Raw genomic sequence first — 72,089 nt, 5'->3', positions numbered from 1 at the left:
AATGCTATATAACTGTATGATTTATGTGTGATTTATATTTCATGATTATTTATAATTTTTTTCATAAGTTCAGTTCTAACAAATTACTTTCTCATCCTGTCCCATCTATTTTCCCACTTGCAAATCAAAGAGCCTACCTTCCATGATATCTCTATCCTCCCTTTTTCATGCATTCTCCTGTTTACCACACCAGTGTGTATAGGAAGAACAGACAATGGCAATAGATGTGCCGGCAGTATACTGGAACCTCTTGAACTACAGTTATCACTTAGTATTCATTTTCCTTCCAGGAAACAAAACAAAGCCAATGACATTATCAATAACAAAATAAAATAATCTAGCCCAGACCAATGAATGTTTCTTCATGTGTGTTAATGTATTCCAATCCTGGAAGTTGGCATATAGCTTGGAATTAATTTTTATGCTTGGTTTATTCTGTATGCAAAATGAATCCACAGGAAATTTATGAATTAGTTGTTTTTATAAGATTCTCAAATGTGACCGATAAAGAAAGTAATGAATATTATTTTAAAAATGTGCATTTAAAACAAAGGAAAAAAGACACTTAATGTCTATTTTTAAGAAATTGTAGCATCAAATATGTAATGAACCAATAAAGTAGGAAAGACCTTCAAATAGTATCACTATTACTAAAGAATGGTGTTAAAGACAGTAAAGCTTATAGGAAAGGTACCAGAAGTGTAGATTTGAGTGAGAAAAAATCTGAACAAATATAAGAGCATCATCTGAATTGAAGATTTTAATTAATGAAAATTGACTCAAGTAGGCAAAGGCTACATGATTTCAAAAATATCCAAGTGCAAAACTCAACATTGAGTTCATCATTTTGGACCTTCTAGTTCAATTAATATTTTCAGTTTTTAAAGTCAAACATATTTATACAGATGCTTTTGAGGTCATTTAGACACAGTGAACAAAAAAGATGATGAAAAAGGCATTGATTCCTTAACTTATTCAAATTTAATGAGTTCCTAATCTGCTATAAGAACTGAGACATTCTCAAGATAATAAAACAAATGAACAACCTAATGGAAGAGACAAATGTGAACACAGAGTACAATACAATATGCTTCAATGTCTAGTGTTAGGGAAATTTTGTGAACACATACCCTACCTCACTGTTCCTGGAAAAATAGAATTGTCTTTAATATAATTCTTGAAGGATAAATAGGAATTTTCTGAGATATAAAGATAAGCAGGGGTTCTACATATAATTGAGAACATGAGTGATGATTTGGAGACCTAAGAATTTGTTTGAGTAGAAATCATGAGAAAATTGTAAACCCCATTCCTAGATATGAATGAGATATAGTGGCAGAGAGTAAGAATGAAAATCATTAAAACACATAAAAATGTTTAATTTGGGGGGAGGGATGAATTGTGCAAGATCCTGAACACCACTTGAACACCAAATTAAGATTTTACTTTTTGTCTTGAAGGAGTAAAATTGATTTTATATAAAATGTCTTAATGCATAGGATAATCTTTTTTTTTGTAGGGAAACTGTACCAACTATATGAAAAAAAATACACTAAATGCAGAGAAAAGTATAGGGGAAAAAGAAATATTTACAAAACTTAGAAATTACCCAAATGGAGACAGTGACTATTGCCTGAGGCTGGGTCAGTAGGGACGAAGGCAGTCAGGTATTCCTAGTGCTCAAAGCTACTTGGGGTCCATCTTTCTGGGTTAAAAATTACTCACAATTTATCTGTTGAGGCTTATGTTAGACCAATGAACTTAAATGGGATGCAAAATGTTGCCTATTTTTAAAAATAGTAATACTTTGCTGACAAATTGTGATACGTGAAGATATATATGGAGACCCCTCAGAGGTTGTCCAAAACAAAAACAAAGGGGCATTGTGGAGGCTGAGATCAACAATGTCCCTCTCATGCTTCATCAATGCTTGTTTTCATGTTGCCTTTGATTTTACACAGAGAGACTCTGTTTAAGATTTGGATAAAGAAATATTTCCATGGTTAAAAAACAAAATCAAAATGTAAAGATGCACAAGTTCCATATGTTCAAGAGCAGGTTTTTTAAAAGTTTCTTTTATATATAATTCCCAAAGTCTTCTTCATCTTATGAGATTTTTATGATCTAAATTAGCTATATGAAATATTTCCACATTGTCCTAAATTTGCTCATTTTGCCATGAAGATTTTTTCATGAACCAGCACAGGTATGTGGGCAACCTTTAGAAACGATAGCTTTAGGAAACAGAAAAGCACACAGTGCTCCCCTCTGTCCACTAATGTGCTGTTATGATTATGTCCCCAAAGTATAGATCAGATGTTCAGATTATGCTGCCTTTTAACATGGAGAAGGTTTCAGGAATGTCTTCTAGAAAAAGACTTTCCAGATTTAAGCCCTAACACTGCAATTAATACCAGAATTAATTCTGTGCAAATTAATTGATCTCTCAGTACTTCAGTTGTCCTACCTATAAATATGAGTAATATTTGTACATTTTACTTAGTGTATTATGAGGGTTGAATGAGCTTATATATACAAGATATTTGTAGCAGTATCTTTCCATGGCACCACTGATAGATATTATTATTAGTTTTATGGTAAACCTTGGGTCTAATGAAAAAAATTGAGCTAGATTTTTAGAATTTCTTCATGAGTATATGCTAGCTTATTCTATCTGGCATGATGCTATTTATTTATTGTTTTTCTCTCCAGACTATGAAGTATGTTTCTTAAAGAGTAGGGAGTTTCACCTGTGTTGTTTTTTGTGGTAACTTCATCATTTAAGAGGGTGCTTGAAAAATAATAGGAGCTCAATAAATATCTATTGAATAAATGAATAAATTCTTATTTCACTGGTTAATTTAAGTTCCCTTCATATGCTGATGCTTTGATATTTACTGAGCTAAAAGGCAACCCCTAAAATACCAAATAGAAGCAAGGAAAATATAAAACCTATTTATTTTCTCAATGCTAAGAGTAGGTACAGTTTTAGACTCATGTAGCATTTTGGGGGCCTAGTAAAGGTTTGTCCAATGTATTCTGACAAGACTGTTTGGAATAGATTTAGTGTTCTTTCTATGGTGTGCAGACACCAAGATAAATTTGAATCTTTGTTCTACTTTCTGTAGCTTTGTCTATTAAAAAAAATTAGACATGTCTGTTCATGTGCCAGAAAAAGGGAATATTCTATCTAAATTTCCTAATTGTTGCTTAAAGAGTTTAAGGGTGTGTGTGTGTGTGTGTGTGTGTGTGTGTGTGTGTGTGTAGAAGAGGAGACAAAATATGATAAGACCTCACTTCACTACTAAGCCTAAGGTCAGATGTGATAAGTTTATTGTATACAAGAAGATAAGCTCTTTACCCTGTTTGTCTAACCAGACTTAGTTGAGTTGATTAGAAGTAAGAGTAGATAGTGAACTAATGCAGCAAAAGGAGAGGCTGATTCAAATGAGCAGGGACATGATGATACCCCTAGCATAGAAAATAAATCACATAGTCTAGAGAAGCTAGAGACATATTCAGAGAGAGTGTACTGTGGGCATTCACATTCATAAAGGGAAATTCAGGACAAAACTGGAGGAATTTTTGAAAAGTGGATGTTGTGGTTTAGATATTAGGTGTTCTCCAAAAGCTCATTTATGAGACAATGCAAGGTGAGGTAAAATGACTGGGTCATGAGAGGTTATGAGAGTTTTAACCTAATCAGTGCATTAATTCACTCATAGGGATTAACTGGGAGGTGTTTATAGGCAGGTAGGGTGTGGATGGAGGTGGGTCATTGCGGTGTGGATTTGGGATATAAATATTTTGTTCTTGGCCAGCTGAGTTTTCTCTCTGCTTCCTGGTAGCCATGTCCTGAACCACTTTCCTCCACCACATTCTTCAGCCAGGATGTTCTGTCTCATCTCAGGCCCCATGGAATGGAATGAGGTATCTATGGATTCAGACTTCTGAAACCATGAAACCCAAATAAACTTTTCCTCCTTAAAATTGTTCTTGTCAGGTCTGACTAAAACAGTATGGTTGTGCACAGTGTGGTGGAGTACCCTTTTCCTGGCTCTTTAAGAGTCTGGTAAAATGTATTGCTAAAGATTTAAAAATTCTTATTGGCCTGTTATCTTTGGAGAGGAGCCCCTTGCAGGCAGAGAATTATGTAACAGCAAGATGACTACTTTTTGCTCATGTTGCCCATGATCAATTTACATTGAAATTCTATTTCAAAATAAAATTATGTTGTTGTAACATCAACAACAACAACAAAAATATGTAGGGACAGAAGCTTTTGATGGGAAAACAGAAAGTCTATGAGTTTTAGGCCTATTTTAATTTTCTTTTCTTTGAGAACTTTAGTAAATTACTAATCTAAATTTTCTCTAAAAATTGCTCAATTTGGGGAATTAGGTTTTTGGGATCAAATTCATTGCAAATATCATGGAATAATTTAATTTCACCTGTGTGTTTCAATTTGTTAAAGGTAAACAACTTCCAATCTCCTTTACACAGAGTATTAAATAGCTTCTATATAAGTGGGGAGAAACTTTATTATAACCCTGGCATTAAACTTTACATACATTCACCATGTCATCTATTTAAAATATCTCTAGAACTGAGTGCATGAGACATGAGGCAGCTGAATAAAAAAAAAATAATGGGGAAGCATTAACAGATGATGAAAGAAGTGAATCACTCAAACATGAAGACATTAACTCAAGCACAGAGAAAATTAAGTGTGAGATAATATTATTTATGATAAAATTCATGTAAAATGAAGACTCAATGAGGTAAAACTGATTTTGTGAAGAGATTATAATAGCATAGGAAAATACTTGTTGTAATCTTAAGTGAATAAATCAGTCTATTTGTAAATACATATATATTATATGATAAAAACTATGAAAAATCTGCTTTAGAAAATAAGTCTAATATAAATGTATAAATATTATACTGACAGTAAATGCTTTTAGTAGAGAGCTTATATTATCTTGTATCCTTTCAAATTTTCTACTTTTTCTCTTTTGCTCTGAATAAACACTAATGAGTTTTACAATGTGAATAAAAGCAGAGAAATGATTTTAGTGTGAAAACAGTAAAGTCTTCTTCCAATAATGTCATTAGTTTTTTCAAAACCATCTACTGAAACCCTGTATTTAGATTAATGTATTACATAAATGTTTTGGAATGTATATAAATTTTCTTATGTATGAAATAAACAAATACTTACTTTTGTTTGTTTTGTTAGTTAGTCCCTTTTGGGAGGAATTATACGGAAAGCGTTGTAGGAGTAATTGAGAGAGGATAATAATTCTGCCATATTTTAGTACAAATAGGAACAACTATTTTGGATCACTGAACTTTTTCTTTGTTCATTAAATTATGAAGGCCAAGTACCTAATAAATAAGATTTTTTTTATTTCACTGAATTTAGTCTTTTTTTCCCAGAACATTTTTGTTTTTACCAAATATCTACCTGGTCTAATTTTCACTTTTAAAATGGTAATCTGATCCTTAATAATTTTATAAGGCATAAATATAACTTGGCTGAAAGTTTTTCACCTTCAACATTCTTAGAGGGTGATTCAAATATCTTTAGAATAACAAGTTAACAAATTTATACAGAGACAATATGTTACTTTTTTCATATTTTCTTTCTAATGGTTACAAAAATACTTAGAAAAAATAAAAGCAATTTGTTTCTTGTATTTTGAAAGTGTAGGAATCAAATGCCAGATTTCATAATGGAAAAATTACATATGTAAAGAATTCCAAAATGACTTAAGATTTTAAGCTAGTATTTTATAAGTAGTTTAGGTATTTTCTTATGTTGTACTGTCTTCTTTAATAAAAGATGTGGGTTTATAATAGCATTTTCAATTCAATACAACAAAAAATTATACTTGTTTTCATAATAAAAGGTATATTTAATGTATAAAGATTATTTTGTCACTGGAATAATTGCCTTAAAAGTTTCTGTGAACTCAGAGAAACATGATTATGGTTATTATGAATGAAGGAGTTATATAAGCCCCAAGGATTAGATTCCTTATTTTAAAAGAAATTGTTTTAGGCAGAATTCTAAAAGTACTCTACCAAGATTCTGTGTCTCAATCCCTAGGTCTTCAAATATGATTAGATAAGGCACCTTGATTGCTTCAGTTTGGATCTAGAATGTCTGTATGGTATAGGGTTGTTCCCAGTTGGCATTATTGGGAGATATTGAAACATTTAAGAGATAAGGCCTTTTGGGAGGTCTTAAGGTAATGTGTGTGGGAGGAGTACCCTTGAAGAGGACAGACCTTCTCTTTTATTTTTTTCATGTACAGGCCATGTCATGAATGGTTTTGCTGCCACCATTATATAAGGCCACAAGCCCAATGCAATGGATTTAACCAACCATGGGTTTAACCATGAAAACCATCAACTAAAATAAGTTGATTATCTCAGGTATTTGTTCTTAATGGCAGGAAGTTGAGTAACATATTGATTTCTTGCTATCTTATTGGTAAAATGGATAATACATATATAATCATGGTTACTTATCAATTGACTTTGACTTAATGAAAAAGGACATTATCCAGGTGTGACTAATATAATCACAGAATCAATTTTAAAAACAGTTTTCTCCCCCAAAGAACTTAGAAATTCTTCTCCAGAGTTTCTACAAAAGAGACCAGCCTTGTAAGACCCTAAGCAGAGAAATTAGTTGAGCTCACCCGGATTTCTGATCTACGGGACTGAGATAATAGTTGGGTGTTATTTTAAACTGCTAAACATGAGCTGTTTGTTGAGCAATCATAGGAATGTAATACAGATGTGTAGATTTTTTAAAGTCTGCATAGAACCCGAGTAAGTGCATGACTCTCTCCTTACTTAGTCCATGGTTCAAGAGGAAATATGGTAGGAGGAGTTGACAGAGAAGATTAGGACTTTTAGAGATCACTATAAAGAGAGTCAGGCTAATTGTGGTATCTACATAATGAACTTAGTTACCAGGAAGATTCTCTCTCAGAGGATCTCTAAGTCAGTGTGAGGGTTGCATACTACACAAGGGACAACAGAGGGAAGCATCATTCACATTGCAGATCTACACATTTATTAGAACAATATTATTTATGATAGATAGAAATCAAGATGTTAGGAAAGGAATAGTTTTTAAAATACACACAAAGGCATCATAAGGGCCAGCAGGGGTCTTTATGGCTTCTCAGCTGTGACTAAAATTTTAAGAAAAAAAACAAATCAGTGTTAAATAAATGGTTTTTGAATTTTCACTTCTTTTACACTTCAAAGTTAAAAAAATGAATACAGTTTCAACTCTAATACTTTTAAGCAGATTGAGTTAGTTTTCTGTTGCATTAAGAATAGCTGAGACAATCAACTCAGAAAGAAGAAACTCTTATTTTGGCTCACAGCTCTAGAGGTTTCAGTCTATGGCTTGTTGCTCACTGCTTTGGGGTCTGTGGGTAGGCAGTACATCATGGTGGATCCACGTGGCACAGAAAGCATCTAACCTCTTGGTGGCCATGAACCAGAAGAGGAAGAGAGAGACAGGGGCCCACAGTCTCAATGTTCTCTTCAAGAAAACTCTGTCTATAACATTATTTGTGTGAGAACTAGATAATTAGGGTAAAGAATTTAAAATAGTAGTGGAGATTCATAGAGATAGAGAGATATATAGATAGAGATAGACACATAATCTCACACTACACACAGTTTTCTGGCTTCTATACCAGGTTCTTTTCTAATTTTACCACAAGGATTCAAAATATTTTCCATATCCTAGACATATAAGTTCCTGTTTGTTCCTCAGGTATCTCAAGTACAAGATGATCCAAAGCAGATTCATTATATATAGAAATGCTATTGTAGTGGTGACAAAATGAAATAAAGGAAGATAGATGTAGTGATAAAAACCAAAAGAAAGGGAAGATGGATATAATTCTCCCCTCCCATCATCCCTCTCTCTCTCTCTCTCTCTCTCTCTCTCTCTCTCTCTCTCTCTCTCTTCTGTGTGTGTGTGTGAGAGAGAGAGAGAGAGAGAGAGAGAGAGAGAGAGAGAGAGAGAGAGAGATAATGAATGAATATCTGAAATAACTTTCACCTAAAACTATCTCCATACTTGGTGTTAAAGTTTGGCCCAAAGCTGTCTGTGCATGGTAAATTTTCCCCTAGCTTAAGGTGTAAACAAATTGTAACTTGACCTAAAAATATACCCAGATAATCAAGCAACTGTTTTCCATCAATCATAGTAGTCAAATTTCTGCCAACTGGTCAATCTTGTTCATAGAGAGTCAATGCCTTATAACACCATGCCCATCATAAGACAAATTCTGGCTGCAGATAGTCAGGTTGTTTCTGTATGCCACTGTTTTTTCTCTAACTATTAATACCGTTTGCACATGAGGTGGGGTAGAGTATTCATTTTTGATCTGGAATGGTGCCCAGTTCTAGAACCTTTCCTTGCTCAAGTAAACTTTGTGAAATGTAACTGGTCTCAATTTTTTTCCACAGGTTTAAAACTAAATTTGAAAAATTGTACTCCCACTTCTTTTATATAAACAACAAGAGACCTAAAATAATTAATGATAATAATTTAATTAAACCTTGGGTTTTCCATAATATGCTCAAGGGATAGAAGATCATATATTTATGAGAGATATTGGTATGTTATCAATAATTTTTTACAGGAAAAAATATTCATCATTCATTCATGAGAATAGAGTCCAAAATTACATATATAATAGATATTGATATTTTAGATATTAAAAAGATGGATAATTAAATAATATTGATTGTCACTGGCTAGATCCATTATCACTGATTCATATGCTTTTTGATTTTATGAGTTTTCCAGATTTGCTCTTATTTATAGATAGTAAAGACAGATAATAAAAAGATAAAAGGAAGCAAGCCAAAATTCCTTGTACTATCCTCTCTCAGAGAGAAGATTAAGGGAAAGAAATGAATGAGCAAGAATGAAAGAAGGTCAATTTTAGGTCTTCTAGTGATTACTTCAATTAGACTTCCGTCTAAAAATATTGAAATTCCAAGTCATTAATCCGTGTATTTTTCCAATGGTTCATGTTAAAAGTAGTCCTCTCACACACACAAAAAGCAAACTTTCAGGTTTCTTTATAGATTTCACAAGGCATCACTAGAAAACTGGCCACTGGCACCATCCGATTGTGGCTGTGGTCATGTTCTACAACCACAGGGAATAGAACTTCATTGTCTATCACCCTTCTTGCATGGCCAGTCCATAGTTTTGGGTGCAACTCTGACTATACCTTGAGAGAAATGGAAGTCTATTTTGAGGAGAAATTTAGTTCATCTCAGCTCTAAAGGACGTGCACTGTAGTGCAAAGAGGTCAAGATGGGCCACTGCTTAGATGTGTTACTCATGGGAATTAAAACTGAGATTTATTCACTCTTGATATGAACAAAGTAGTTTCCTTTGAAATAAGTATTACAGTGATTGCCAATCCTGGAGACATATAAAAATACAGAAGTTTTTAAATTGAATTAGAGTGTCTGGGGGTAGCATTCCAACATCAGCATCTTGTAAAAGATCCCCAGAATATTTGAAGTTACATTTAAGCCTGGAAATCACTGATTTAATGGGAGATCCAGTTGTGTGTATATATAGAGCAAACAATATAAATCCTTCTGACATATGCTGATTTCTTCTCTCTCTTCCCCAAGTTTTCCTTAGGCTTATTCTTGAATCAAATTTCCTTCTTCTTATAAACTTCTTTATTTTATGGCATTTCCATTTTCTACAGATTTGAAAAATCAAATTTCTAAGGATATTTAATCAAGGAAGTGAGCAAGTGATCTCTACATTTCCACATTGTTTTGTTTATATTTTTCAAGAATACTTGAAAGTCATAATTAAATGATTTCTTGTGATAGACATAATTTCTCTTGAAAAATTATCTGTGGCCTGTCTGCTCTTTTTGTATGATTTGTGTGCCTTTTGTTATCCTATGAAACTTTGCTATAAATACTGTTATAATTTTTGATGCTGTATGCACATCAGTGAATATATGATGCTCTTTGCCTATTTGATAATGGTGTATAAATTATATGTTCCCATGTTAAGTGTCACTACGTGCAAATGAGAGCAGAAAATCACTCTCTGGTTGACAAATAACTCAAATGATAACTCTAAACAACCAATATTCTTTGTTTTCAAAAGAAACTTTGTTCTATCCCTAGTGATATATTATTTTCACTTGACACTTCATTTGTTTATGTTTGAATCCATGCTCTCATGATATAGAGAGCTCTTTTTCTTTTCCATTTTTATTGGTAGCAAGATTTTTTTTTATGTTCTTGCTCTTCAGGCTACACACAAATTCTGTTTGATACACTAATAAGAAATGTGCTCTAATAATAAAATTTAAGTATGAAAAAGGAGAGTAATGATTCTTCACAAAACCACTCTGTCAACATTTGCTACCTTGCCATCAAGGGTGATAAAAAGTGTGTTAGGTTTTTAAGCCACACAAAGACAAATGGACACAGCTGATTTCTTTCTAGTGCTTCAAATTCAGTTCAGTAGGTGCATCTTAGATTTAAAATAATATAATAATAAAAATTGTGTAATAATATACATCAAGCTTTCACATGTGTACTCTGAAGTAGGTGACATCATGCAGCAGTTGTGGTCAGGATATGCATGATTTTTTGATGAAAGGAGCTAGATGAAGAAGAAAATGTCGTACAGCCATGGAAAAATCTGTAACCAGCCTTATGGAAAATCATGACAAAAGAACCACATTACCTGAGCTATTTGAAAGAGGATTTTGAATATTAGATTCCAAGTGAAGGAATAACTCAAGTTGCTTCAAGTTAAGAAATTATCATTATTTCAAAAATTTGATCTACTTGAAAATAAGCTAAAATAAGAAAACCTTCAACTATTTGGTAAGTAATTCACCTTTGTTCAACTTTTCAATTTGGGGGCCATTTTTCTTTTGTAAAAAGAAAGAAGCCTGAGAGTGCTAAGGTGCAAGGCTCAGTTTGGGTATTTAAGAGAGAACAGATATTCAAAGATCTAGAAATAGATTGTGTTGAGGGAAGAGGCAGATATCCATCTCAAGTGAGTCAAAGATGAATGAATGACAGAAGATACATCAAGTTAAAGGAAAACTAGGTATAAGAATAGAGACAGCAACACATCACATGATGACATCAATAAAGAAGAAAGCCTTTTGCAGGGGGTGGCCAGGGAAAGAGCACTGGAAATTTTCAGTATGCTGGGATCTTCTATTGCAGCTTATTTCTACTGAATGCATGATTCATATGTGCATTAGGTATAGTGAAATGCTCAACATTTGTTTTGACAGCAAGCATGAAGCACTTTGAGATAGTATTCAGTTTTACTTCTCTAGATAAAAAATTCAACATTTACTTCTTGAGATAAAAAATTAAACATATTTTCTTGCAAAAGCAAGAAAATAAACCAGCATATTTTGTGCTGTGAGGGAGGAAGGAAATTCCACAATGACTAAAAATAAGGTGAGTCACAAGTCATCCATAGTCACTAACTCCATCTTGCTCTGAAGAGGTTGGAAATATGAAAATAAATAAGCTATTTGGAAAATAATTATTATTGGAAAAGAACCGGAGAAAAGCAGAAGGAATTTAGACAATTAGCCTGTCTTGGCTATGTTGCTCTGAATATCATATTAATGGATTTTATAATCATCAAAGCCTTTATGTTTGCCAGAACTTACATATTCCCTGAGAGCATTTTATAAGTGGAGTCTACATCTAGAGAAATACATTATTAGAAATTCTATTTCCAGTTATATGGACATATTTGAGGCACAGGATACATCATTTGAAGGAATACTTAGATATACTGATTCCTATTAGAAGAAAGTATATCCTCTCATAATGATATTGTCTATGTTCAAATTACTTCTGCTTCACTTCCATTAATCTTGGCAAGTATGCAACAGGCTTATTAAATGAGAAAGGATTGCTAGATCACCAACAGTGGACACTGAAAATTTTCTTCTTTCCAAAGGGTCAAGGTTCTGTGCACCTGTTAAAATCTTCTAGTATCTCTGGTCCTTATCCAATGTGCAAGGCATGTGGACTCACATCTTTCCACTTTAGGAGGGGCTCATGTATATAGAACTTTTAAGTTTTGTGTCTTCTTCCTTTATAAATATTACTAAACCAGAGATGTAAGGGTACCTAACTTATATACATAAGCTGACCAGGAAAGAGCTTCTGCTATATGTTGTGAATAGAACCTACAAGCAAGGGTAAAGTGTGAGACTCTCCTTGCTACTCTTTATACATTTATTCTACTTGTATCTTGAACATGGTGCTCCCTCCACCTAGTCCACAGACTACTGACAAGTAGAGTCCATGAGAAAATGAGTGTGGTTAGGACAGTGTCTTGAGGTTTTAAATAAAAATGGATTTGTATTTTCAAAATTTGAGTGTTAGTCTCAGATTATATCTTTTTAAAAAATTTAGTGTTATAAAATGCCCTTCTTCACAAATGACAGATAAATGACAATTTTGTTATATACATACACATGATCACTAATCTTGCAGAGCAACTTAAAAATCCAGTTTCCAATATTTTTTTCTTAATACTTGAACTCTGGATACTGATCTCAATTTATCAAACACACACTGTGAATGAAGTTAAAGGGTTTCTTTGATTGATTTATGATCATGTCCACATCAGGTTAAGTTCAATGCAGACTGTATATTGCATGCCGTTTTGGTTTGTATACAAGGTGTCCCCAGAAGCTCCTGTGTTGAGGCAGGGGAATGAGAAGAATAGATCATGGGAGCTATACCCTAATTAGTGGATTAATCCATTTGAAGCATTAAAATTTAAATGAACCAACTGGGTGGTACTAACTGTACGCAGGTGGGATTTCCTTTGGGGTTCATATTTTATCCCTGGATCCTTGTACTCTATCTCCACTTCTAAGCCACCAAAAGCTAGTAACTTTTCTCTGCTACATTCTTCTGCCATGGTGTGTCACCTCTACTAGGGCCCAGATCAATGGAGTAGGCTGACCATGGACTGAATATCAGAAACTGTGAGCCAAAATAAACTTTTTCTCCTCTAAGTTGTTATTGTAAAGTATTTTGGCTATAGCAATTAAAAGTTGACTACTGCACACCTAAGTGATCTTAGAATAAATGTATTTTCTCAAAATTATCTTCTAATCAAGAAACTGAACATGCAACGGACAATTATAGTTTTTAAGTATTATAATTAGAAGTATTAAACGAAACCTAGAAACTTAAGAAAGGAAGATACTGCCTATTTGTTATGAAAGTAACACAGAGGAAGCACGTTTGGTTTGAGGAAGAGAGTAGTGAAGAATTTTGCATTGACCCTATCTATTGCTTTGCCCCATTATTTATGTCTGGACCCCTTATAAAAATCAGAGAAAAAGGGCTACTCCAAAGTCTGCTATATATCTAACGCAAAGATAAAACATTAATGTCCAGTTACACAGAATGAATATGCTTCTTTTAAATAAATACAAAAATAATAATGATACAACACAGAGTGCTGCCCCCAGGACTAAGAACACATTGAAATGGCATATTAACAACTAAAAGAATCATAAATTTACACTTCAAAAGTAGTAACATTTACAATATAAAGTTGGACTCTTCACTAAGAAGAAACAATTGCTTTGTTCAAAAATAAGCTGCTACACTCAGTGAGACCCTGTCTCTAAATAAAATACAAAATAGGGCTGGGGATGTGGCTCAGTGGCAGAGTACTACTGATTTCAATTCTAAGAACCCAAATAAAATTTTTAAAAAACTAAGCTGCTACATATATTTACTTTAATATGAAACTCCTACCAACTTTCTGCATAGTTAAACTTATACACATCTGAGTAGTTTTCAAGTAACTCCTATGAACAAAGGTCTACATATCTCTACATATCTCATGCAAGGGAGGCTGCATGTAAAGTGGAAATGCTAGGCTTCAAAGTCAGACAAAATCTATGCGCATCTCACTTGTGAGAGGAACTTCAGTAAATTACTTCCCTTTAATTTTCTCATTTGGAAAATGCAAATGACATTTTCCTCACAGGACTTTTATGAAGATGAAACAAACTATGGTACATATAAGTCAGAATATTAAAGTTGCAATTTTCACTGAGTTACAAAGATTGGTTATATGTGGCATACCAAAGTAAGATGCAAGAGCAAATAATAGACTGTCAAGGTAAATACCCAAGAATCAGTTTCAAAAACCTATTCAGGGATCTCTGAGCCAAACAGAGATAAGATGAACAACAGGAATATAATATGAACCATATGTGCAATTTATTTTTTTTTAAAATTCATATTAGAAATAATGAAAATAAAAAGGTGAAAATTTAATTTTATATATAATTTAACTCAATATGGTTCAGATATTAGTCTTTCAGTATATAATCAATATACAAATTATAGTTGAGATATTTTACATTCTTATTTTCATAATGCTTTTGAAATATGGTATTTTATGCTTAAGGCAGAGCACAATTGAAATGCTTAACAACAACACGTGACTAGTGACAGCAGCTTTGGATAATGTAGTGTCTAAACACAGTAGTTCTCAAGATATGATTCCTTGACTAGCAGAGGCAAAATCATCTGGATAGAAGTGAAAATTTTCAAGTCTCATTTCAGATCTGTTTACTTGCAAACTTTGGAGGTGGGGCCTAACATTTCTTGTTTTAACAAGCTCTCCTGATGATTATGATGTCCACTAAAGTTTGAGAACCACTAGTCTAAAAACAGCATACCTCTCAAATTGTAACAGGCATATATACCTCTTGAGGACCTTGTTAACTGAAGAATCTGATTCAATGAATTTCATGTGAGATCTGAGTTTATTTCTCATAAGCTTTCAGTAATATAGATGGTGTTGATTCATACCACACCTGTAGTGCTGAGGGGGTGACCAAGGGCACACAACCCAAATGCCATCTCATGGTTGAGAATCACAGGTCTAGAGTATGAAATGGGGGTGGCACAAGTGTGAACTCAAAGCTTTCAAAGACCTGACCATGAGACAACATAAAACGTACAAGGAGACTTTGCAGCCAGAACCTGCATTTAATAAAGCTTGGAAAACTGTGGCTGATGTGAGGAGGCCAGGCAACGAGGAGATCCAACTGGGGTCTGGGTCTGTAGCTGGAAGCCCTGCAAAGGAGTCTCTACTACATCCATGACACCATGCAGAAGAGAAAGAATCATCTTAAAATTTTTCAATATATTTAAGGATTTTATGTTTGATTTCTATCTGATGTATTTTCTATACCTAGGTAACACATATTAATATGTGTTTATATAACATGCATTTTAGTATTTCATAGGCCTAGATATTTCAACTAAGAAGCAGCCTTGAATATCTCCTTTACTGTCTGCAGTTAGCATGTAGAGAGAGAGCAATAAGCAGAGAAGGACAATGTGTTTTTTTTCACTCTAGAAAGCCCTACATGACATTTATCATTTGAATTTCAAGTTTTGTCAGAATTTAGACATTCAAACTTAAGAACATTTCTGTTTATGACTAAAATGAACCTAGGTTTTCTACTGTCTACCAAAGTCCAGAAAAGTCATGAGTTTCCCACTATTTTCTTAGGAGAGCAGGAAAAGATAGTAAAAGGAAAGTTGTGTTACTGTCATGATGGTATATTGAGAGTCCTGCTTGTTGAATGGAAAGATCACATATTTTATGAAATGCTATATGCACTATGTTCCCATTTCCCTTCCTCAAATAAGTAAATGCTGGGTTAAAAAAATAAAGAAACTCTGCTGTGCATTGAGTAAGATCAATCTTGGAAGTAACAATGCACTTTACCATGATTTCATGAACATTCAACAAACATGCATATTCTCCCACATTGTTCAAGATAGTATAGGTCATTAAATCATGAAAGTCTATGCAAATAATTTTCTTTGAAGTTTCCTATTAATAGCATATCTGCATTTTGTAGCTTTGAGTCAATAATATTTTTTTAAAGATTTTATTTGAAGGCACTCCAGAAAAGAAAGGTGTATGCTAAAAAATTAAAGAGCACAATTAAATAGATTTCTAGGTTTCACTGATTCATGTCAATTTTTGATAAAAACATATCATCCTCCAGATAAAAGAAAATAAAAAGTTTTACAGGTAAATACACTAGGGTTGACCTGCCATTCAACACATTTCTTATAGCTTTTGGCACTTATTTTGTCTTGCAAGCTCTGGAGTAAGTTGACCTATCATTTTCTAACATGCACTAAACCCTATTCACAAGAATATAAAGTTGCATTCCAGAAAAGAAAGTTTTACATGATGGATTATAATTTGTGCAGAAAAACCTCCATGCTATTTTAATGAGTACTTGAAAGTGATATCATGTGAAAAGCAGTGCTATGGGAGTAAAAAATAGCACAAAAGTAGCAGAAGTTTCTTTTTCTGTCATTTTTTTTTCTTCTGGCATTGGTTATTGAGGTAAGAGTTGCTTTTCTACTGAGCTATAGCCCCTGTCCTTTTTTTATTTTTTATTTTGAGATAATGTTTTACTAAGTAGCTGAGGGTCTTTCTAAATTGCCAAGGCTGGCCTCAAAGTTGTGATCTTCCTGATTCAGCTTCCTGAGTCACTGGTATTATATGCATACACACTGTGACAGGCTATGGAGAAAAGCATAATTATTTTATTATTCAACTAATAATTTGTATCAATTTTATTTTGGGGAGTACTGAGAATTGAACTCAGGGCATATGACTACTAAGCCACACTCCCAGCCCTATTTTGTATTTATTTTATTAGAGACAAGGTCTCACTGAGTTGCTTAGTGCCTCCTTTTGGCTGACTTTGAACTGGAGATCCTCTTGTCTCAGCCTGCAGAGCAGCTGGGATAACAGACGTGCACCACCATGCCCAGACTGCATTAATGATATCTTAAAGAGGAATATCTATGTGTCATGCATTGTCTTTGGTAGATAGTTTACCTCTTAGAAATAATAAGAGTACTAAGAGTGTTTAAAATCCTATTTTACGGACTACTTAACATAGAAATTTGTAAAAAGTCAATTTACAAGTCTATTTATCACTAGTACCAGTATACTAACCCAACTATTTCTCCTTTCTTCCTTTCACTAATTTCTCTTTTCAATTTGAACTCAGGTATACTATAATAAGGGGAATTATGGAAGTCTTCTACTTCTGACTTTGTGTGAGACTCTGTCATCTTTAAATACATCAAATTATCTTTTTAACAAAATATTTTTAAATGACAATAAATTTTAAAGATGATTTAAATTTTTATCTAAAAGTACTCCATAGATCAATACTTTTCTTCATTTTTCACAAGAATGTTATATTTTCTGGTTGAATGTATATATATATATATATGAAAAACTGATAATAAACAGCAGAGATTTTTTTTTTCAAACATATTCTTCCACTTCCAGGCAGACACTATGGTGGAAGTAGAAAAAAATGGAATAAAACTTTTCCTGACTTTGAAAAGCTGACAATTCAGGATGAGACTCTGACATGTAAATACATGATTTACAGTATGTTAGGTTCTGCTACCAAGAATGAATAACAGGTTATTTTAAGACATGTTGTTTGGCAGTGCCTGGAGAAATTGGAAAAAATTTTAAAATGGAAGACAATTTAAATTGTAAGAAATGAGGTGAAACAAGTAGATTGTAGCACATTTATGAAATAAAAGTGACTGAAAGATAAAATACACCATTTCAAATTCCATATTTTCTGAAGCCTTAGGCTTCGTATGATCCTGTAGCACAGTGCTGGACATGTAACAGCTTCTCAATAAATGGCTGAATACTGAAAGTTTCCAGAGGAAGTGGGATCAGGAAATGCTGATGTCTCATTCTGCTCTTACATCTCAGCATATCAATATACAAAATTTGACTTCCTATAGAAAAACCTGCAGCTTCAAGTCTGTGGCTCTACTAAACTCGCAAAAGGTGAAAAATAAACCAAGTGGTAAAAGGAAAGGAATCCCAATCTCTTCCATCCAGCCCCAAGAATATCCCTTTACTTTGATGGGCACTGAGTATATCCTCAGACTCCAAGCACATCCTGCTAGAAAAAAATCCTTGTGTATACAATTTCTATGTAAAGATTAGCTGAAGAGTAAGATAAAAAAAATATCATGTATCTTGAGTTTAATTCTAAAAATATACATATATGCTATATAGGTAAAGGAGTCAAACAAAAATAAAAACAATTATGCCAGTAAAAGGAATAATGTAATTTTTATCTTACGTTATAGTTATGGAACCCATTATCTATGAAATTCCTCTCAAACCCTAAACACTTCACAGAACAATAATTTCAGAAGTTCAAGGCTATTGTTCCATTCTTTAGAGAATTATTATTTTGCAGAACCCAGAGGGTGAATGGGACACCATGGCTCCATATGATCTGTGTAACAGTGACAAAGTCATTACATCCCTATCAGAATTTAAGCTTCTATTTTTACTTATCCATTCCTTTATCATCTAGAGTTATCCTGCTAGGTTTTATACTCATATCACCTGGCCTATCACACATGGGAAACATTTAATAAAGTTAAAATGAAGGAATAAGTGCCTAAGACGGTGATATGCATTTTGAGGTAATCTTTTAGCCAATGAAAGATAAAAAAAACTTCAGATATTGACCACATGTCAAAATATCAAGCTAAATATGTGCTAGTGCAGAAGTTGGCAAAGTATTGCTATAAAGAGATAAATAGTAAACATTCTAAATGTTAAGAGCCAGACTATACTCTGCAAATCCTCTACCCTGCCATTGTAGCATAAAAGCATTCACAAGCAGTAAGTAAAAAATTAGGTATGTTCATGTTCCCTAAAGCTTTATTTATAGAAATACACAGTGGGCAGGAATTGACCTGTGGTTTCCCAACCCCCATTTTATATAACTGCTCATTTTGCACAATTTTCTTGAAAATATGAGTAAGATATAAATCTTTAAAATAACTGCATATCAATAAATATTTAAAAAGCAAAATTAATATTAGCCCTACAAATTTTTTAAAAAGGAAAAATTTTGAATAAGTTATTTACTTGTTGTAAAATGATCAGAATACAGTTTTTAGTCCATGTGTTGATATAGAGGTGTACATAAACTTATACAAGATATCAGTGAATCATATTGTCTATTTTCATTGAAAACAGCATTGCTGTGTAGAAGGAAGGTATAAAGAGGATAGAAATGAGACAGGAAGGAATAGACAAGAGGGACAGGGAGAAAGGGGAAGAAGAGAATGAGGAAGAGCTCAGCTAAGTGTTACCACTTCAGGTTTTATATCTGCACTCAAGATGTATTTTCCTGTGAAGACTCACATTTTTTAAATAACTATTTTATATTATAATACTAAAGCTTAACAATTTTATAGCCCTGACATTTATACAATTTGTATAGAAAGTTTCCAACTTTTTTTTTCAAAAAAATGGAAGAAAATAACTACTGCTATGATATAAAACAGCTTTAGGAAAAAAAGTCTGCCCTTTCGAAACAATCACGTATATGGCAAATCATTTTAACTAATAAACACAAAACGTTTCAGGTACAAAGTACCAGCTGCAAGAATTTATTGGTTGCTTTGGCTACATACACATAATGGGTTTGACTCATGGGCAGCAAAATTTAATGTTAAAAGTAAACAGTACATTCTCCTTTCTTCTCTTGCAGAAGAAATGTCACTCTAATGACAGCAATTGTTGGCTAATGGCAAGCATGCCATTATATTAGCCTACATGTCCACTTAAAACTAAACTTTTATGTGATTTGCTCAACTATTAAGGCTATTAGTTGAAACATGGAATTGATTTATTTTACCCATTGCATTAACCTCATCTTGCAAACTCATCAGTTTCTTATACAGGGCACAGTAAATGCACCTTGATGTTTTATAAAATTGAATTGAACATCAAGCTATTCACTTTTAAAAGCTGCACATTACTATAATAACAAGAGGGTGGCCAAGTCTGCAAAGTCTTCATTACTAGCGACTAAATGAAGCCTCAGTAATAGAGTCCTCATGTAAAATGAATTCCATGTCACTACATACCAAATGTAATTACTATCAAATAGGCTTTATTTTGATGGGGTTATAGGTTCTTCGATTCATTAAACCAAGAGGCAGGCACTTTTTAACTTAGCTAAAGGAAATTAGAAGCAGATTTGCCACTTTACAAAACTTAATTTTTTAATTGACAATGAGAAAGTATTTTACCTGATAGAACATTAATAAGTCCAAAGGATATAAACCATTGAAATTAAAAATACAAAGTGTATATTTAGCAATAAACATATATTAAAAAGATGTATGTCCAATAAAAAATGTTTATACTCATAAATAAAATCTAAGCTCTGTAATATAAATTGAGGATTTGATACTATGCAGTCAACTCCTTGAGGAATTACAGTGTTTTTAGGCATGAGCTGTGATTAGAAAAAAAAGTTAGCCTTCATCAATCCAGTCCTAATGCTATAAGTTTTAGAGCAAAATTTCCTATTTTAAAATTCTCCTTACACTTACAGCAATAATCTTACTTTTTTATAAATTCATTCATTCTTCATTCATAACCTAGTCCATTTATTCATGCAGACACACTGTCACAGACACCGTGTTCAAGGAGCTCAGCATACCTGTATAGATACAATTTTTTATTACTTTTTAATTTGTTTTGATTAGTTAAACATGACAGTAGATAGAATGTACTTATGCACTTTGATATATCATACATAGATGGGATATAATTGCTCATTTTTCTGAGTGTACATGTTGCAGAGTCATATTGATCATGTAGTCATATATACAAATACAGTAATAAAATCTGTTTCATTCTACTACTTTCCTATCCCCACATCTCTTCCTACCCTTTCCCCTCCCTTCACTTCACTCTACCTAATCTAAGGTAATGCTTTTCTTTTCTAGTGTCCCCCACCTTATTGTGAATTAACATCCACATATTAGAGAAAACATTCGGCCTTTGGTTTTTTGGGGATTGGCTTATTTCACTAAGCATGATATTCTCCAACTCCATCCATTTACTGGCAGATGCCATAATTTCACTCTTCTTTAAAGCTGAGTATTATTCCATTTAGTATATATACCACAGTTTCTTTATCCATTCATAAATTGAAGGACAGCTAGGTTGGTTCCATAGTTTAGCTATTGTGAATACAGCTGCTATGAACATTACTGTAGTATGTTGATTTTAAGTCCTGTGGGTATAAATCGAGGAGTGGGACAGCTGGTGATTCCATTCCCAGTTTTCCAAGGAATATCCATTCTGCTTTCCATAGTGGTTGCACCAATTTGTAGTCCCACCAGCAATGTATGAGTGTGTCCTTTCCCCCACATCCTTGCCAACATTGTTTCCTGTATTCTTGATGGCTGCCATTCTGAGAGTAGTGAGATGAAATCTTAGAGTAGTTTTGATTTGTAATTTTCTAATTGCTACAGATGTTGAACACTTTATCATATATTTGTTGATCAACTGTACAGTTTCTTGCCTTAGGAGTCTTGTTAAGGAAGTCAGATCCTAGGCCCACATGGTGAAGATTTGGGCCTACTTTTTCTTCAATTAGGCACAGGGTCTCTGTTCTAATGCCTAAGCCACTGATCCACTTTGAATGCATTTTTGTGCAGGGTAAGAGATAGAGGTTTAGTTTCATTTTGCTATGTATGGATTTCCAGTTTTGCCAGCACCATTTGTTGAAGAAGCTATCTTTTCTCCAGTGAAATTTTTTGGCACCATTGTCTAGTATGAAATAACCAAATTTATGAGGACTTGTCTCTGTGTCCTCTCTTCTTTACCATTGGTCTACAAGTCTATTTTGGTGCCAAAACCATGCCATTTTTGTTACCACAACTCTGTAGTATTGTTTAAGGTCTGGTATTGTGATGCCTCCTGTTTTACTTTTTCTTACTAAGGATTATGTTAGATATTCTAGGTCTCTTATTTTTCCAAATAAATTTCATGATTGCTTTTTATATTTCTATGAAGAATTTCACTTGGATTTTAATAGGAATTGCATTAAATCTGTATAATGCTTTTAGTGGTATGGCCATATTGATAATATTAATTCTGCCTATCCAGGAGCATGGGAGATCTTTCCACCTTCTGTGGTTTTCTTCAATTTCTTTCTTTAGTGTTCTGTAATTTTCATTGTAGAGGTCTTTCACTACCTTTGTTAGTTTGATCCCAGATTTTTTCTTTTTTTTTTTTCCTTTTCCTTTTCTTTTCTTTTTTTAAGGCTATTGTGAATGGAGTAGCTTTCTAATTTCTCTTTCAGTGGATTCATTGCTGATGTATAGGAATGCATTTTATTAATGGGTGTTGGTTTTATATCATGCTACTTTGCTAAATTCATTTATTAGTTCTAGAAGTTTTCTGGTGGAATTTTTGAATCTTCTAGATATAGAACCATGTCATCAACAAATAGTGATAAGTTAAGTGCTTCTTTACCTATTTGTATCCCTTTAATTTCTTTCTTTTATCTAATTGCTGTGGCTAGAGTTTCAAGGATGATGTTGAATAGAAGTGGAGAAAGAGGACATCCTTGTCTTGTTCCAGGTTTTGGAGGGAATGCTTTCAACTTTTCTCCATTTAGAATGATGCTGGCCTTGGGGTTAGTATCTATAGCTTTCACAAGTTGAGGTATGTTATTACTATCCTTAGTTTTTCTAGTATTTTGAATATGAATGTTTACTGTATTTTTTCAAATGCTTTTTCTGCATCTATTGAGATGATCATATGATTCCTGTTTTTAACTATCAACCTGATAAATTACATTTATTGATTTCAGTATGTTGAACCAACATTGCATCCCTGGGATGAACCCCACTTGATTGTGGTGCACTATCTTTTTAATATGTTTTTGTATGCAATTTGTCAGAATTTTATTGAGAATTTTTGCATCTATGTTCATCGGGGATATTGGTCTGAAATTTTCTATTTCATGGAATACTTTGAGGAATACTTTGAAAGTCTTATAGAACTCAGCTGAGAATCCATCTGGTCCTAGGCTTTTCTTGGTTGGTGTAGGCTTTTGATAGGGTTTTCTATTTCATTACTTGAAATTGATCTGTTTAAATTATGTATGATCTTCTCATTCAGTTTGGGTAGGTCATATGTTTCTAGAAATTTGTCAATGTCTTCTATATTTTCCATTTTATTGGAATATAAGTTTTCAAAATAGTGTCTAATTATCTTCTGTATTTCAGATGTGTCTGTTGTGATATCTCCTTCATCTTGTATTTTAGTAATCTGAGCTTTTTCTCTTTGTTAGCATGGTCAGGGGTTTTTCTCTTTTATTTACTTTTAAAAGAACCAACTTTTTGTTTTGTCAATTTTTTCAATTGTTTCTTTTACTTTGATTTCATTGATTGCAGCTCTGATTTTAATTATCTCCTATCTTCTACTCTTTTTGGTGCTGATTTGTTATTATTTTTCTAGGGCTTTGAGATATACTCTTAGGTAATTTATTTGTTGACTTTTTATTATTTTAATGAATGCACTCAATGCAATAAACTTTCCTCTTAGTACTGCCTTCATTGTGTCCCAGAGATTTTTAAATACAATCTTACAGGTAAAGGAAGAAATGAAACTAACAAATTGGAGTCACAAAATTGAAACAGGATGGATCCAGAAAGATAATTTAAAAAAAGACAGTTGAAGATAGTGTTTGGAAAACATTCACATTTTCAGGAGGGATATAAGGGTGCATATTAACAACAGGAGGAAAAAAATGAAAGAGGCAGGAAAAGGAAATGACAAATCAAGGAATTTTGCATTTTGAAAGGTACACGTTATGCACAATTTCTGAATAAAGTTTCATTATTGCTTTAATGAAATTTATTGCTTAAAAAAGGATAATAGTGTTAATAAGTTTCAACATGATGTAAGGTCCCTGGCAATTCAATTATTGCCTTATATCATTTGGATGAACATACTTAACAATATTCCTGGTAATCATTAGTACTAAAAAAATTAAGTTAATGTTGACTTAATTTTTACTATTAAAATTTTAGCAGGCCAAGAAAAGTCTCAGAAATTACATTATTATTCTTAACTTATTATCTTTAATAAACTTCATAGTAGAGGTTGACTGCAGTATTATGCCACATCCTTCTCCAGCTCTTAAACTGTGAGTGAAAATGGGTGAGAAACATTTAAAACTGCTGTTACCTTTCTTAACTATAATCCTATCTTTACATAATTTCTTGATTAATCAGTTCTAGCCTTCATGAATGTGTCTCTGCCCTGAATGATAAGAATGTTTTCATTTTGGTCATTGATCAATTGTTCTGTCTTACTTCCCTACAATGAGTTCATATTCACTTATTACTGACATTCTTGGTTATTTTGCAATTTAAATTATATTCTTAAATTTCTGCTTCTTATCCATCAGTTTTAGCTATTAACACCAAGCACACTGTCTCCTTTCCCTTGCCCCTCATCTCCTTCATTCTCTACCACAAATCTATTAACGATGCCTTTACTTTTACACTATCAAAACTGAAAGCTTCATGTTTTTCTCTCTTTGTTTTATATGTAAGTTGAGTGAAAGAGACTGTAGGTAACCATTTAGAAACTGTAGTCTCTCCTAGCATTTGCAGGTCACAGTGAACTGGAGTGTGACTCAGGACTGGAAAAATCTAGAATGCTGGCTTCTGAGGGGCTAAGCTTCCCTGAGCAATCAGCCAACCCATGTTTGGGCAAGAGAGGGATCAGATTTATTTGTAATATTACTATTCTCTGGAAATATTAGTAATTTAAGAGTGTTCTCTCTCTCACTTTCTTCACCCAAATGTGTGTGTGTATGTGTGTGTGTGTATATGTGTGTGTGTGTGTGTATGTTTGTTCAGATGACTTATTTGAAAAAGACTCAGCGTTATGGAGAGTACCCTGAGTTTGACATGCAGTTAGGAAAAATAACCCTTCAAGATGAGTTCAGAATGTTATAGGAAGGAAAACAAATTAATCTATCTCGACTTATTTAATCTATCTATGGGTTACAACAATAACACTAATGTTAGAGTACAATTATCTAATTCATAAATGCCAGAAATATCACTGTCATATATAAATAAGTATTATATGGAGAGAGCACATGAGAATTTCCAAGAGGAGTTCTTTTAAAAATATGTATGGGACTGTGATGTTGGTCAGTAAGTGAGTGCATGCTTAGCATAGACAAGGCACTGTGTTCAATCTACAATGCCAAAAAATAAATAAATAAAATTTAAAAAATGGATGAGGGTTTGTTTCACCCCAAAATGTATCCTACTGGTTTAAAAGGATGAATGGTCTATACTTGTGGTTTTGATGAATCTTCCCAGTTGGTTATTATAGTCACAAAAGTATTTTAGAGTCATTTGGGTCCTTCATTTTGCCTGATTGCTCCCTTACTATCAAAAATACTAGGACTTCCATTGCATATACACTATTAATATTATAAATGTGCATGCAAAAGTATCTATGTTATAGATAAGTATATATACAATAGCTATACACAAATACATGTAATCCTCGCTATTAATTTATGATAATATTAACAAGAAACCTCCAAAATCCATGGTGGAAAGATATTGGTTGCTGCATTGCTATCATAAGGGTTTAGTATAAGCAAAAATAATTATGAAAGCTATTATTTATCTTTTATCTGGAAGGGGTTTATGAATTAGATATATGATAGATTTCCACAATTTCCACTTACAAGACAACACAAAAATAATTTAATTCAATCAATGTGGTTGAAACTCAGCACATTCAGCCTCTAAAGTTTGTCATCTTAACTACATCACTCTACCTCTTCAAAGTTGTTCTGAACTTATGGGTTTGTGCATTGTAAGTATATTTGAGACTGGTAAAATGATTCTGATTAATTGCCATCTCAATCTCTATTTCCTTAGTATTACAGATAAATGCCATGCTGATGGATAACAAAATAATTCTAATAAGTAGCAAATATGCTCACTTTACTGGAATAAAAGAAGATATGGGAGTAATTCGAGTAATTCACAATTGGCTTATAAAGGCAAAACTTAGAGAATTGTACAGTACTCTTGGATTTCAATTTACATGATTGACATCGCTCCACAATTCAGATAGGGGGAAACAGATGGGCCATCTGTTTTCAAGTTTCTCATCTTTTTATAGCTCAAATATGTGATAGCCAAACATACAGGGGAAAATAGCAAACACCGCCATCCTTATTGCTCCTTTACAAGGTTAAACCTTCTTATAGATTAGGACTCAACCTTCCAAGAGCAGAAAGTAGCTTCTATCTACACATCTACTCAATGTGTGGAGTTATAAAGATTCATGAAGTCTATTTTCACATAACAAGATTGACAAACTCCATGATTCCAGCTTCCAAAGTAGATAGTGAAGAAATACAGAAAATCTTCCTGTATTTATAATGTCTTCAAGTCCTCTGAACACATGATTTTAGTCCATTACAATATATGTTAAAAGTTATGTCTATGAAGAAACAAGGTCAAGGTGAAATGTTTTATCACCCCATGATGAAGAATAGTAGAACAAAGATATGTTCTTACTAGAAATACCATCTCTATTAATTATATGGTTTCTATCTCATGATACTTAAGAGTTCAAATGTTTAAATTCATATTTAGATTATTAAACAAGATTCACAGGTCTTGGAACCCTTCATGTTACAAATTTTCATATCCTGTAAACTTCATTTCTCAAACAGGAGAATCTCTCCAGTTCTCTCTAAACTGTAATGAATATTTAGGCAAAATTGACAGGTATGTTCTTTATGAAACGTTACACATCTGTCTCTTCTGTATGAAAGATTTCCTTGTAGCTATGGATTTCTGCTCTCTTTAAATGTCAAATAAGCTTCTGAAAGCCTTTATTATCTACACAATAGTACAGAAAGTAAATTAAGAAGTCAAAGTACTGGTTAACGTAATATCAGATGTGCTGCTTTACAAGAGTCTCCTTGTTCTTATTTTTTATTTTTCAGTAAAATCTACATAATATGAAATTCACCATTTAACTATTTTAACTGTGCAATTCAGTGACATAAAGTATAGTATTGTACAATTACCACCACTATCCATCTCTGGATTTTGTTTCTTTGTTCTAAACTGAACATTATTATTATTTTTTACATCAAACACTATTAAGAAAGCAAATGGTACCTTTAGTGTTTGTAAATCATATATCCATAAAATAATAACTCTCCATCTTTCTTCTGCCAGCTCCTCCTAACCATAATTCTACTTTCTGTCTCCACAAATTTGACTACTATAGGTACCTTACTTAATGGGATAATGCAATATTTCATTTTGTGCTTGGCTCATTTAGCATAATTTTGTCAAGGTTCATCCATGTTCTAGTATAGATCAGAATCTCACTATAAGGCTGAGCAATATTTCACTGCATGTATATACCATATTTTGTTTACATATCCATCTGTTGATGGACACTGAAGTAATTTCCACTTTCCACGATGGTTAACCATGTGGCTATGAACATTGGTGGATAAGTATCTGTTCAAGTTTCTGAATGCAATTTGTTTAGCAACACAGCTAAGAAAGTGGAAATGCTAAATTGTATGGGTAATTCTATGTTTTAATGCTTTGAAAAATGTTAGACTACTTTCCACGGCAACTATACCATTTTACATTTCTACCAAAAGGGTACAAAAAATCCAGTTTCTTCACATTTTCACCATTATATTATATTCTGTTTTTTTTTAATTAAAAGTCACCCTAATAAGTGTGAGATGATATAATCATTATGATTTTGATTTAAATTTTCCTAATGATTAATGGACACAATCATATTTTCATGTTTGTTTGCCATTTATCTTCTTTGTAGAAAAATCTATTGAAATATTTTGCCATTTTTAAAATTTGATTGTTTGCAGTTTTGCTTTGTTGTGGAGGTTGTTTAACTATTCTGATTGTTACTCCCCCATCAGATACCTGATTTAGAAACAACATTTCCAATTATATAGGTGAGATTTTTACTTTCCAGATAAGTGGGGTTTTTTTTGAAATTTTTTTTGTTGTTGTCAATGAATCATTTTTTAAAATTTATTTATATATGGTGCTGAGGATCAATCTCAGAGCCTCACACATGCCAGGCAAGCACTTTACCACTGAGCCACAACTTCAGCCCCCTAATAATGTTTTTGATATTAAAAAATGTTTTTAATTATACTGATGTCCAGTTTTTTTGTTGTTGTTTTTGTTATTTTGGTTTTTAGCTTTGGATACTTACTGTTTGCCTCTGGTGTTATACCAAAGAAATCATTAGCAATACACTGTGATGAAGCTTTTACTTTAAGATTTTTGTATATGATGTATGGATGTGGTTTAAATTAAGAATTTAACTTCACTTTTTATTAGATAGTTGCTTTTTCCCAGCAAAATTTACAGAAAAACCACTGGATTTCCTCATAAGATAGTTTTGCTGCTTTTACCAATTTGCCCATACATATTAGTTTATTTAGGGACACTCTATTCCATTGATTCATATGTTTATCTTTATGTTGGTACCATACAGTTTAGATTACTGTAAATTTGCAGAAAGTGAGAACTCCAATTTTGTTCTGTTTCAAGATTGTTTTGATTGTTCATGATATCTTCCAGATTCCATATAAATTTTGGGATTTTTTTCTAGTCCTGAAAATACATAATTGGAATTTTGATAGGGATTACATTAAAACTGGAAAGCATTTTAGATAATATTGACATCTTAACAATGATTAATCTTCTATTCCAGGAATATGGCATGTTTTACTCTCCTCCTTGATTCTGTGACCATCCCAGATAATAGCTTTCTACTTGAGCTGCATTCATATAATTTCTGAAGCTCAATACGGTAATTGTCTAGTTTTGCTATTCCTTTGTGACATCATGAAAAATGGGCATATAAGTGACTATACCTGTTGGATGGATACCTTCATATTAGCACTATACAAATTTCTCTGTTCCATAGGAAACCATTAAGCTAATGTTCATACAGAATGCTTTCTCTCTACTTAAGACCTTGGAACATTGATACAAATAATAAATGACACTAGCATACAAACATAATTTGGTATACAATCAACACAAGTTGAAACAAGCTGTATTTGTATCTATCCATATATATATATATATATATATATATATATATATATAATTATATAATTTTAAATTACATATAGATTTGAGAGCATTTTAAATTTTTCTATGAAAAGCAGCCAATACTACAGAGATACTTTGTTAACTCCATACATTTCCAAATGAAAGAAAAATTTTGAAAAGCAATGTTTACATAATACATAATCATATCAAAACTCTTATTAGACATGTTTTAAATCAGGGCATTCAAGGAGCATGCTTCCTTCTAAGTATCAGTAATGGCAACTCTGTTAGGCACTCTCTCCTGTGCTTTTTAAAAGATGACCAAATGGAGCAATATTGAGTTAAATGAGAAGAAAGTTCAAATCAGCCCACAGTTCACATTACTACTTCTTTCTGGGAAACTAAGTGCATGACTATTCCTTTGATACAAATACATACCCTCATCTGGCCATCTACTTATTACATAAACTGAAGCATTAGGGGATGTATTGAGTGGAGACAAGAGCACTACAGAGGCTTTGTAAAGAGAAACCACAATTTACTAGCATAAACAATATTCTATACAACTTTCTTAAGGTAAGTTCCTGGGCCTTAAGGAAACGAACACACAAGTAATCCATTCAAATCTATAAAAACCAAGGACAGTGAATTGTAACCACAAGTTTCTTCAATGCAATTAAAGATATTTTGGTTGGATACCATTTTGATAATAAAACTAGACAGTTTTTACAAGCAAATATTTTTGTGGCAACAGAGTATGTTTTAATCAAATTTGCTCCAAAAGCTTATGCACTATAGGGAAATTTTTGAAGTAGAATGTAAAAGGTGACTTCTTTAGAAAATTTACTGTTTGGTATTCCCTAAGTGACTTCAAAGTCCCCCATTCACAGGAGACACAGCTCAGCAGAGATTGATGAAATGTGGCAGGGAAGTATCAAGGCTTTGGGACCATTAATTTAAAATGCCTTTCCCTTTCATTCTCTGGTGTAAATTGCTGAGTGATCATCATTTTTCTTTACCTTTTGCTTTTGGGGATATAGTTTGTGTCATGCCAGGATTGTAGTTTCCTGACATTAATTATGAACCAGTGAAATCTACTTTTTTACATCATGCCCAGGAGGGAAAATTCTGTGAGGAAATATGAGATAAACTGAATACATAAGCTCTTCTTGAAGAATTTCATTTCAGCTAGAAATTTTATAAACCAGGGCTTTATTTTTTTTCATTTTAAAAGCTATAAAGAGGTCACTGTTGCATTCAGGGCTACAAATTGTTGAGAATTTCAACAGCAGAATGGTTTAGTAGGAAAAAAAAAAAAGATATCCCTTATGGGTATCTCAGAGTTAAGTTCAGGACAGCAATCAGTCTTAATTTAGTAGCCAAATACTCATAAATCATACAATCTGTAAGGCTCCATAGAATAAGACCAGCAGACAGCCACCTTAAAAATCAGTGAAAGATGTTTTCACACAACGTAACAAGATGTATTATGTCCTTTTAAAATCATGAAATACTAAGCATTCAACAGCAATCTTCAAATATATTGTTAAAACATTTAAACACAATTATTACCTATTTATAACTTTCCTTCATACTACAATAGCCATGTTCACTCCCATGTCAACATTTTTTTAAAACACAATCATGCCTATTTCATTAGTGAGTGTGTCTCAGAGAACATGCCACAGAACAGGGGGTTTTGATTCACCTTCAGTTCTATAATATCCAAAGTATATTATATATATTAAAACCCTCTGAAGTTGTTATCTACTTAGAGGTAATATTTTGAATAAATCTTAAATCATCCAAGTCTAGTGTGTGTGTGTGTGTGTGTGTGTGTGTGTGTGTGTGTGTGTGTGTGGTGCTGGGGATTAAACTTAGGGCCTTGTGCATGCGAGTCAAGCACTCTACCAACAGAGATATATCCCCAGCCCCCAAGTCTATTTGTAATAATAAAATCATTGGTGTATTCAACAGAGGAAAGATATCAAACCTTTTGTTTGGTCCAAAACATTGGTCCAAACAGAAAGCTAACAACCAATTAAATGTTTTCTTTCCCTCAGTAGATAATCTTTATCAACTATCAATCTACTCTTGACTGAAGGAGACAATCATTGTTCTGAGTTACACAAATTATACTGCCTAGGTAATTTTTCAATCAAATATATTTTCATAACACGCATGGGGTTTCACATTTATCACAGAAAAGAAAAAAGATATATTTACTTCATGGAAACAAATTTTTAAAACAATTATCTTTTCAAAGCCACAAAGAATATGTTCAATAAAAATATCCTCAAAGAAGCTAACAGTATTCTATGAACATTTTCTAAGCTAGCCCAAGAGTCACCTGAGGAAGCACTAGACCTTATTTCTCATTATGCCCTTGCAATGCCACATCTCCTCCCTGTAGCCTTCTATTCTCCTTTCCTTTTATGCATCAGTATCTCCAGAAGCCTCCTATGACCTCATATAGGCTTCCTTTCCACCGCAAAATTTGCCACCGGTGTTCCCACATTATGTGTAAGATAGCTCAAGTCATAGAACATCATATGTGTGTGCTTTCTGTTGTCCCACTAAGAGAGCACTATGAGGACAAGGGTAGGTCTTATTTCTGGTATTATCCAAACTTAGCACAGATCATAACCCATAATCTTCACCCAGTGACATAGATAGATAGATACATATAGATATATACATATAGATAGGAATGAATGTTTAACAGAAAGTGTGGATTAAAAAGAAATTATGTAGTAATTTGTACAAAAGACACATTTTATTTTTTTTAAAAAAAGAACAAACAGATGGCCCTTTGCATAAAAAACTTCTTAATGGTTTTTTCGTTTTATTTTGAGCAAATAATTTAAAGGCTAAAATTTTCATTCGAGAGGAGCATTTTGTAGAAAAGAAGCTATCAAAAATGTTGATATCAGAACTTGCTACTCAAGAACAGTGAAAGGCCTGAAAAGACTCAGGATAGCAATAAGGTGGGACCAGAGAGAAAGAGAATGACCTGCAAGAGGTATATCCTGAAATAGAATGGATGAATTTTTCAGCAATAAGTAATGTTAAAATTTAAGTTGAAGCTCATGCTGTAGACTGTCCTAAGTCACTCCAATTACTCTAAATATTACATAAAAGTTTGACTATAAGTAGTTACCATGAATTTATGTCCTGAGAATTGAAAGGAGACCTAGGAGTCCACAAGGATGAAGAATGTGGAGGAAATCTAGGAGGAGAGCACTCGTAGAAGATTCTGTATAGGAATGAGACACTGGGAGAAACTGGTTATCTGAAGAAGAGTTCAGGAAAAGAAAAGACACTCTCAGGCAACTTCCGAAGATACTTTGAAGAAAGGCTCTAGGAAGTAGAAGAATATTTCTAGTTATTTTTCTAACTATTAAAAATAACAGTTATAAGGAGGTGGATGATTTGGGACAGTAAGACCTGTAAAATATTGATTTTTACAGAGACTTAAAAGCTTCCAGTTGTAGAAAGTTTGGATGTCATGGAGACAGCAGAAGGATGAGAAAAACATACCTTCAAACAATCTGAATCCACATATTTAAGAAACAGTTGAGGTGATATATGAAATGTAGCAATAAATAATATAAAAATCTTGACTTGTCCTCTTCTCAACAATCACTTGTTGATAAACAATTGTCATAAACATTGCCAGTAACAATGCATGAAACACAATATACTAATTTCAAGAGAAAAACAATCCATGAATCTTACTCATACAGAAGATAAACACTCAGAAGAACCTCGGTATGCAAATGAGAAGTCAAGAATCAGACAACCTTTAGAGTAATGGAACTCACAAAAAAAAAGCCAACAAAGTTGAACCTAACAGGCAGGTGAGCCACATTCACTTCAAAAGAGGCTGAACTTCTTTCAGTCATAGATGAATTGAGCCCTGAGAAGATACCACATCTCTATCTAGGCACCATGATTCTACATTCAAGAATTTAGTTTGAATAATAATTTCTCTGTCTGGGAAGACAATAGTAAAAAAACGTGTCCACCTCTCTGTTTTGAAGATTGATGCATCTTGGAATTAGTGTAGTAGTATTCATCCCAACACTAGTATTAGCCTGTGTTTGTCTTAGACACGTGAAAAATGATGAATAATATAAACACTCTACATCATGAGAATCAGCATCTGAAATGGAAAATGTTACTATTGGATGTGACATTAAATCTGAAAGTCCCAGAGGCAAGTTGAAAGCCATCTAGTGTCTCTCTAACCTTAATTAAAAATAAAAACTATTATAATCAAAAAATATGGCAAGCCATTTAAATGTTATACATACATTACAATGTTAGAGAGAAAAACTTAGAACAAATGCTTGGACATTAGCAATATTTCATGTTGACATGTGTAGATGGATCTGTGTGTCACACCTAGCTATTATCTCTTACATGAAAACTACTTATGTAAATAAACCTGTATAAGACTATATAAATCAAACACTACTTATATAAATACAATAAGATATAAAAATACTTTGGTATTTCAATAAAAGATATACATATTTGGATTATCACTGAATTATGCATTTTCATCAGATATGAAGGAATATCCACTTTTATGAATAATTTACAGGATAATAAACTTTTTGTTTATATCCTATGTGTTTGGATCCACTGAATTTATAAAATAAAACATTTATATGAAAGATATTTACCAACTGTCCTCTCAATTAAATTTCTAAGGAAAATTCTAGACCCAAATGGGTTTCAATTGTTTAGGTGGTATATTCTACAATAAATATTTATAGTCCCCAACTTTGAGTTGGAGACTTACTTTTGTGGCTCAGAAATATAGGATGAAATCATCTGATGCCAAATTTACTGCTGTTGGATATAATCTTCCTGCAAGAAAAGTTTGCCAGCTGTTTTTCTATTTCATATTGAGTAAATCTACCTGTAACTATAGAAGAGAAGTGGCACTCTATGTGTGCATGTACATTTTATATGCACATGTGCATAGATATTTGTATGAATGCAAAGACTAGATCAATATTTTATATGTAAGTTAATAATTATCATTTCCTCTCATATATTTCTGTTCATAGAGAATAATTTTTAAAGAATTTTTTCTATAAAGAAAACTTAGAGACCCAGAGAAGGAAAAAACAATTAAATAATTCAAAATCATAGTTTAGAGTTGAATTTTATCTCCTGTTATATTAATAAAAATTATAGTTCAAAATAATAAATTAATTTTCTCTCCAAAAGCCCATCTGACTGAAGCTAAGCTCTTTCAATTGCAATAGCAAGAATGTTCTAAAATTTTTGAAACTTTAGTCACAATTCTTTCACAATTAATGGGAGAATGCCAAACAGTATCTTTTATATAGCTCTTGCAGACCTTGAATATTTCTATTTAATTCATGTGTTTGATAATTTCTGCATGAAAGAAACACACACATGTCATTCTTCATGCAATATTTATACAATTATGCTTTTAGTGTATAGCTGTGCTTCAAGTTATATACATGAATTTATTTTAGGCACTCTATACTGCCTAAAAGCACACATTGATGTTAAATGTATTGTTTTAACAGAAAATCACAAAGCAGTCAGTGCTAGTCCATGGTTTCTTAAATATTGAATTGGGAAGAATTCAGGTTCAGGATGGTTCAAGAAACAAAAGCTTTGAGCATGTATTATTATTTTATCACATAATTGCAGTTCTACACAAACACTAATTGTATAAAATACAAAGGAAAAATAAGGCACCAAATGAGACAAAAGATAAATAAACAGGAAATATTAGTGATGGGTTACAAACTGAGAAAGGGTAAGGCGACATGTTCAAAGCACAAGTATGGGGCTTTCTCTTATTTGCAAGTCAAAGTGTGTCAAAGAAATTTTTCATCAATATGAAAGCTAGATTGTCAGAATTCTTGTTCTTTTGGGCAGCATTCATTTAGGAAGGAAACAAATAAGTTGATTGAATTTATACAGCATGAATAAGACAATGCAGTTTAGCTTGCTCCATCTAAAATTGGACCTCAAAAACATGGAAAAGCATATTCAACAAAGGGAACACAGTATAGTTAGCATTTATACAGAATTTTAGAGAATAGAATGGCATGGAGTCTTACCAATATGATCTCCATAGTATGAGCTAATATTTATAAAGTAACCTTGATTTTATATTGGCATGCTCACAATTAATTTCAAGAGAAAATGGATTCTATCCATCACATCAAAAAACTACATTCAAGGGGTGGGGCTGTGGCTCAAAGGTAGAGCACTTGCCTCGCACTTGTGAGGCACTGGGTTCCATCCCCAGCAACATATAAAATAAATAAATAAAATAAACATATTGTGTTCTTCTTCATCTATTAAAAAACTATATTTAGTTCAATTTAAGTCCATTTTCTTTGCTTTCAAACAGAAATGGAAAGTTTATATGGCAGAAATTTCTCTAAAACTTAAGATATTTTCATTTCTTTACTTGTAAATATAAAATCACTTTATAATATGGAAATAGAGTTCCATAAAAATTGTTATGGCTGTTATTGACTTTAGCATTATAGGCAAGATTCCAACAAGGTTAATGATGTAATTCGGTTGATATGAAAGATATTCAGAATATAGACTTACTATAGTTCTTATTACTTTTCCCTTTAACATCAGCTAAAATGATATAGACTACGCAAAATCTTAAAATAAAGGTCTAGATAACCTCCACATCCTCTCTGACATATTATACAACAGTATCTACTACACCTTTGCTTTTACAAAAAAAATATCATGTATTTGGAGTCTTACAGTATGTAGTCTTCCCAACCAGCTTCTTCACCTAGTAATATGAATTGTCTTTTGGTGGTTTTGTAGCTCATTTATCATTAGAAAGTATTCCATTGTATAGTTATATAATAATTTGATTGTCCATTCACACATTTGAAGGGAATCTTATATTACTTTTTTTAGTTTTGACTAAAACTCATAAAAATGTTTCTGTGCAGATATATTTATCTCAATTTGGTAAATAATCAGTGTGATTGCTGGGTTTTATAGTAAATCTGTATTTTGCTTCATAAGAAACTGTCAAATTGTCCTCAACAGTAGTTCTAGAGCTAGAACCAGAAGTCATTCCATAGTGTTTTAACTACGAGAGTTTCAACTAAATTATGAATGTTAATAGATTAAAAAATAGACATTTTTACTCAGAACTGAGTACTGTATAAATGATGTGAAGGAAAAACAAATTTTGAAAGCTAGTATAAAATCTTACTCAGTTGAAATTTGAGTTACAGAGAAATCATGAATGTGGAAGTTAATACACACTTGTTCCTAAGCTAATGGATTGCTATTGCCAGTAGATGTGATTCCTAATTCTTTACCTATTTATCTATGAATTTAAGGGTCTCTAGATAGAAGTCAGCTCAAAAAGCGACTTAAAGACTTTCATGTAGATAATGTGACATAATACTTAAGGGAAGAATTTAGCTACTCTATTACAGTAAAAGTGATTTTATATAGTTAATATCACTTAGAAATGTTTTTTCTATTGAGGACTCAGAACTGTGAAGTCCCTGGAGGATAATATATTGCCTCAGGACCATACGGAAAACAATGTAGAAGAAACATAGATTTCTAAACCTATGTTTATAAATATTTATATTTATATATAAAAAATTTATATTTCTAAATAATGTTTATAAATTTGAAACAATTGAACAAGTACTAACTCATTTTAAAATATTTAAAGAAAAATAATCTTCATTTCAAAGACATATTCAAAATGATACTATTTTTTAATCACTTCTCATTAAATCAAACAATTTTTTAGAATCACATAATTTCAATCTTAGGGAAATAACTTGTCAAAATAATTAAAATTGTTTCTTCAAATACATGCTTTTGCAAATTATAAACTTAAAGAAGAAAAATCAGACAATTATCCTCTATTTGGACTTCAAACTCTTTTGTTCAGCAACTCTTACTAAGCGTGAAGCTCACACTTTATCAGTGAAGGAAAATATGTTTCTTGCGAAAAACAAGGCTGGAGCTACCTCACCAGATGAGCTTCAAGACTAAACAGTTTAAGTCGTTCTCCATTATTTTTAACTTAGACATTGCTAGTAGCCATTTGCCATGTGGCCTCATTTCTCTGATGGATCTAAGAAAACCCACTTATTTTTAGTTTGTAAAAGATACATTAAGTGCAGGAGGCAGGGCAAAAAAATAAAACTCCACCTATTTTATAAAGTGTTACTTTTACACCATGGTAATTGTTGTTCTTTTGAAAGAAAACTTAAAATTAAATTTTAATGGAAAAAATATCTAAGTAAACTTAAAGGATTTTGTTCATTAATTAAAACTATGAGAAACATGAAAACTATGTCTTATGGTGTGCTTCAACCCTCATTTTTGATTACTTTTTGCTAAATCTCAATTATTTAAAAAGTAATCATAAATAAGGGTTAGAAAGAGTGACATCTTGAAATGATTTGCATTCCTATTCTGTCTGACAATGGTTATAGAGTGAAATTACTTTTCTCTGACCCTTCCGGAAAAAAAATATCAATCTTTATTCAATAATGCAGATAAAATGAAATTAAAACTAGAAAGTTAAGTAAGTAGATCCAAGAATTCTAAACTTTTCTGAGAAGATCTGGGTTTCTTTTCTTATAAGTGCTTAACCTTCAGACTTTCAAATAATAGCATGCCAAAACTATTTTAAAAGAAGCATGCATTTTAAAATAACAATTTCATTTCAAAGAATATAGCCTAAGGAAATAATCAGAGTTGTACTCAAAATATGTATACAAAAACATCCACAAAGGTTACATTTATAATATAAACAATTGTATTAAAAATAACAACTTATCAGTAATAAAGGGTTGGTGATAAAATAATGTTATATCTATATAATAAAACATCATAAAAGTTATTAAAAGTATGTTATATATATATCTATATTAGGAATGAATAAGAACTACTCTTTATTTTCTTGAAGGAAGATGGCCTTTCTGTTCACAGGGATTAGTCCCTCTTCATCTCAAGGAGTAGAAGACTCTTCAAATTCTATGATCTATAACTTCCCTAAGAAGCACTCTCATCGTATGGACAACAAAGCTTATTATCCTACTTCTATTCAGTATTTACTTATTGGGCACTTCCATGTGTAGATTTATCTAAACAGTGAAGATATCGAACGGAACAAAACAAATAATTTCCTTGTTACATAGAGTTTAAATATTACTGCTACCATGAAGAAGGAGAAGTGATAGATAATCAATATGGACAACAGATTGAACATAAAAAACAAAAGAATTATTGTTTTAAATGGAGTCAATGAAAGGGATAGGTTTTGAGTATAGAGTTATTTAGAAAGGATGGTCCAAAAATATCTACCTAAATTGACCTTGGAGCTGGGAATAGTAAAGATCTAGGAGAAGAACATTTCAGATTGTGCTGACAATCTGATCAAGATCCTTGAGCTTAGAATGAATTTGACATTGGGGTGAGGGGCAGACAAAAGAGGGAAAAAGCATTCATTTGGCTTCTATTGAACAAAACAGAGAATGAAACAAGAATCCTGTAGGTCATTGTAATATCCAAGAAAAGAACAGAAAACAGGAAAATACTTGACAAGTAACACAATCCTGACACCATCTTAGAGTCAGCCTGTGGCCAAAGAAAGAGCTTAGACCAGGAGAGTAGGATATAAGTGTTGTTGGGGAAATCAGAAGCCTGCACACACAAGAGGACACATCTAAGAACTGAAGCCCAGATGTCATGTGCTCAGAAAGGACTGCAGAGCTTAGCAAGATTGCTCTGTTTTAGTCAGCTTTTTTTTCCCACTGTAAATAAAAGGTCTAATAAAAACAATTTTAGAGGGGGGAGAGTTCATTTGGGGGCTCACCTTTCAGAGGTTTTAGTCCACAGATAGCTGGCTCTATTCCTTGGGGCTCAAGGTGAGAGAAAATCATGGCAGAAGAGTGAGACATAGGGTAGCAGCTCAGGAAGCGGAGAGAGACTCCATTCACAAGGTACAAATATATACCCCAAAGACACACCCAAGGCCCCACCTCCTCCAACCACACCCTACCTGCTTTAAGTTACCACTCAATCCCTATCAGGGGATTAACTGTTTGGGTTAATGATCTCATAAGCAAATAATTTTACCTCTAAGCCTACTTTCTTTGTCTCATACATGACTTTGGGGAATACCTCACACCCAAACCACAACATATGCTCAGAGATGTCACCACCAAACCAATCAGAAACAGCATGAATATTATTCTTATTTTTTCTATCACTCTCATTTATCTAATGTGGAGGACTGAGATCAACTCAGACCTATGTATAGATTTAAAATTTGCATGTTGCCACAGAGGTACCCAACCTGGGAAAGACAGATAGATCAAAATATCGAAATTGTCTGTGGGAATTATAAGTCATAGGTGTTTTTAATTTAGGCAAATGGCACAGAAATTTTCAAATCTAAGGCAGCAAGCACTCTGTCCGAAGTTTCTATATGCTGCAGCTGATGCATCTACACTGGGAGGAGAAATGGTAGCTATGTGAGGTAAACATTTATTGACTAGCTAGATTCTATGATAAAAACATGAAAAAGTTGTCTATACATGAAAGAAATTAAGTCTTGCTTATCTTTTCATGAGTTTAATTATGTGATTATTATTATGGGCTTCCAACACAAATGAGATGGTAAATAGTTGGATAGAAAGTATTTTAAAATTCTTAACCAAACAAGACTCTAGTTAGCTATCTTATTGTATAGTTTAATTTTGAATAAGACATTTTAAAAAGTGCATAGTAGAGGAGGCAATTATAGATAAGCCTTAAACAGACAACAACAAAATAATACTAATACTATCACTTCAGATAAAATGTAAATCTGTTTTTCGGAGAAAATAAAGTGACAGTAATAAAATGTGGATGCATTGGCTGTATTTTAAAAATATATATTATTCGTAACAATTTTAAAAGCTGTTTATGGATAGTTCTACTTAAGAATTAGAAAGCTCTAAAAAAATTCCTCCCACTCTAACAACAAGAAAAATTGGAGTAATTTGCAAAATGATAATTTTTCTTGATCCTGTGGGAAAAAAACTAAGTGATAACAAATATATTAAAAAGATACCATAGTAAATATATTCTCTCCTGTTAACAATAAGTGCTAACAATCCATAGCACACATCTAATTTTCCATGTGTCAAAATGGAAATCAGAAATGAAAGTATGATATATTTCATTGAAAAAATTTTAAAATACAATTTATCAAAATTGTGGGATGTACCCTAAAACATTTCTCAGAGGGAAGTTTATAGCATTAAATATTTGTCTTGGAAATATAGTAAGTGGTCATATTAGCAATTAAAGATTCTACATTAAGAAACCAGAAAAATTTTGACCCAAAACCAAAGTAAGTGGAAGAAATTGCATCATAAAATAATCCTAGAAACCAAAAAAATGCAATAGAAAAAGAATGAACAAAACAAAATTTTGTTTCTTTAAAATAAGATCAATAAAATCACAAAACTTCTAGGGAGGCTGAACAAAAATTTAACAGTAACAAAATAAAAGAGGGACATAATCAGTGGTAATCAAGTAAGCTATATCAAATAAATATTATGAGTAAATTGTATCAAAAATTTTGGCAACTTAGATGAACTGGACACATTACTTAAAAGATAAAATAGTCTTCTTTAGGAATAAATAGAAAATTCATAGAGATAGTATAAAAGTTAAATCTCAGTAAGAAAATGTTAATCCAGAAGACTTCACTGGTAGATTCTAAAGAAAAATTTGAGTAGAAACAGTTTGTAGAAACAATTCTATGTTTACAGAATTTTGAAGACAAGAGACTTCCCTACAAAACATTGCTACCAGTATTACTGAATACCAAAATCAGATGAAGATATCACTAGAAAAGAAAATGTCAGGCCAACCTCGCTCATGAATATGGACTCAAAAAGATTCTTAAACTATTGGAAATAAAAATCAAAGCATAAATAAGTAATAATACATCATGACCAAATAGGTCTTACACAAGGACTATAGCATTGACTCAACATTCAAAATTCAATGGATAGTATTTACCATATACATTATTAGTTTATTCTTCTTTACTATAATGAAATACCTAAGTAGAGTCAGTCTAATTTTATAAAGAAGAAGAGCTATTAAGCTCACAGCTTTACATTTGAAAAGTCCAGACATGCTAAATGCTCTGTTGAGTGACTATTACCACCCTTGGCTTTGTCACTTCTGGAGATAGTAGAAGCAATTATGAGGAAAAGACTTCTCAAATCCAAACAGATAGCCTGATGCTGGGCCCCACAGCCTGAGGCTGGACCCCACAATCTCTTCTGGAGGCACACCTAAAGACCTCCCAGTAGGCCCACCTCTTAAAGTTTCCATCAATTTCCACAAGCTCAGAATGATGGACCATGGGAGGCCAAGTCGCATTGAAACCACAGCACCATATAAGGAAACTAAAACAGCAAAACCACAGTCTCATGAGGTGCAGAACATGTTGCATGCAGGAAAATCATTTGATAACACTCTTGTCAAGAAACCAGGAATTAAAGGAAACCTTCTCAAGTTGCTAAAAGGCATTTATAAATTAATATAAATAAATAAATATAAACCACATATAATGATAAAAGACTAAACTCAGAAACAAAACCAGGATGTGTACCTTTTCCATTTCTATTCAAACTAGTGTCAGTAATCCTAAATACTACCATAAGATATAGAAATGTTAGGTATAGTAGTTGGAAAGGAAGATAAAAAGCTATCTTTATTCACTGATGATTTGGTTATAAATGTAGAAGATTCTAAGAATCTATGAGATCTACCAGAATTACCAGGTGTAATTTTAACAAGGTGTCAGGATATACAGTTAACATAAAAACATCAATTACATTTCTATACTAACATGCTACAAACATTGCTGAAAGAAATTATAGATAAGTAAATGAAAAATAAGATGCCATGATTATTGATTAAAAGAGTCACTAGAATAGACATTATGATTGCTGTATGTATATAGGTGACTCTATGACCAGTGTGATTCTGCAATCTGTACAATTAGAAAAATGAGAAATTATACCCCAATGATTCAAATGTATAAATTGCCAAGATCATTGTAATATCATGAATAGCTAATAAAAAAAAAGAGTCACTGGTGGCACATGACTGTAATCCCAACTACTCGGGAAGCTAAAGCAAGAGAATTGCAAATCTGAGGCCAGAATTAGACTTAGCAATTTAGTGAGACCCTGTCACGAAATAAAAACAAAATGGGCGGAGGATGTGGCTCTGTGGTAGAATGCCCAGAATTCAATCTGAAATATTGGAAGTGGGTGTCACTATTGTTATGAGGACAACAATACATGTTGTCCCAAATATTCATTTAAAGACTCATGGCAATCACAACCAAGATCATAGCAGACCTGATCCTAAAATTTATTTTTCATATCTTATTTATTAAATAAAATTTATTTTTAACATACATAAAATCACAAAAATTATGCATATAAATATAATAATATTTTATGTTTCATTATATATATTATTAACATTTAAATAAGATTAAATATATTTGGCTTTTCAAACATTTATCATTTTTATGGTAAAAATTTGCGCATAAACTTTCTTCTAACACAACATTCATGTTTATTATCTACAGTGAATCTACTTTGCAATAGCACACCAGAACTTCTTGTGCCTAATTGTAACTTCTTTTTTCTTTTATGCCTATTGTTCAACCTTCCCCATTCCTCCCTATCATTTTCCCCAGCTTCTGGTAACTACTATCCTACTCTGAACTTTTATGAAAACAATTTGTTTAAATTCCACCTAAGAGTGAGATAATGCTATATAGTTGTCTTTTTTTTTTTTTTTGGTAGTTGTAGATGGATAGAATGTCTTTATTTTATTTATTTGTTTTTTATGTGGTGCTAGCCTGAGATCATGCTATACTTGACATTCTGTGCTTGCCTTATTTCACTTAACATGGTTTTCATTTCCATTCATGTTGTCACAAATCACATTGTGTACATGTACAACAGTTATTTTTATCCCTTTATTAGTTGGTAGACACTTTACTTTTTTCCATTTTTTTGCCATTTTGAATAGAATGAACATAGGAGTACATATATCTCTTCAATATATTGATTTCATTTACTTTGTATATCTACCCAGTAGTGGGATTGGTGGATCATATGGTAGTTCCGGGTTTAATTTGTTGAGGAACTTCCATTCTGTTTTCCAAAAGGCTCTACTATCAAAAGACTAGTCAAATAGTTTTCAACCAAGGGTTGAGTTTGTCCCGAAGGAACATCAAGCAATGCTATAGATATTTTTGGTAATCATATCTGGGGGAGATGCCATTGGAACCTAGTGGATAGGGGCAAGGGAAGCTGCTAAGCATTCTATAATGTTCTGGGTAGACCTTAAAATCAAAGAAGTATCTGGTGCAAATCAATAGTTCCACAACTGAGATACTCTGGACTAGAATAGACAAAATAGTTTTGAAACAGAGGAGTAATGCTATATGATTCATATTATCCAATTTCTGATACTGATGTAAAGATAGCTTTATATATCAATAGACCACATCAGAAAATCAGTATATGTATATCTAATTTAAAAATACCAAAATCTTTTCACAAAATATAATGAACTTTTATTTTTTAAAAAATTAATTCAAAGATATTATGGATCAAAATGAGCAATAAAAATATAAAAATGTCTAGAGAAAAGAGAAAACTATGATCTTGGCTTTGGCCAATATTTTTAAAATAGCAACCAACTTCTAAACCTAAACAAAAATTGGTAAATAGAATTTTCCAAGATTTTAAAAGTAAAACAAAAACATCTCTGCTCTTTAAGATATCCTTAAAAAATTAAAAGACATGCAATTGATAAGGACAAATATTTATAAACATACATATCATAAAGGCATATATATAGAAATATATATAAATCTTGCAACTTAATTATAAATGAAAGATACACAAACAATTGAACATATAATAATGAAAGATACAAATTTCAAATAAACATATTAAAATACTCATATCTTGGGGCTGGGGATGTGGTTCAGTGGTGGAGAGCTTGCCTCGCATGTGTGAGGCACTGGGTTCAATTCTCAGCAATGTATATAAGTAAATAAAAGGTTCTTCAACAACTAAAAATATTTTTTAAAAACTCATGTCTTTAGTCATGGGAAATGCAAACATAAATTCCAATGTGATATAGTTGTACACTTATAAGAAGAGCTAAAGTTGCTATTTTATGTGAAAGTTTAAGTAAAATTGTCAATTCCAAATTCTGGCACAGATGTGGAACAACACAACTTCCATACACTGCTGGAAGGGAATCAAAATGACACATCCACAGAGAAAAATAACTTGGGACATTCTATGTAAAGTTAAACATTTATTCACCAAAATCCCAGAAATCTATCTCCTACACTCAAGAGAACAGAGAACATATTTCCACACAAAAACTTATTGGTAAATGGTAACAGCCTCTTTATTCACGATGACCCTAACCTAGAAAATCCTTAATATCCAGCAAATGCTGGGAAAATTTTGACACATTTATACATTCCTGTAAAACAAAAGCCATCAATACCTACAATGACATGGATGAATCTCAAAAGCATTATACTAAGTGAAAGCCAGATACAGAGGCTACATTACCTTACGATTCTCTGTGGCATTCTAGAAAATTCAAAATTTAGGTAAGTAAATCACATCTGTTTTTCAGGTGCTAGGTGTGGGAAGGAGACTAACAACACAGGGGTCCAAGGGAAACTTTAGGGTGATAGGAATATTCTATGGTTTGGTTACAATGTTTACATTTGTCAAAACTATTTAAATATACCTTATGAAGGGTAAATTTTACTTCATGCTAATTCCATAAATCAGAAAGAGCTTTTAAACATGTGTTTTGGTTTCCCAAAAAAAGTGAAGACTCCAAGTGTAGAGAAATTAAGCTCAAAGTTTTTGAACAAATGCAATTTGCTATTGCATAGCTTGGGAATTTGTCTTGTAGAAAATTACATAGAAAAAAGTCTTTACTACATGAAAGTACTCACAAAAAAACTTGATCCAAATGACATAAATTGCATAGAAAGGATTGTTGTTGTATGTTTCTTTTAACTGCATAGAAAGGATTTTGTTGTATGTTTCTTTATTTTTATTGGTTGTTCAAAACATTACAAAGCTCTTGACATATCATATTTCAAACATTAGTTTCCAAGTGAGTTATGAACTCCCATTTTTACCCCAAATACAGATTGCAGAATCACACCGGTTACACATACATATTTTTACATAATGCCATACTAGTAACTGTTGTATTCTGCTATCTTTCTATCCTCTACTATCCCCCCTCCCCCCATCTTCTCTTTCTATCCCATCTACTGTAATTTGTTTCTCTCCTTGATTTTTTTTCCATTTCCCCTCACAACCTCTTATATGTAGTTTTTTTTATAACAATGAGGGTCTCTCCATTTCCACGCAATTCCCCTTTTCTCTCCCTTTCCCTCCCACCTCGTGTCTCTGTTTAATGTTAATATTTTCTTCCTGCTCTTCCTCCCTGCTCTATTCTTAGTTGCTCTCATTATATCAAAGAAGATATTTGGTATTTGTTTTTTAGGGATTGGCTAGCTTCACTAAGCATAATCTGTTCTAGTGCCATCCATTTCCCTGAAAATTCCATGATTTTGTCATTTTTTAGTGCTGCGTAATACTCCATGGTGTATAAATGCCACATTTTTTAATCTATTCATCCATTGAAGGGCATCTGGGTTGGTTCCACAGTCTAGCTATTGTGAATTGTGCTGCTGTGAACATCGATGTGGCAGTATCCCTGTAGTATGCTCTTTTAAGGTCTTCAGGGAATAGTCCGAGAAGGGCAATAGCTGGGTCAAATGGTGGTTCCATTCCCAGCTTTCCCAGGAATCTCCATACTGCTTTCCAAATTGGCTGCACCAATTTGCAGTCCCACCAACAGTGGGACTGTTTTCCCCCACATCCTAGCCAGCAATTGTTGTTGTTTGACTTCCTAATGGCTGCCAATCTTACTGGAGTGAGATGGTATCTTAGGGTGGTTTTGATTTGCATTTCTCTGACTGCTAGAGATGGTGAGCATTTTTTCATGTACTTGTTGATTTATTGTATGTCCTCCTCTGAGAAGTGTCTGTTCAGGTCCTTGGCCCATTTGTTGATTGGGTTATTTGTTGTCTTATTGTCTAATTTTTTGAGTTCTTTGTATATTCTGGATATTAGGGCTCTATCTGAAGTGTGAGGGGTAAAAATTTGTTCCCATGATGTACGCTCCCTATTTACTTCTCTTATTGTTTCTCTTGCTGTGAAAAAACTTTTTAGTTTAAGTAAGTCCCATTTGTTGATTCTTGCTATTAACTCTTGTGCTATGGGTGTCCTGTTAAGGAATTTGGAGCCCGACCCCACAATATGTAGATCGGAACCAACTTTTTCTTCTATCATACGCAGAGTCTCTGATTTGATATCCAGGTCCTTGATCCATTTTGAGTTAACTTTTGTGCATGGTGAGAGAAGGGGATTCAGTTTCATCTTGTTGCATATGGATTTCCAGTTTTCCCAGCACCATTTGTTGAAGATGCTATCCTTCCTCCATTGCATGCTTTTAGCCCCTTTATCAAATATAAGATAGTTGTAACTTTGTGGATTAGTCTCTGTGTCCTCTATTCTATACCATTGGTCCACCCGCCTGTTTTGGTACCAGTACCATGCTGTTTTTGTTACTATTGCTCTGTAATATAGTTTGAAATCTGGTATTGCTATACCACCTGATTCACACTTCCTGCTTAGAATCGCTTTTGCTATTCTGGGTCTTTTATTTTTCCATATGAATTTCATGATTGCTTTATCTATTTCTACAAGCAATGCCATTGGGATTTTGATTGGCATTGCATTAAACCTATAGAGAACTTTTGGTACTATCACCATTTTGATGATGTTAGTTCTGCCTATCCATGAACAGGGTATATTTTTCCATCTTCTAAGATCTTCTACTTCTCTTTTTAGAGTTCTCTAGTTTTCATTGTATAAATCTTTCACCTCTTTTGTTAGGTTGATTCCCAAGAATTATATATTTTTTTGAGGATATGGTGAATGGAGTGTTTTTCCTTATTTCCGTTTCAGAAGTTTTGTCGCTGATATACAGAAATGCCTTTGATTTGTGTGTGTTGATTTTATATTCTGCCACTTTGCTAAATTCATTTATTAGTTCTAGTAGTTTTTTTGTAGACCCCTTTGGGTCTTCTAGGTATATAATCATGTCATCCGCAAATAGTGATAATTTAAGCTCTTTTTTTCCAATTTTCATGCCTTTAATTTCTTTCATTTGTCTAATTGCTCTGGCCAGTGTTTCGAGAACTATATTGAATAGAAGTGGTGATAGAGGGCATCCCTGTCTTGTTCCAGATTTTAGAGGGAATGCCTTCAATTTTTCTCCATTCAGAATGATGCTAGCCTGGGGCTTAGCATAGATAGCTTTTACAATGTCAAGGTAAGTTCCTGTTTTCCCTAGTTTTTCTAAAGTTTTGAACATAAAGGGATGCTGTACTTTGTCAAATGCTTTTTCTGCGTCTATCGAGATGATCATATGGTTCTTATCTTTAAGTCTATTGATATGGTGAATAACATTTATTGATTTCCATATATTGAACCATCCTTGCATCCCAGGGATGAATTCTACTTGATCATGGTGCACAATTTTTTTGATGTGCCTTTGTATCCAATTCGCCAGAATTTTATTGAGGATTTTTGCATCTAAGTTCATCAGAGATATTGGTCTGTAGTTTTCTTTCTTTGAGGTGTCTTTGTCTAGCTTCAGAATCAATGTGATGTTGGCCTCATAGAATGAATTTGGAAGAGCTCCCTCTTTTTCTATTTCCTGGAATAACTTGAAAGGTATTGGTATTAATTCTTCTTTAAAGGTTTTGTAAAACTCCGCTATATACCCATCCGGTCCTCGACTTTTCTTGGTTGGTAGTCTTTTGATTACTTCTTCAATTTCATCCATTGATATTGGTCTGTTCAAATTGTGTGTGTCCTCCTGACTCAGTCTGGGCAGATCATATGTCTTAAGGAATTTATCGATGTCTTCACTATCTTCTATTTTATTGGAATATAGGTTTTCTAAATAATTTCTAATTGTCTTCTGTATTTCTGTAGCATCTGTTGTGATATTGCCTTTTTCATCCCTTATGTTAGTAATTTGAGTTCTCTCTCTTCTTCTCCTCATTAGCATGGCTAAGGGTCTGACAATCTTGTTTATTTTTTCAAAGAACCAACTTTTAGTTTTGTTAATTCTTTCAATAGTTTCTTTTGTTTCAATTTCGTTGATTTCCACTCTGATTTTAATTATTTCTTGCTTTCTGCTGCATTTGCTGTTGTTTTGCTCTTCCTTTTCTAGGGCTTTGAGATGAAGTGTGAGCTCATTTATTTGTTGGTTTTTCCTTTTTTTGAGGAAGGACCTCCAGGCGATGAATTTCCCTCTTAAAACTGCTCTCATTGTGTCCCATAGATTCCGATAGGTTGTGTCTGTATTTTCATTTATCTCTAAGATTTTTTTTATTTCCTCCTTTATGTCTTCTGTAACCCCTTAATCATTCAGTAACATATTGTTCTTTTTCCATGTGATATTGGATTTTCCCTTCCTTCTTTTATCATTGATTTCCAGTTTCATTCCATTATGATCAGATAAAATGCAGGGTATTATCTCCACCCCTTTATATTTACTGAGGGTTGCCCTATGGCATAATATATGGTCTATTTTTGAGAAGAATCCATGTGCTGCTGAGAAAAAAGTATATCCACTTGATGATGGTTGATATATTCTATATATGTCAGTTAAGTCTAGGTTATTGATTGTGGTATTGAGTTCTATAGTTTCTTTATTCAACTTTTGTTTGGAGGATCTGTCCAATGGTGAGAGAGGTGTGTTGAAGTCACCCATAATTATTGTGTTGTGGTCTATTTGATTCTTGAACTTGAGGAGAATTTGTTTTATGAACTTCACAGCACCATTATTAGGTGCATAAATATTGATAATTGTTATATCTTGTTGTTTAATGGTTCCTTTTAACCGTATATAATGTCCTTCCTTATCCCTTTGGATTAATTTAGTCTTGAAGTGGATTTTATTCGATATGAGGATGGCCACCCCTGCTTGCTTGCGAGGACCGTGTGCATGGTATATTTTTTCCCAACCTTTCACCTTCACCTGTGTATGTCTTTTCCAGTCAGGTGTGTCTCCTGGAGGCAGCATATTGTTGGATTTGTTTTTTTTAATCCATGTTACCAGCCTATGTCACTTTATTGGAGTGTTTAAACCATTAATGTTTAGAGTTACTATTGATATATGGTTTGTACTTCCAGCCATATTTGATTATTTATCTCTTTTTTTTTAATTTAGTTTGTTTCTCCATGATTTGCTTTCCCTCCTCTGCCTCTCTTTACTGAGGTACTTCCCACTGTTGCCTTTGGTTATTGTTTTTCATTTCTTCCTTGTGGAGTGTTTTGCTCAAGATGCTTTGCAATGCTGGTTTTCTGGCTGCAAATTCTTTTAGTTTTTGTTTATTGTAAAAGATTTTTATTTTGTTCTCATACCTGAAGCTTATTTTTGCTGGATACAGGATTCTTGGTTGGCATCCATTGTCTTTCAGTGTTTGAAATACATTGTTCCAGGATCTTCTCGCTTTCAGCGTCTGTGTTGAAAAATCCGTTGTTAACCTTATTGGTTTACACATGAATGTAATCTTTCTCCTTTCTCTTGTAGCTTTTAATATTTTCTCTTTGTTCTGTATATTGGATATCTTCATAACAATGTGTCTTGGCGTTGGTCTACTGTGATTTTGTATGCTCGGTGTCCTGTATGCATCTACAATTTGTATATCTGTTTCCTTTTTTATTTCTGGAAAGTTTTCTGTAATTATTTCATTTAGTAAATTACTCATTCCCCTGGTTTCAATTTCTATCCCTTCCTCTATTCCAATGACTCTTAAATTTGTTTTTTTTTATATTATTGCATATCTCTTGTATGTTTCTCTCGTGATTTTTAACCATCGTATCTGAGTTGACTAGACTCTTGTCAAGTTGATATATTTTGTCTTCATTATCGGATGTTCTGGCTTCTACTTGCTCCACTCTATTAGTGATACTCTCATTTGAGATTTTAATTTGGTTTATAATTTCCTTCATTTCTAACATTATTGTTTGATTCTTTTTTTATAATCTCTATCTCCTGAATAAGATGCTTAACTTCTTCTTTTATCTGTTTATGTAATTCATTCTCAATGTGTTCTTTCGCTGCTTGAATTTGCTGTCTTGTTTCCTCTTTAAGGTTTCTTTCTATCTGTCTAAGGTGTTCCCTGAGTTCTTTATATGACCATTTTTCTGATGACTCTATGTCATCCTGAATATTTAGGCTGTCCTGCGTTGTTTGTACTCCTTTTCTTCCTTGCTTTTTCATACTGCTCATTTTGCTTCTTTTTCTGTTTGACTGTTGAGTTACTGTCTTCTCCTATAAATTTATTTGATGCTTGGGAGGAAAGGTATTAGCAGAGAAGGGAAGAAATCACCAAAGAGAATGAGAGTAACCAGGTAGAATTCAAGGAAGGGGGAATAAGAGAATTGAAAAGAATTGGAAAGTCAGAGGAAGAGAAGAAAGAGAATGAAAAAATAGAAAATTAAAAAGAATTTTAAAAAATAACAATAGTAATAATAGAGATGAGGATTAAAATTAAAAAATAAAATAATATAAAATTAAATGAATTTTAAAAACAACAAAAACAACAAAAAAAACCACCACCACCACCACCAACAACAACAACAAAAATTAATAAATGCAGTCTTAGAGTCCGATTCACTATTCTTCCATTAGGTGAAGCTGTGCTAAGCTTCTCTTCTCAGTAGGCGGGAGCCTGTCACTGTGCAGCAGCTTTTCCTCCCGGACTGGGTGGGTCTGCTCACCGGTAACGCTCACCACAATACTGGCTACACGCCAGGTCTGCTGCTCCTGTGTGCCCTGTTTTCATGGCCACCTGGGCACTCTCTCCCTGTTTGCCATTCCCTGGGATCCTAAGTTTGTAGGGCTTGGGGCTGAGGACCCCCAGCGAATTTGCTTGCCCTCTGGTAGTCACGCCCCTGGAAACTGGTGCAAGAGACCTCAGTTGTTATCTCTGGTGGAAGCCGTAGCCGGGAGTTCTGTGCGGTGGGTCCCGCGCCACTCCTGATTCCCCTGTGCGGGCAGGGCTGTTCGAAGGGCCGGGCGGGCGGGGTGCGTTTGTCTGTTTGCTGTGTGGGCGGGGCCCTTTGCAGAGCCCGGTGGGTGGGCGTTGTTCACAGGAGCTGGGGTGGGGGTGGGGGTGGGGGTGGGGGGGGTCGTGGCTTGCAGCTCCAAACCAGCTGGGGGGGTGGGGGGTGGGGGTGTTGTTTTCAGCGCCAAACCGCCAGAGGCAGTTCACAGACTCAGGCCGGTGGGGCCCAGTCCGGCCTCGACCTTTTGTATGTTCACTGTAGTTCGGCGGCACCTGGCGGGATTGTGTCCCTGATCTGCGTTGCTGAGATTCACTTGCCTAAGACAAACTGACCCCTCAAACAGACTTACTAGTTACTTACTTGCAAGTGTATTTATGTGTCTCTCTGATCCCATTACTGCGGAGGTATAGAAAATGCTGCCTGCTCGCCGGCCTCCATGTTGGAACTCCCTGTATGTTTCTTTTTTAAAATATTTATTTTTTAGTTATAGGTGGACACAATGTCTTTATTTTAAATTTATGTGGTGCTGAGGATCGAACCCAGTGTCTCACGCATGCTAGGCGAGCATTCTACCTCTGAGCCACATTCCCAGCCCTGTATGTTTCTCAAACCATATTAATAGCTATAACAAAAAAAAGTTCTTATGGTCAAAAAGTATTGACAAATCTTGGTTACAATATTATTAAACAGACATTTTCCTTTTAGATTCTTTTACATATATTGTTTTATGAAACTCCAAAAAGTGTCTGTGATATTACCATGTAGTGTGAAGGTAATGTTCTGCATAGTGGTTAAATTAAATGTCCTTTAAGGTTTTCTCCTAATACTCAAACCTTTTAGGTTTTCCTTTTAAAGAAATGTACTCAGGATGTCAGGTTATGGCTTATAAATAAACAATCATTAAAAATATAAATTCTTAATAGCAAGGACTTGTAGCATTCAGAGTGTCAGGAATAATGTGTTCTATTTTTTTTCTGTACTTCATGAAATAAAAAAAAAAATTGACTGACTTGTGTATGGTTAGAAGTTCCATCAATATGGAAACAAACCAGTCACTGAAACAAAATTGTATTGGAAGATCTTGTGGCATAATATACAGCTTTATTGTTATCCTTCCTAAAGCAGGTTTACTGTTGTATAACCTGGATGTGCTTTTTTAAGAGCCCACTGTCTGACTGTGAAAAATGAAAAAAATTAATTCACTTGGCCCAGTGGATTCGTCTCTGGAGAAAATGTCATTATTTCCTGTTCTTCCAACACCTATGTTGGTACTCACACTCCTGTAGTTTATGTAGCACTACTTCATGGGCCTAGAGTGGAATGGAGGGTGCTGCTACTGGGTAATGAACTCTAATAGAAATTATTTCCAACTTTGATTACAAAACAAAGAAATATCTTTTCTGAGATAACAAAAATGTATGTGCTCTTGAAAATTCATTTTGTATAGTCAGTATTTGGTAATGCTAACCAAACAGAAAGACGCATTTATTTTTCTTAAATTTTGCTTTGTTAGAATGGCTGAGGTGTTGTATGATGGTTGCTTGCAGCTGGCAAATATAACATTAGAATGCATTAGCATGCATGAAAATCATACCTGTACATTTTAATATGTAACCATCATTCTGGTTTTGGGGAAAAAAATTCCATTAATTAACCTTATTTCATTTAAAACTTACATGACTACAAACCAAAGTAGGTTAATATTATCTCTATAAAATGAAATCTACTATAATCAATGCCATATAATACATAGTAGAGAATGTAAAAAAGGCAGTGATAAACAACACACTTAAAGTAGAATAGAAATGTTTAGGAAATAAATGCCAAGAAGAACCAACATACATAATACTATGATCTCAAAACTAGAAAAAGAGACTGCTTTATATTTTCCCTTAATGGTGCACTTGACTACCTTAAATACCATAGGTCTTTTAAATCTGACGCAATTATTGTTTACTCATGCATCCATTCAAAATTCAGATTTAAACACCTAGAACCTGCCATTTTTTTCCTGGATCAAAACATGTATCTGTGAATATGAGAGAATTATGACATCTAATAATAAATAATTCATGCAAAAACAAAAATAGCAGAATAAAATGAAAATGCTTATAATAAACCACAATTTCTCTATTTACTTCATTTTACTTCAATTTCTATTTTACACAAATTTCAAAACAAAATCAAGTTATTAAATTTAAATGAAACTCTTATATGGTCTTCCATCTGTTAGGAAAATTATCAGAACACTATTGATTTATTTGTGCTATGATTCACTGCGTATCAACTACACAACTGGCTGAATTTTACTTGTGATGTACAATGAATAATACAATGAATAGTCTAAAGCAAAAGCAGATCATTCAAAAGATTAATGCAACAACAGAGAAATCTAGAATGAAAGATATAAAAGTTGTGTTTATTTAAATATAAAGTCTGCTAAGTCATTTATTTGTTGACTTTTTTTTAAGGAAAGAACTCCATGCAATGAACTCTCCTCTTAGTACTGCCTTCATAGTGTCCCAGAGATTTCAATACGTTGTATCTGTGTTCTCATTCACCTCTAAGAAGTTGTTAATATCCCTGGTGTCTTTTGCAACCCATTGTTCATTCAGTAGCATATTATTTAGACTCCAAGTGTTGGAATAGCTTTATTTTTTTATTTTATCCTTAATTTTCAATTTTATTCCATTATGATCTGATAGAATGCAGGGTAGTATCTCCACTATTTTTTTATTTGCTAAGAGTTGCTTTGTGGCATAATACATGGTTTATTTTAGAGCAGGATTCATGTACTGCTGAGAAAAAAAGTGTATTTGCTCATTGAAGGGTGAAATATTAGTTTGTTTCCATGATTGTTGAAGTCAACAATTTACTTATAAATAAAATGTACAGAAGCTGTTAATTTCCATTTGAACACTTTTTTTAACTGTTACTATTGCACAATGGATTTGAAATCATATGTATGCACAGGGCTCAACCATATGTTGTGTTTAATTATTAAAGTTCCCAAACATATGTCAAACTCTGGAAACTACACTACTCAAATGTAATAAATTAAAGTGTACTTCAATAAATTTTTTTAATTAAGTATTATGGATATGGCTGAAGCCCTTTTTACAGCCATCTCTAAACCATTTCCCCAACTTTCTTAAAAACATAACCACTGTCCTGATGTTTTTGTTTTTAACTACAAATGTATTTTTCTATAATAAAGTTACACATACACACACACACACACACACACACACACATACTCAAGTGTATGGTATTTACATGGTATGTATACCACAGGTAGACACACATAGTTTTCTTTTCATATTAAATCATGCAGAGAAACATACTACACCAATACAGGTATTTCGTAAATTAATTTTTTCACTTAATTAAAAAATCATTTTATGCAAATTGTTTAGTTATTTTAAACTACTTACAGCATTTCACAACACAAAATTCCACTTATCATTATCAATTACCCACTTGCTGCAAAAGGTTAGTAGCAGGCAAGGAAACTTGAGCCAAGATAATGTTTGGAACAATGTTGTAACAAAAAGTGGAAGGAAACCATCTAGTGAAAACTGAAAAGCTGTTGATGAAAGCAATGGAAGGGACTGGCAAGGGAAAACCTGAGTGGGCAAGTTTGGAATGACTCTAATGCCGTGGTGTTTTAACCAGGGCACAAAGAAACTGTGATGTGGAATGGGTCTGTAAAGTGCAGGTAATGGTGAGCAGATGAGTATTTAATGGGAGATTGTAGAAGATCTCTTCAGTTTAATTTCCTGAGTAAAGGGGAAAAAAAGACTTTTCGCTAGTTCTATTTCTGAGAAAATGGAAGCTCTTCCTTCATCTGGGCACGTCTAAAAACCTTAGGCGCTATATAAATAATAAACATAAAGAGACTCTGGAAAGTGAAGATAATAACCAGACTAATGAGGAAATTCAGGACTCAGAAAAGACCTGAGGGCTGGAATTGCCTTATATTTTGTTTGAAATACCAGGTGCCACAAGGAATCAAACACATGCTCCGTCCAAGGTCACTCTGCCAGGCAAACTTAACTTCTGCAAGAAGGGCGTGCTATGGAACCTATCAGGAGCGGGCTTGGGCAGGAAAGTCAGCTGGTTTTTATCCCTAATGCAGTACTTCCTCTTGTTCTGAGAGGAGGAGCTCAGGGTTACAATCTATGCCATTGGCTCATTTAACTGGGACAGGCAAAAGAAAGGAGTAAATTAAAATGACTACCATTGGATCTTACATTCCATTAAGGCTAAATACTGTATTATGGTAATGGACCACCAAATTCTATTTCTCACATATATCCAAGACTTCTATTTGAATAAGTTCCAATCCAAAAATTACAATTTATGCAAACAAAATAAAGCCATGGAAGGCTGTTCTTCCTAGCCAATTGACCTAGAAGGAGGGCCCTACCAAGATAGACACAACCACTTTACTTCAGCCAAAACTTGTAGACAACTGTGGCCCACAATGCTCTCACACCAGCAAAGGCCAACTGAGGGCCATTAGATATCCAGCCCCTGTAGGAGGTAACTGCCCTTCAAGTGAGATAGTATCAAAATGGCAGAATGGGGAGTGAAGACTTTTATCCCAGCCCCACTACTCCCACCACCCAGGTGTCAGTGGAGAGAGAAGCCTACACATCTATTCCTTTTCCTCCTGTGGAGCAGTAAAAGCAGAAGCTCTGTGGAAGCCTGAACTCCTGACCTGATAATACTAAAGAGGTGCCCTCCTTTCATGAGTGGATGGAGGCCAAATGAGAAACCTGGGACTCCACTCCTGCCTGACGGTGATCCCCTGGCCCCTTCCCCTTAACAGCTCAGGCTCTTTATTTGATGTAGAGGCCTGGACTCTAGCCCATTGCTCAATAGAAAGCATTTCTTAAAAATTAAAAAAAAAAGGAAAGAAAAGAAAGAAAGAAAAGAAAATAGAAGGGAGACTATTAGGAAAGGAAAAGAGGACCAAGGGAGAGGCTGGGGGCAGGAGAGGTAGTAGTAAGAGTGCATATGATCAAAGCACATTAAATGTACGTATGGAAATGCCACAATGAAACCCATTAATTTGTCCCATTAATATATACTAATAATTATAATCAAAACAGAAGTGGGCATTAGTCCTTTTATCATTATTGTCTATATTCAGTGGCAGGATTCTAGTGGATCATCAGAGATTGGAATTTCTCATGTTTTTCTTTTCTTGATTTCTCTATTTTTCCATACCTGGAATTTTTTTTTGTACCAGGGATTGAACTCAGGGATAGTATTTGACCACCGAGCCACATTCCCTGCCCTTCCCTATTTTGTGTATGTGTATATATACATTTTTTTTGAGACAGGGTCTCACTGAATTGCTTAGCACCTCTCCATTGCTGAAGCTGGCTTTGAACTTACAATTCTCCTGTCTCCTCAGTGGCTGGGATTACAGACCTGTGCCAACGCACCTGGTGGAAAAATCAAATTTTTTTTTTGTCAAACTCAACTGTGTGGATGAGAATATTACATTGTGGTTGATGTTCTTATATTATTTCCAGGATTTTCTATGTTTTGGGCAGGAAACATGCCTTATCTGTATCACTCTAATCTACTAATCCCTTCCATATACCTATCCATGTGCTTACATATATTTATTTCATTACCTTAAACTCATTCACGAATAATTTCATATTTTTCAGTCTCTCTTAAATGTAGTGAACACAACTTTAAATTAGGAGTCTTAGCTATTTTCTAAGTGTTTGTTTTGCCACCAAAATAATAGCATAATCCTGGGAACACTGTTGCTCTCAATTTCTTCAATCATACAGTTGGTTGGATACTTTCTAAAGTCCTTTCATCAACAGTTTTCAAAGTTGACAGGCAAATGTTAGGGAAGAAGCAAAAGCAAAATAAAAAGGAAGGGAGAGAGGAAGTTGAGAAAGGAAAGAGAAGAGAAGGAACAGAGAAAAGAGAAAGAAAACAGGAAAGAGGAAGCGAGAGGAGGGAAGGGAGAGAGGGAAGGAGGAGGAAGAGAAGAAGGAGGGAAGGGAGTCAAGAAAAAGGGAAGGAAGGAAGGAGCAAATGAACAAAGGAACGAAGTTGAATGGATTTTCAAGTAGAATGAAAAGAACAAATTTTAAGTAATTGTTAAAAAAAATATTACACTTACTAAGAAAATGAAGAGCTACAGTGACTGTACAAAACTTTAAGTTTGTCCTTGACATGGTTCCCCAAATAATAACCCCAAATATGGTACCTTGTCATACAGAATATTTAAAGTGAAGAAATGTGAGTAAGAAAGCCTCTTACCTTTCCATTACGCTGGTCATAAGACCCAGCTACCCCCAGTTTACAACTCTTAGCTCATTGCCTTTTGTATTCCCGTAACTCTAGGCTCTTCATCAATCTTCATTTAAAAACACTGAGGTTTCACCTATCTTTGCTTCTTTATTTCCTTATGAAGTCTCCCACATCACATCACGCAAAACCTATATTAAATAAATATGTTTGCCTTTCTCTCACTACTTTGTTATGGAGCCCTAAGCAGAGAACTTAGAGTAATATATATATATTCTTCTGTGAAGAATTAGTAGTTTTGGAAACAGCTTTTCACAGTGTTATTTCTTAACAACTTTTCAACTGATCAAGTGTAGTCAGATACCTTGAAGTTTTTCAAATATTGGATAACTTTTCCTTTTATTCACAAATTCATTAAACAAATATCTGTTTGAATATTTACTAGATTTCAGGCAAAGTATTAGGCTCAGGAAACACAATGCTGAGCAATATTTAACTAGACTTCTCTTATATGCAGCATATAATCAGGAGTGGGAGACAATCATATGATAATATAAGTAAATATAAAATTATAATTGCAAGCAGAGCTAAGAAGAAGATTGTGCCAAGTTACACTGGGGAAGACCTGTTTTGTTGTTGTTTTTGTTGTTATCAAGGTTTTTTTAATGAGCAAAATAGACACATATTGGCAACTAATATGTCATTTAGACTCAAAAGATTTCTTCTTATGAGAATCTATGGCTCTTCCTTTGCATTCTCCTTCTTAAATTATTATCACCTAAATAATTCAGTAAAAAGTGTTTGCATTTCAGTTAAACTGCAGACTCTAGTGAAATCAAGAAACAAGAATGGCAATCCCACTTTTACAGACAGATGCATAAAATCTTTGTGTTGAAACTCTGAACTTGCTGAAACTATAGTTGGCCCTTATTTACTTCTTTGAATTATCATGCATGAATTAACTTAGATTTGATTTTATGGTCTTCATTCTTGCATTCAGATGCTCCACACTAAAATAAAAATTATTTTTTGAACAGTTTCAAGCCTATGACAAAGAAACATCCTTCCCAGGGAAGTTTATACTGTATCTGCACTCTGCTCAAAGAACATCAACACAACTGACTCATTGAGGCAACACATGTACCCCAAATTCCTCAAGCCAGTGACAAATTAGATGGGTATATAGAATATACTGAAGTCTACATATTATGGTACCCTTCTTCAGCTACTGACCAAAAGAGAAGGTCAATGCAAATTGCTAATGATGGCTAGACTCTATTATCTACCCAATGACAGGAAAGACATTTTTATGTAATAGAGGAAAAGCCATTATAACTATATTACTTCATCATTTGCCTTATTATTTCTTACTTGTAGTTATAAAATAAAGGAAAACTTCTACAATTCTGATGGTACTAATAGGAAAATCTTACATCCTTAATTTATTTGATGAACCATTAATGCCAAAAGTATCAAATTTTTCTTTTCCTAATGAATGCTCTCGTGAACAATCCATAAAAGATCAGCATTCTAGGTCATTAACTCTGCTTCTCTCTCATATCAACTGCCAGAAAACATAGTGTTTTAATTTACCTATGCATGTACATTCAACAATTCTCTTCAGTAGTCATGAAAGTTCAAAACACAATCATAAAAGTAATTTAAGAGACATAATGTAAAGCACTTTTCAAATACTGTCTGGGGCATTTTTTGGAACATAAGCCTAGATTTATACTCAGCAACTATTCAACTCAAAAATATTGCTGACTTTTAAAAATGTATATTTCTTCCAACATTCTCTGCCATAGAGATGACCAAGCAAATTGTCTTTTAAATTGTCAAACGTTTAGTTGGCTATTTGAGATGAAATCTGACCCAGAAATACTTTCCATTTCTTCTCAAAGATATTACAGATCACCAGCCAAATGTCAATATCACTACAATGCTTAATTGTTGCAACTGTACCACAGCAATCAAGTAAATTTCTATTTCAACTTAACTTTTTAAAGTGTTGCAAAACTTGAGACATATTTGACATCAAAATCAAAACTAAAAGCATGTTAAATTTTGCTACAATTATAATTCATTTTCTGGTAAATTCTTAAACCTAAGCCTTCATTTTATGAAATATGCAATAAATTTCATAAAGAATAATTTAATGTATACATGTTAGCTTTCTTTAAGCTTTCACCTGATCTCTCTACAACTACACTGAATATAACCCCAATATACATTTTTCTGAACAATCTTTCTTTAAAAATCATCTACATTTTTAAGATACATTTTTGAATGTTGGAAAAAATAATATTGACTCAACAAAAAGTTGAAAATTCATACTCATAAATGTATAAAGTATTGATTTATAATAGATGTTACATTTTTGTTAACTTAGATCATTAAGAAAAAGCACAGCATTTTAATATATTAAAAATATGCTTTAAATCATCATTATATTCATGATAGACTCACAATCAGATCTCTGAAACATGTTATTTCCAAAATATATTTTTCTTTTTGTCAAAAAATAACAGTCTTAGCCAGGTGCTATGGTGTACACCTGTAATCCCAATGGCTCAGGAGGCTGAGAGAGGAGGATTGCAAGTTCAAAGCCAGCCTCAGCAATGGTGAGGCACTAAGCAACTCAGTGAGACTCTGTCTCTAAAATATAAATACAAAATAGAGTTGGGGATGTGGCTCAGTGGGTGAGTGCCCCTGAGTTAAATTCCCAGTATTAAAAAATCTAAAAACCTCTTTGGTGGGGGGGCTATAGCTCAGTGGAGGAACACTTAGCACATGTGAGACCTTCGGTTCAATCCCAGTAGTGAATGAAGAACAAAAAACAAAAACAAACAATAAAACATTCTCTTGCCAGACAGAATTAGAAAATGTTTACAGCAATCAGAATGGGAAGCAGAAGTGAGAATAGTAAGTACACGAAGAGAAAGAGGCAGAATATCGAGTATCCCTGCATAAACCACAAAAGATGTGACATGGAGCTGACAAGAAAGCAATGGTTTAATCATTCATAGTTGATTGGAAATCAGAGGTGATGACTGTATACAGATCTGTCGATAAGCAACACTTGACTTCTATCTCAAAAACTTCATTAGTTAACAAACCAATACAGTAAGTATGTCAGTTGGAGATATCTCTCAATCCATGAGTTAATCGTTTTCTTTTCTTAGAGTTTTAGGGATATGATAGAGAACTAGGTAGGATTCATCAAGACTTCTTGAAGACTTCTCACCACTTACTCCACCTCTACACATGAGCACATTTCTATCATCCCTGGTCTCTGAACCCATTTTCCATACCTATTAAGAGGTTTGAGGGTTGAATTTTTCTATTGATGACCACAGGAATGTTATCTAAGAGATCAACCCTGTATTCAAAATTTGGGAAATTTTCACTAGGAAAATAATAAGGATAGAGATAACACTCCATACTGTAACCAAAACCAAAAATACTTTACTTCTACAGACTGTGTTTTTCCATTCATAATTGGACATTACGTGGCATTTTCCCCCCAAAGAGTTCAGAGTGACACATAATTCAAGAACTAGACATAATGACAATTTTTATTTGAAGGGAAATGGGAAGGGAGAGAAGAAATTTCAGAGATTGCTTTCAATATCTCTGTCATTTTCACTACCTTTCAAAGGGAGACACCCCTGGATCTCTTTTAGAAATCAAAATATAGACTAAATATAGAGCATCCTAAAAAATGTGTGCCAGATGTATCATATCTAGGGCTTCTCTCACCCCAGGGTATTTGCCCACTCCCACTTGACAAATCCCAAATATTTTTAGCACTTCAAAGTCTCTTACTTATTGCTTGCACAGCTGGTAGCTAAAAATATTTAGACTGTATAATGTTACTTTCTAAGTCAGAGATTGTTCTTCCATCATTTATTCAGAAATGCTTTCATAATTAGAGCCCTGGTAGAAGCACGATGGTTCAGAATGGAAAAGGTCAGGGCAAGAAGTCCATCCTCTAAACTGAGGATGTAAGGGTGTATTTTGTAAGCGTGTATTTTCAGTTGTAAGGGTGTATTTTGTCTTTCACAGGCTCTGCATTAAGACCAGTTGAGTGGAGAGTAATAACAAGAGGGTTGGCTTAGCTAAAACTTGGCTCTGGGGTACTGTTATAGATTGGATATGAGGTGTCCCCAAAAGGTCATGTGTGAGACAATGCAAGAAGATTCAGAGGAGAAATGATTGGGTAAGACTCTAAACCAAACCAGTAATTTACTCCCTTGGTAGAGATTAACTGAGTGGTAACTGAAGTGGTAGGGTGTGGCTGCAGGAGGTGGGGATTAGGGCATAGCTTTGGTGTATATATATTTGTATCTGGAGAGTTGAAGTCACTCTTTCTGATTCTTGATCACCATAATGTGAGCGGCTTCCCTCTGCCACACACTCCACCATGATATTCAGCCTCATCTTGAGCTCCAAGAAATGGAGCCAGCCTTCTATGGACTAAGACCTCTAAAACCGTGAGCCCTCAAATAAACTTTTCCTCCTCTCTAGTTGTTCTAGTCAGATCCTTTAACCAGAGCAGCAAAAAAAAGCTGACTAAAACAGGCACCAAAATTCTGGAGTTGGTGAGATGCATTTTCTAAATTACCTCAAATGGCAACTTGAGCTATTTGATCTGTATCTGAACAGCAGTGAGGATTTGCCTAGGAATCTAGAGCAGAGTAGAGAATGGTATGGTGGCTCCCAGACTTTATCCTGCCTCTCAATTGCTTGGAAGGCTTGTTAAAAGACAGATTCCTGCCCCTGACCCCTGAGTTTCTGGTTTGGGGTGGCCCCTGAGAATTTGCCTGAGTACCTGAGTGATGCTGATTCTGTTGGTCCATGGGCCACACTTGGAAAACCAATGAGTAGCCACTACAGGTTGATTCTCCTATGGAAACTCACTGAAGGCAAAGATGAAGAAAAAGAAGTTAGTATCAGTAAACAGAAATGGCCCATGACATTCACTTCACAGGATTCTTGAAAACTCATGAAGTGTAGTTAATACACGTGCACATGTATGTATGAATTATCAAATGCTGTACAAATATATTTTTATTATGATGTGGTCTTTAATTTTGAGGATCAAGTAATATTTCTCTGTTTAAATCATTGAATTTAGAAAATGCCAGCTAGGTGGGGAGCAGTCGGCGCTTAGCAATAATAAACTTCATGATGGAATAGATGAAGTGCCTGATCCTTTCTGTTTCTAGGCTACATTAGTAAGTCTTAAGAAGCATATATAACTGACATTTAGAGATATAAACCACCTTGTAGATCCCCCGATTTATGACTTGGGTGTTCATTTTTGAATGTGCCGAGTTTTACAGTCTTGCAGAACAGCCAATGGTTTGTCATCGCCCTCCTTGGAATACTTGGCATTCTGAGTCCTGTTTGGTGTACTCTTACATTGCGCTTCTCTTTTTAAAATGCTAATATGAGGATGTGGCTGCTGGAATACTTTGCTTCCCACCTCAGTTATCACTTTCCAGCCAGTTTAGGAATCTTTTGAGTGAATTTCTAGTCATTTTTTGTTTGCTGTTTGATCAGATGGAGACATTGTGCCTTTTAGATACAACTACTTGAAAATCTGGCTCTTTTCATTCCTCTTCTCTCTCCTTAACCATAGGTAACCAGGTCATATCTGACCCTCCTTCCCTCCCTCCCTCTCTCCCTCCCTCCCTCCCTCCCTTCCTTCCTTCCTTCCTTCTCCAAGTTATCTATTAACTGGGCTCCAAGCATTCAATAGAGACCCTTTAAGCCTCTTCCTAAAAGTTTTAACTTCTCTTTATGTAGAAGATTTAATGCCATAAGCAGTAACAGAAACTTCTCCCTCCTTCATAATACATGCAACATGGTGGTCCTATGGTGATGTCAAGAAGGCTTTGACCAGTTACCTCTGTCCATGAAGACTGGCACTGGTTAAAAACATAGAGAAGAATGATAACCTTCTTCATCCTCAGATAATTGGATCAACACCTCATTCCCACTCTTATTTTTACTATCAAGCATGTAGGACTTCAGGTGAGAAACAGAAACATTTCTTTTCTCTAACATTTCAGGAGGTCCTGCTAAGCTCCAGTGAGAAGCACATTGCTGATAAGACTTTCGCATAGGCAGACTATATATAGTCTCATAAAGATCATCTTTTGGACAAATGTGAAGGAAAATCCTTGTTTCCTGAAGACAACCCCTTCTTTCATTTCACATCCATTAACATTACTTAACTATATGGTTTTACATAAGGATTAGCCTTTTTAGGGCTTGATTTTCAAACAGAAATTAAGGAACTGGGCTAGAAAATGTATAAAACACTTCCTTTTATTCTGCAGAATGTATGTATGAGAAAAATAGGCTTGAACTTGGGTTCCATATCACTGATCCTGGGCCCAATTTTAGTTTGTTTTTATTAGTTTTTGTTTGTGCTTTTTGAAATAACTATATAGTTTAAATGGGCATATTTAAATGTATCTTACCAAACTATATGAAATTGTGTTTTGCAGATCAAAACTGGTCAAACATTTGCTATGGTTCAACTTATAATATTCTAGCTAAGATAATAAAAAAGCCATACTTTAAAGGGAATTAAACTTTTGTACTGAGTTTTGTAGAACTAGATTTTAAACTGACATTTCTGTTAGGATCTATGATTTCATTTAGTTTTTCACTTAATGTTTATGAAATCTCTTTGTCAAGGAAATTGATATATTTCCTTCTATTCTTCCTCCTTTATGGAATACCAACTTCCAGATCCTTAATCTTGAGATGATGGACTTAAATTTCTCCTAAGCCTGGAGAGTCTCAGGACCTGGCTCAGAGATGTATGGTACCTATATGACTTTTATTTTAAATGAAAGCTCAAATATTCCTTTTTTTTTAATAAGTCACTGCATTAGCGTAAAAAATCAGGATCTAGCCAAAACTTTCAACAGCATTGGACTTATCTTCTCTCTAGTTAATCATCAGTTCTCCCTTGCCTTACATCTCTACCGGGATGTATGTACCTTGACAGATGGAAGGTGTGGACTCCTTCCATCCAACCAGCTCAAATCAGTTTTAGCTCATTTGGCTGCCTTTTCCTTTTTGCCAGGATTTATTTTGAGTTTTTGGTATGATTTAAAAAGTGGGAAAGTGGGTGATCATCACTGTGTGATGATCAATGTCCAAGAGAATCCATATGGAAATGTAAGGTATCAAAGCCAAATGGAGGCTACTGTTTCAGACATTGGGAAGGACACACTGCAGCTTTCAGTGATTTCTTCTGGAGTCATCCCTCGGCTACAGATATTAAGAAAGTCTCATAATGATTTATTGGTATCTCAATGTTATTGACATTTTAAGGGGAACTACATAACATCCTTTGGATGTTTCATCCAGAAATCTCAACCACTATATTACTCAGGTCTGTTCTAAATGCAACGGAAAAAAATGGAACTTTGCAAGTTATCCCCCTAACATTGATGTCTGTTTTGTTCCTGCAATACACCTAATTTTGGAGCATCTAATTATGTAATGCAAATATTGGATATGAAGGGGAAAATAGATAAAACAGTATTACTAAGGGACTTCAATACTTCTTTAAACAATGGACAGGTCAACCATACAGAAAATCCACAAGGAAAAACTAGAACTAAACTTTAGACAAAATATACCTAACAGGTGTGTCCAGAACTTTCCATTCAATAGCAACAAAAACCACTTTCTTCTCTAGTATACATGGAGCATTCATTAGCAGAGACCACGTTAGGCCACAAAGCAAGTCTTAGTAAATTTAAGAAGATCAAAATTATTTCAAGTGTCATTTCTGACTATAAGGGTATGAATTCAGAAATCAATAACAAAATGAATTTTGGAAAATTAAAAAATATGTGGTGCTGCAGTCCTGCTGCAGCAGACTAACTGGGGGGGGGTGACTAGCAACTTGTGTAGATTGATACAGCAGGAGTGGGAGCCATTTATTGTAGGACAACAGAGGTATTTATACATTCCACACAGCTTATCTTAATTAACAAAAACTAGATACAGCAGTCAACCAATCAGGAATCTCCACACTTAATGGCTCGATGAGGTTACTTCACAAACCACTCCCTCTGCAAAATGCCAGGCGCCATCCTGACTTGTTTACAGACTCTAATATTTCCCCCTTTTGTTTAATTTAAATAAAGACCATAGTGGTTTTTACACAAACACCATAAATAATCTGCTACTAGCAGAAGGGGAGGATACAAAATGCCACAATACCAAGCCAATTGATGGCTCCATGCAAGAAGCCCTTGGAAAAATTATACCAGCAATGACACCATTAGCAAAGATACCGAGTTACAATTTGTTGTAGATTACAGTTTGTTGTTTCAGTCCAGGTAAAGCAGTGTCTCAATAGATTAACTCACAGTCTAGGTAAATCACATTTCAGGTAAGTTCTGCAGGCAGATAGCTTAAATCACAGTCCAGGTAAGTCCTGCAGGCAGCTAGCTTGATCCAAAGTCTCATCTGGTTTTCAGCAACACTGGAAATTCTTCCATCCTCGTCCTCACCAGCACTGGGATGAAGGCAGGAACTCAGGCAATGATGTTCCAGCAGGCACTAAGAAAACAACCTTCTGAACAATTTAGTACATTATCTCAAGGTTTTTTACATTTGAAATAAGCCTTAATAGTGCTCATTATTCACCAGCCTCTAGGTGTGGGAGAACCATTGTAGCTTAGTTATTGGCATTGAAAATGACCAAACATCAGGGACACAGGGTTCTGCCTGCAGCATCCGGGGCAGCCCCAGATGGCCCCAGAGAGAGTCCCGGGCTGAAACTGCTTCTGGGCACAGGGAGCAAGAGCCTGCAAGACTGTGCCTCTGGGTCAGGTTTGGATTTGGGCTCTCAAAGTGTTGTCCAGCTCGATGGCGTGACTTCACAAACCACTCCCTCTGCAAAATGCCAGGCGCCATCCTGACTTGTTTACAGACTCTAACAATGTGGAAGCTAAACAACATGGTCCTGAACAACTAATTGGTCAAAGAATAAATAAAAGTATATTCTGAGAGAAAATGACAATGGAAAGAACAAAATACCTAAACTTTATGGGATGTAGTAAAAGCTATTGTAAGTGGGAAGTTTATAGCAATAAATGCCTACATTAAAGAATAAAGTTTCCAAATAAATAGACAAACACTGTGCCTTGAGGAACTAGAAAAAAAAGCACAAACTAAACACAAAGTTAGCAGAGGGATAGAAATACAAACATCAGAACAGAAATAAATCAAATAGAGAACAGAAACTCTAAAAAAATCAATAAAAGTAAGAGTGGTTTTTTAAAAAATAAGTAAAATCAATAAACCTTTAGCTACACTAAGAAAAAAGGGAGAAGACTTTATATAAAATCAGAAATGCAACAGAGACATTACAACAGACACCTCAAAAATAAATATGATTTTAAAGGACTGTTTGAATAATTATGTGAATAAATTTGGTAACCTAAATCAAATAGATAAATTCCTATAAGATAGAACCTACCAAAATTGAATTGGAAAAAAATAAAAATTCTGAATAGGTCATGACAAAAAAAATGACTAGAAATTAAATAATAATTTAATTAATTTGATTTAATTAGTAACAATTATTAAAATGAGGGCTGGGATTGTAGCTCAGTGGTAGAGCACTTGCCTACCAGAGTGGGGCATTGGGTTCGATTCTCAGCACCACATAAAAAATAAGTAAATAAAATAAAGGTATTGTGTCCATCTACAACTAAAGATTTTTTAAAATGGTTAAAATGAAATAATAATTAAAAACCTCCCACCAAAAAAAGCTTACAGCCAGATGGCTTTATAGCTGAATTCTACTGAATTTTCAAAGAATTAATATCTATACTTTTTTAACTCTTCCAAAAATTAGAGCCAGAGGGAACACCTTACTTCCTAACACATTTAACAAGACCATCATCACCACAATAAATAAGTCAAGGACATCATAGAAAAAGAAAACTACAGGCCAATATCTTAGATGAACATCAATGCAAACAACCTAAATAAAATATTAGCAAATTAAATTTAACAGTACATCAAAAAGATTATATCATGATGAAGTGGGATTCATCCCTTATGTACAAAACTGTTTTAACATATGCAGATTTGTCCATATGATTCATTACATGAACCGACATAAAACAAAAACCATATGATTATTTCAATTGACTCAAAGAAAGCATTTGGCAAAATTCAATACCCCTTCTTGATATTTTCAAGAGTTTAAGTATAGAAGGAAAGATCCTCATTATAATAAAGGTCATTTATGAAAACCTCACAGGAAGGAAATTGAAAACTTTTCTTCTAAGACCTTGTATAAGGCAAGGATGCATACTCCTACTACTTATATTCAATATAGCCCTGGAACCACTATCAAGAGAAATTGGAAGAGGAAAATTAGTAAGAAGTATTCAAATCAACAAGGAAGAAGTAAAATTATCTTGATTTGCAGATGACACAGTCATCAACACAGAAAACCCTAAAGACTCAACCTAAAAACCTGTTAGGTACAATAAATTCAAGAAAGTTGCAGGAGATAAAATTAACATACAAAAATCTATAATATTTCTATACACAAATAATGACCTACAAAAATAGAAATAAAATGATTCTATATAATAGTATAAAAATCAAGAATATGAAAAACTTATATAAACTGAAGTTTATAAAATATTGATGAAATAAATTGAAGAGGACATAGATAAATGGAAAGATATTCCATGCTCACATATAAGAAGTACTGTTAAAATATCCATTCTACACAAGGAAACATACAGATACATCTTAATTTTTATCAAACTCCACTGACATCTTTCACAGAAATAAAAAAAAGTAATTCTAAAATTTGTGTAAAACTACAAATATTCCAAGGAGCCAAAACAATTGTGAGAAAGGAAAATAAAGTTGGAGGCATACCATTTCTTGACTTAAATTGTCTTACAAAGCTGTAGTAATCAAAACAGTATTGCACTATCATAAAAACAGACTCAGACCTGTGGCACCGGACAGAAAGCCCAGAAATACATGCAAAAATACATTGTCGACTAATTCCTGACAAGGACATCACAAGGACATAATGGGGAAAGGAGAGTCTCTTTAATAAATAGTTCTTGGGAAACTGTATTCCTACATGAAAAGAATGAAATTTTATTATATATAAAAATCAATTTAAAATGCATAAAAGATGTAAACATTAAGACCTAAAAACATAAAACTCCCAGGAATCTCCTTAATATTGGCCTTGTCAATGTTTTCTTGGGTAGCACACCAAAACTTCAGGTCACAAAAGTAAAAATAAATAAATGGGATTATATCAAACCAAAAAGTTTCTGCATAGCAAGGGAAATAATTACCAAAATGAAAAAGTAACAAACATATTGGGAGAAAATGTATTTGCAAACCATGTATCTGAAAAGAAGTTAGTATTCAAATTTATAAAGAACTGATTCAACTCAGCAGCAGCAACAACAACAACAACAACAAAAACATATTCTGATTTAAAAATTGGCAAAAGACCCAAATAGATATTTCTCCAAATAAGTCACAGACATGGCCAACAAATATATGATAAAGTACTCAACATCACTAATCATCAGGGAAATGCAAATCAAGACCTCACATCTGACAAGATAGCTATTGTCAAAAAGATAGATGCATTGGTTCAGAGGGTGTGGAGAAGACAGTCCTTGTCTACTGTGGCTGGGCATATAGATTGGAATAGCCATTACAGAAAAGAGTGTGGAGTTTCCAAATAAATTAAAAATAGAATTTCCATATGACCCAACAATCCCTCTTCTGGGCATATATTCAGAGGATATGAAATCATTATAATTTAGTCTGAAACAAGAGGTCTTGCCATTTGCCACAACATGATGGACTTACAGCACAGGGTGCTAAGTGAGATAAAAAAGAGCACAGAAGGAAAACACTGCATGATTGCATGATTGCATGTGTGTATTTCTGTGTGTACGTGAAATATACAGAAATAGAGAATAAACCTGGTTAAGAGAGTTGAGTTGGAGGAGGAAATAGAGTGCTATAGGTCAATGATACAAAGAAGCATGTATGGAAGATGAAAAAAGTAAAAAGATCTCATGTAAACAGGAGCATTATAGTTAATAATGGCATATTGTATTCCAAATCTTTACTAAATGAGAAGATTATAGCTGCTCTTGAATGTGGGGGAAAGGATATCTATGGAGATGATGCATACATCTTTCACTAATGTAACTAGTTGGCTATATATGCATTTTATATTATGTTAAATACTTTAAATATAAACAATAATATTTATTTCATGAAAGGAAAAATGTTGCATGATTACATGTATGTCTAGAATAGTCAGATTCACAGAGACAGAAGGTAGTGTGGTGGTAGCCACGGCTGGGGGGAGGTTGGACAGTTAGTGTTAAATGTGCATATGTCAGGTGAGGAAGATGAGAAATCTCTGGAGATGAATGATGTGATGATGTTGCCCAACAGCGTGAATATGATACCACAAAATGTATATCTAAATAGGTAAAAATGATAATTTCGTGCTCTGAATGTATTACCACAATAATACTTTTTTTAAATTCATGCAAAAAATATATTATGCTTTAGAAAAAATGGCTTTCATTGGCTGTGAATGAAAGAATAAATGGATGGAGGGGGTGATAAATAATATTTTTATTAAGTTATTATATGATGTTAACCCAGGCCTTTTCACCTAGATTACAAGCTTTTAGAAGACAGGCATGATCTTGTATTCCACGCATATATTCCTTAGTCCCTAGTGCAATGCTGGGTCCTAGGCACTGCACAAACTCTCATGAAGGAGCACACCTAAGTAACAATCCCCTCTGAAGTGAGGAGAGGAAAGTTGGGAGTGGTAATAATCTCAGATGGCATTTACCAAATTTTGCTGAAGACTCAAAATTTAGTATGAGTTTAAGGAGATAACTTTGAAGTGGGGAGATCATACCATTAGTGGTTGGAAAAACATGGGTATGCGACTTCATTTTTCCTGTTTTGAATAGCTAATCTGGAAAATGGGATTCACCTGTCTTTCCACACTTAATTAAGTTTAATAAAAGAAAGGCATGGGTCATATAGCAAGTGCTCAACTATTGCTAATTCCCCTCCTCTAGCTTCTCTGAAGGATTTGTTTCCTACATGGAATTGAGCTTCACTTAGAATACGTGCTCATGCATAATAATCAGCATTAATTTTAGCTCAACCCAGATTACATACAATGAGTTGAGTGCTGAGTGTTCATTGCCTTGAAATCTGACATTATGCAAGTAATGCCTTATGTCAGCTATCCTTAAATGACATCTGGGGTATCTGTCATTCTCCTGAGATCATTCTTTTGAAACACAATGAAGGAGTCTAAAATCATTTTAACCTTCCCATGCAACAGACTATTATAACACAATTTTTCTTCATAAAACCAGTCTATTGGTTCTATAAGAGATAATTCTGCATTAGCTGTGAACCCTAAACATACTTTCACTTCATACATAATCACAAAGAAAGATATTCACAACTGTGTGGATACTGCATCACTCCCAAAGGATTTTATTGACCCAGAGAATAAGTGCTAGGAATGAGGGATAACATTTGTGTTGTCATGTGGGATACCACCTTGCACATTACAACATACCCTGATGAGAGGCCGGAGAATGTTATTCACAAGAGGCCAGTATTGGATCCTGGGCAAATCAACGGGTGTTCTTGTAAGATATGAATTACATCCATTTTCTGGCCCATGCTTCAGATTCTCAGTTCATCAATGGAGTTGGTTAAATTGGCGAAGTGTCTGTCCTGGTCTCTGTGAACATAAGAGAGCTATAAAATTGCTCTGGATGGAAAATTCAACTCTAGCAGAAATTACAAGTCGGCGGCCAACACCACCAAGTGAACTGAAAACCAGCCAGAATATTAAAAAAAAAAAAGACCACAAACCCTACAAAATATTCAGATTCATGGTATTTAAAAAAAAAAAAAACACTCCCAGAAATCCAAAGGTCTGATTTATTAAAGATGTGGGTTCTTGCAAATGCATAAAATTGCACAATTACTCATAGAAAATCAGTCCTTGATGCATTTTGTACCAAGTAGAAGATATATGAAGAAAAACTCCATTTATATAAGGAGCCTATGATCACTATGATTTATTAGGCAATTTCCCCACCTGCAGTACTGTGTGAACACCAGGCCCTGCATGGGACCCTAACCAGGAGAAATCAAGACACAGCCAGAGGGCCCAGAAAATGCCTAGCTTAAAAGGGCATGTGTGTGTGCAATTTGGCAGTAATGAGACCA

This window comes from Ictidomys tridecemlineatus, chromosome 2, assembly GCF_052094955.1.
Source record: "Ictidomys tridecemlineatus isolate mIctTri1 chromosome 2, mIctTri1.hap1, whole genome shotgun sequence".
NCBI classification, from domain to species: domain Eukaryota; kingdom Metazoa; phylum Chordata; class Mammalia; order Rodentia; family Sciuridae; genus Ictidomys; species Ictidomys tridecemlineatus.
This window is presented reverse-complemented; position numbering follows the sequence as displayed.